General features: G+C 35.0%; 1 protein-coding gene across 1 annotated transcript; it reads left to right on the top strand.

Moving 5' to 3' along the window:
• Positions 1–65,450: 65,450 nt before the first annotated feature.
• Positions 65,451–66,341, top strand: LOC143184589 (achaete-scute complex protein T3). The gene has a single exon (XM_076386925.1). It carries the CDS (start codon positions 65,451–65,453, stop codon positions 66,339–66,341), a length of 891 nt encoding a protein of 296 aa, XP_076243040.1.
• Positions 66,342–72,089: the final 5,748 nt, after the last annotated feature.

Genomic DNA, 72,089 nt, shown 5'->3' with positions numbered 1-72,089 from the left:
GAGCTTCATCAGTGTACCATTATTATACGCATTGAAAGAAAATGATTATTTTCGTGAGATATTAAGCTACAGCGTTGTGTATCTTATTTGGTACAACGACAAATTATTATTTTATTGGATACTTGTATTACAATTGAGATATTGCACGTGGTAAAGGCGAACTTAAACATTTCAATATTTCTACAATCTAAATAATTTATAGAAAATAAATGAAAAGCGTTTTTCTTGAAACACGGATTTGCTGAGTTCACCCTTCTACCCGCAACACCTTAATTTGAGTATTCTATATTAGTTATGAGGAAACTCTAAAACATTATTGTTTTTGGAAATTTTCATGAAGGAATTTATTAAATGTAATATCAATTTTACTATCAAAATGATAACTAGATTGGGAATTATTATATATATAGCTACATATTTCTATAAACATAGTTAAAAAATAAAACTTAAACAAAAATTTTAATTTATCCTTTAATAACTACAATTTGTAAATTTCAATAAAATACTCTAAGTCCCAATTCTACAACTTCAAATCTCAGATTACATACGCTGTTCAAAATCTCAGTCAACCATGAAGGCCAAAATTTGACAAAATCGAAGCCATCCAGGGCGCACAAATACGAAATAATTTTCAGAAACCTCACTTGTAGTTTAAATAATAACACTTAGGTGTTTAAAAGATTTTGAAGAATTGTTTCACAATTCATGCACAATAGAAGTATTCTAGACTCTACAGCCAGCAATATTTTATACCTACATGTGGTTACCCTGCAGGGTCTATTAACTGTTGAAAAACGTAGAAGGCAAAACTGGGGTGAAACAAGGAAAAACTGAAATTAAAGGCAACAAAGTGCAAAAGAGCAAAGTGTCTTAGCTCGAGCAGGAATTCGCGGCGAAAATAATGAAAGGTGTTTTCATGCGATTGCTCTTTTCAAAGCGATCGGATCCTGCGTGCATACGCGTCTGCGCTGCATGCAAGTGCGCATGCGTGCGCGCGCGTACGCGCGCCAAGTAGGCACGGGGGCACTCGTGGCAACTCGCCCGGATAATTTGAAAGCGATCCGATCTTCCCGGGCAGCTGCCTGCCTTACGCGTAAAATATTCCAGAACTGGTCCCCCTCCTTACATTAGTCGGTTTGTTAAGCAACACGATAATGAAGGCCTCGCTCTCTCGGATCGGTTTCAGCGTATACAACGGCGGTTACGTTTCTAGCATTGCCGGGAGACATTTACGACCTAGTCAAGTTTCTGTGATATCGCTCCTCTTTATCCTTTTTATCAATAGCAAGTATACAGAGGGAATTCCAGTGACCTTGAGAAGAGATCTAGACGAATTTTAGACTGAATCTCGGATAAGATTGAGCGTTTGAAATGGCGTTTAGATATGAAGTTCTAAAATTGGGGTATGAAACCTGTAAATAGTTGTGTGCTGAGGTGTTCAAATATTGAGATACTCCAATTTTCGAATATTCAACTATTATGATTTTTTAACTTTTAAAATATTTAAGTATTCAGATATTGAATTTTTTAAGTTTTCAAATATTGTAATGTTGAAGTTATGAAATATTTCAATATTAAAATTTAATTACTGAAGTATTAAAATTGTGACTAGTCAAATATCAAACTCGAGTGTCCATAAGACTAAACGTGGATAAATTTAATTTTAAATTCAAAATAAAAAGTAACTATTTAAAATGTATTTCTTGCTTGTTAATTTTCAACTAAGTTATTTGAATTTACGCAAAACATTGATTTGAGCGAAATCATTATGTCATACTGTATCATATGACTTAATTTTGACAATAATGCAGAAGCCGGTACTGTAACCAGAAACAACTCAAAGAATAAGTAGTTGAAATAAAATATCTATTAACAGCAGCACAATTTTTCAATAATTTGAAATTTCATTAATACTATCTCAATAATTTACACACAGAAAACAAAGGTGCATCAACATGTTTGCTCACAGTTAAAACTGCTGCTCATAAATTTTAATTTACCATCTACCTTAGGCAGCCCCTTCCGTAGACGCTTTTTTCCCAATCCCTCGCTCATCTTTTTCACTCGGGAAGCAATAAAGGTCTTTATGTATCCTTTATACGCTCTGCTTTCATCGAATCTACAGTTTGTCGAAACAGCGTTAAAAAATTTGCTGGGTTTTTTGTTTCACATGGTATCGCATTACTCGTAAGTTGCAGATGGCCACAGGTTTCTTTTGGCCATCGAGAATTCCTTTAGCTGTATATAGGTACATAAAGAGTGCCCTGAAAGAAGAATACCTCGAATGAGGTAACGAATTGCTAAAATAATGGTCCAACTGCTGGATAAGTAGTAGTGAAATTATAAAAGAATGGACCAGTTGCTACTATATCCTGAAGTACTTTCTCGAAAAGTACTTGTGTAGTATTTATAGTTGCTATGTTTGGCTATAAGAAAATTTACAATAAAGTTACTAAAGTATTGAATTTGTCAACTTTGCAAATATTCTAATACATAGTGAATTCAACCCATGCAACTGTGACAAACTATGTATATTTTTAAAACTAAATATAGATAAGAATGTCATAAAGGAAAATTGCATAATATCAAATAATATATAATCTTAATATAATTTTATGAATTTTTATGCATTGTTTGTTAATGTTTAAACTATTAATGTATCGAAGTTCCACTGTGTTCAATTAAATAACTTTCCAAAAATATACTCCAGAACCTTAAAATTGAATTCAATGTAATTATTATCTAAAAATTTAAATAGGGAATGTTTGCGGCGACTCCTCCCACAAGGTATCGTATTACAAAACTGAAACAGCGCAGCTTTTTGCCGCGACGAGGATTAAGGGATTTAAGGAAAATAGGACGAACGATTTTCCACACTGAGGACTTTAGAAGACCACTAGTGTTCAATACGTAAGACAACTGAGCGTAAACCAATAGGGTAAACACAGCACGCCGATGCAACCTCTATTTGAATTCACTATGCTTTGAGAAATCGATACCCTGGAAAGGTGCAATGTCGGTTTCCTTTGAAAATTAGAAACCTATTTTCAAGACCTGGACACGTGCAGCTTTCGTAGATTAGACACTGTCTGCACGTAGCACGGGTCATCCTTATTCTTGAACTGGAGTTCCAAACGTGTAAAACGAAATAATTCAGTGTTCAAAAAAATTGCTTTCAAAAAATTGTGTATTATAATTAATATGACGATACTCGTGAAAAATAAATAACGCCTGATTCACACGAGCGATATTTTAACGCACGGCTCCTTGAGGTCATATATCTGTCTTTATTGTTTGTAACTGGGAAAACAAAGAAAAACATATGATCGCAACGAAATCGTGCATTAAAATATCGCTCGTGTGCATTAGGGTTAATATGAAATCACCTATTCGCATATATGTACAATTTAAAATACCGACATGTATTTGTTCTGACTTTGCTTCAATCGTTATATTTAATCGAGTACTTATTATTTTACTGCTCAAAATATAATTAACACTACAATTTTATAAAATTAACACGATAACCACCAACTACGAGATAATTCCTAGCTACTGAATATGAAAGTAGATAGCGTGGCTATCAATGTGTTGAACGGCTATTAAAAGACAATTATAATAAAAAGTGAAATAGACAACTTCATCAAGTTTTTAAAACAAGCCAGCTTAGGGTCCAAAGTATTAATCGTATCTCATGAGAAGTTCTCTGGAAAACATTAGGGGCAATGTTTTCCATGGTATTTCTCATGAAACATGTATAGTTTATAGTCGGTAATAACCAAGAAGTCGATGCGCTTTTGAAATACAAAGAAAGAGAATAATTCAAATGTTATGTTATTAAAATAGTCTTTTTTAAGGGTTTAACGGGTTTAAAGGGTTTTCTGGGTCATTAGCGAGGGAATTCTGTTTGTGGAAAGTTTAGATTTTATGAAATAGGTTTGATTTGATTAAATATTTAATGATATCCTTTATATATTCCTGTGAGGTTAGAGCAGTATACGAGTTAATCCCATGTTTCCGCCTTCCGACTTCAAACCTTGTGTATTCATATAAGAGATAGTGGATCGTTATAGGCTTATGGCAGCTATCATAATATGGATCGCAATATGCCAATGGATCTTTGCCCTGTTAGATGAGGTCCACGTCCAGTTCCATTTCTCTCTGACCTGGTTTTTTTCCTGTTTTATGAGTTTCTGGTAAGGTATAGGAACCAGGGGATTTGATGAGAGTGCTGTTGCTCTTTTAGAGCTGGAGCCTGCTTTTTCGTTCTCGGTTATTCTTTGACGCGAGGGTATCCAGGTAATAGTTATATTTTTTGCTCGTACTGGTAACTATGACGTAGGCTGTTAATATGTTTTTAATTATTTCGTTTTTTCCTTTTCATAAAGACTTCAATAGAGTTTGGATTGCGCTCTCAGAATCTGTATAAGTGACATAGTCTATGAAATATTTTTCATATAGTTTTCGTAACAACGTGGTGAAATCAACTGTTTGAGCTGAAAACCAAAGTACTATGCACCGCTATATTTGTATTCAAGTTTCCTTCTGTTGGGAAAGTATACCGAGATCCTTCGTCAGTATTCTCAATACAGAATGAGAATATTCTCACAGAAAGTGTCCACTGTGGTTCTTTGGCTGGCGTTGGTGAAAAGTATCTCACGGACCGTGGAATCGAGATTTGGCATCGTTCGATAGCTTTTACTCGATTTTCCTTCGCACGCATCACTTCTCGCAGACAACTCATTCATTCATCAAACCTTGGGTTCTCACAATTCCTTCTCAAACCCAGAAGAAAGGGTTGGACCAGGTGTACACCCGCGACGCTCTCACAAATGGACTCGTTCGACGAATTGACGTTTTCGAGATCTCAACCTCCCTGCGGTCGATACACAAATCGAAAATCACCGGGGCTCTTCCAGCTGAAGAACATATACCCAATGAAACAGCAGATCTCTCTTCTAATAGCAATTTTTGTCTTGCATTACGGAATACAATGACTCGCATTAAGATTCAAACACCATGGTGTTCGTGAGTTTATTATTTATCTTCGTTCATTTCATATGAACTGATTGTTCTCTACTGTATTAAATCAGTCATTGTAACAAGTAATGAAGTAAGTAATATGCGTTCACGTTTCAAGCTACAAAAATGTTTAAAATGTTTAAAAAAATGTTTAAATGGACATTTAAGGAAAACGTAACATATTTTGAAAAGTACGTACATATAGGTACGTATCTATATTTAAACAGAATTATGAATTTTAATAATTTGTTGTAGATGCCTTTTTATTAATAACTCGTTTTAAATGTTTGACCGTGTTAGAAATATATGTGAAATTGTTTTCCACCGTTCTGTTAATTACATCTTCAGTTCTCTATCAGAGAATCAAACTGATCCACGTTCTCTTTTGTTATTTTTCAGGAGAGTAGGAAAATGAATGTAATCACTAATTTCTTCATACAATATTTAAAGTAGTTTATACCATTAAATTTTCTTTATTTATGATGTACATTAAGAGAAAGCAGTAAGGGGATGTATAAAACGCAAGTTTGAAAAAAAGGACTTAGGTTCGCCTTCCTCTCAAATGCAAAGTTCTGTTTTTGGTCTTATTGGCATTTTATGAATATTGTAATTTAATAAATCTATGAACATTTTTTTGGGGAATAGATTGTGGATACAAAGCAATGAAAAAAGTTCATGTGCATACATGCCAGGAAACGCTTAGTTTTTAGTTATATATTATTTTATATTGCATGCAGTGTGAATTTTTCTATAAGATTCATGACCATGCGCTGCTCATTTAAAAAATCCGACTCTATCTATGGACCTAGTAAGACCTTAAAGGGAATAGCACACTGTACAAGTGGATAATTGACCAGGGGTTTACACAATATAAAATAGTGTGTAACTGAAAAGCTATAAGTTTTTGGATGTTGGTACATTTGAACTTTTATGATTGCATTGTGTCTAGAACCTATAATTCAAAAGTGTCCCATATTTTTCTTATTTTGTTCGGGCTAGACCAGCATTTTAAGCAGCGTAAAATAGCATGTAATTCAAAAAGTAGACGTTTTCCAACATACATATGTACACATGAATTTTTTTTATTCTCTTCGTGCCTAGGATCTACCTTCCAAAAATGTCCCATATTTTCTGATACATCCTATATAAATTAAGTGTATTTTAATTTTCAGTTTGAAGTTCGTGGTATCCATTAAGAGGTAAAAATCGATTCACCTGCGGGCCTCATAAAGATTCATTCGGCAGCGATTAATTGAAAGTCTGGCGCCTGGGGTGAACACACCTAATTATTCATCGACCAATCGTTTCCTGCTGGAAAGTGGATGACGAGATCCTCCCTGGTGAGACAAGGGGTAAGGGGCAAAAGCGAACGAAGTCATCATTTGGTATCCGTTACACGCAGCCGCCTGTATAGATATATGTATATCGTCGGTTAACGAGTTGTATTAACTATTTGCACTCATGTAAAGGTGACTTTTTGATGAGATTTTTACTTTATTTTTATGCCATTTACTTAAAGCTAGGGATCTATCGGTAATAAGTTAGTAATAAGCTATGTTATACTATGCTATGCTATGCTATGCTATGATATTGTATGTATGTATATTGTGTTGAAGCAATTATTTTTAAACATAGCATAGCATAGCACAGCATAGCATAGCATATCATAGCTTAGCTTGATGGTAGATACACGGCTTACTTGAGAAGCTTGAGAAGTTGGAATATTTGAGGACTTGAAAGACGAACAACTTAAACAAACTTCAAATTTTGAATATTAGGGGCATTTAAAAATGTGAAACTTTCGAAGTTGTTAAATTAGGAACTGTAAATTTGAAAATATGTATACGAAAATTGAAAAGTTGAAACATTTGATTTAAGGATTTGAGAATGTAGTACCTTGAAAACTTTCAACTTAAAAAGTTAGTAATTCCCAAATCGGAAAATTAACGAATGACAAGAGAATCAAAGCCTAGCATACATTATCGCAATTACTTGTAATGTTATTCATTATCAAATTTCTAATGGGATTCGACAGATTCATGAAGAACAAAGAGTAAGGCATTGCAACAAGGCATCAGCTGCTTCTAACGGAAACGTATCAAATTTTCTTTGCTCCCTCTTCCCTGCCCCTTTCTTTAAAAGCTCTACCCTCTCACTCGATTCATTTCGCCAGCAAATTGTTACGTCACAGTCCTGTCAAAACTCGATCTTTCATACCTGATCTCAAGAGATTTCGATCGAAACATACGTGAAGAAAAAAACACAAAGTGCTGTTGGCGTTTTTTCGTTGCATGGCTCTTCATCCTTTTGGAGGACTTCGCTTTGTCCCCGGTTCCCGTTTTTCGCCGTTACGGGTTTTTGATCTGAAGGACAGTTTTTTCTAACTAGATAAAATCCGATATATGAACGTGCATTGCATTGAAAGAGACGTGGAATTATTTATCTATGCTTTACCCTTTTTTTTATTGAATTTAGTAGATAAGGAAAACGATTGCCAATAATAATGAAGGAACATAAGTTTTATTATAAATATCAGTTTCATTTGGAGACGAGACGTTTTCATTAAGCACAAAAAGCTTCCATTCGGTAAGATTTGAATATTTAAACAGATTGATGACCGTGGGAAAATTGAATATTCGTCATGAACTGACAACGCCTTCGCAGATCTCGATTATCATATTGTCAATTTTTGTAAGAAATAAATAAATAAATGTGTAGATATATATTCTTTTTAAAATATACAAGATAATATTTTTCATATGTATATATTTTAGTCATTAATTTTTACTTTACTTTTACAATTTTAAATAGTACTCATTATAACATATTTTGGAGATTATAATTTTGCAAAATTTATTTGAATTCGATATTAAGATATTGATAATACTCTATAAAAGGTGTGATTATTTTCTTAAAACTTATAGTACACAAGTGTTTGGAGGAAAATTATTTTGTGTACAAATAGTACACAAGTGTTTGGAGGAAAATTATTTTGTATAGAAATAGTATACAAGTGTTTGGAGGAAAATTATTTTGTGTACAAATAGTACACAAGTGTTTGGAGAAAAATTATTTATTTTTAATTGTACATTATAAAATAAAATAAATAAATAAGCTATATTGTTGTGTTTATCTTTGTCACTTCTTATTCGTCGTCATTTTTAATTGTTGTACTCATTGAAGTACATTATTTTGTTTAAGTCTAAAATTATGTATTTTAAAACTTGCGGGTATCCAACAAGTATACATAGTCTGAGGTCTGAATGATCACACATAATCATGGATCGAATATTGTGCTGCAGAGTTTCCATATTTTCCCACAAATCGAGGGTACTACCTTGTTAAAAGCACAATACATCTGGGAAAGCCTAGCCCACCATCGATCACTTGTAATAATGCATAGGTTTTTAAAGGGGAAGAATTCATAAAATTCGATCTAGGAAAATTTTAACTCAGGACTTTTTTAATTTTCGAAGTTTTTAACATAAGCAAAAATTTCAACGATTGCAATGTTTTTAAATTTTTGAAAATCTTCATGATTTCTGAGATTCGTAATATGTTCAATAGATACGAGGTCTTTGAAATTTTTAAGATTTTGAATGTTTTAAAAACTTTCAAGTTTTTCAGAACTTCCAAAATATATGAAGTATGCAAGATTTTCAAGACCTAAGTATGAGTTGATAGTAACATTTTTATAGGATGAAAAGTAACTTCATTAAAAACTTGGATGTGTTTCAGTAAGTACGTCTACTCTGTCGTAAGTTTTTTGAATTTTGAGAAAGTATTACTATAGGTCAAATTTTGACACTCCACCCCCTCCCCCCTTCCCCAGGTTTTTGCATTCCTCAACTTTTCAAGGTTCCCTTGTGTGAATGTGTGTTAGCGTTTATTTTGTTGTATACCTCTCGACTGGCTTATCAGAGTATTATATAAAACTTTACTTTATCGAGTTTTTAGCACATAATAAAATAATACTATTGCTGAAAAAGACTGTTTTCAAATACTCCCTCCCTTCCGCCTTAAAAAATAAAAATGTTATGTTTTGATAATATGCTACTGGTTCGATGTCGGGAAATTATCGCAATGGGAATACCAATTTTCTTTCTTTGCAAAAATAAGTTATGTATTTCCACCACAAAACCCATGAAAGGTAAAATTATCCAATATTACTATTATTACTTCTCATCGTTTATTACGAAGTAAGATATAACTCGCCTTAAAGGTTATAGCAAATGTAGACTTTAATATACAAATTACCTCGCACAAAAATTTGTATAAGCAAATAACACTCAAAATAAGGATCTGTAAAAGAAGAACTTAATGAAACCAAGAATGCAATAATTGGAAATTTTCAATATTCTGATTGTTTCCTGCTCCGAAAGCAGTTTCAGAACATTATGCATCATATCAAATTACGGTTCCTGGAAAACTTTCACTTTATATCATGATTTCCTTAAGCTATAAAGTAGATCACTTGACTCATAATTGGGATTTGACCTTAATCACCACCCCAAATTTATTTCCTTCAATTGTAAAACAGTTCCAGAAAGCAAAGAGTGGTTTAACACGCTTTCTTGTTCAGAAGATTTTTCTTTGTAAGTTTCAGTTTGGCAGTTACGAAGTTAACTTCTGAATTAAAAATAAAGTATCTATTACTCTAAAATTTTAAATTATTTTTATGCGTTTGAATGCAATAAAGCAAAACTGGCTGATCAAATGTTAATGATTTTTGCATTTATAAATTCTCATCAAAACATATAAATAATACATTTCAAACACTTTACAAAATGCAAAACAATCTTTCCTTTAACTTCTAAATAACCTAGAAAAAACAGAACGTAATTCCATATTCTCCAAGCAAGTTAGAGTGTCTTCATTTTTGAACTTCCTACTTTGCGTGTAACCCACGTTGAACCGCAAAATCGGAATCCGAAATCGCGCAAAGGTATTCACGAACCACAGTCTCTGCCAACGCAAAGAGCAAGTTAACAGACTTGTCCCCTATCGCAGAAAAATCTACCGATCGAGGAGATGAAAAAGAACGAGTCCCTCTGAAATCTCCATAATTCCCATGAAAGCAAGGGGTGGCCTTTCCGCCCGGGAAAGAAAAAACGCTTATGAGCGTAGGCATGTAAGAAGGAAAAAAGCTTGTATTTTGGTATTCCCGTCGCGATAGCTTGTAGGGAATGTTCTTTTTCGCATGAAAGGAAACTTTGCATATCTCGCCGACTGCCGACAGGGACTGGACGTTAATCGTCTAATCTCGGCCCTCGAGAGAGGGAGGCACGCGTGAGAAATTATTTATTTGCGTCTGGTCCCAGAAGCCATTCGGCTGCTTCAAGAATTTCTACGAATAACCAATTTACTTTATTCCACCGAGGTGACGCGACGCGTGCTTACTCCCCCGCACTTAACGACGACACGTGCCTAAAGAGAGAGAGAGAGAGAGAGAGAGAGAGAGAGAGAGAGCAAAGAGTTTAAAGTTTAAGCTTTAAAAGGGGGAAGTTCTACTTAAGCCTTTTGGGAGTCAAACTGATCAATTTCAATTTCTGTAAAATTTTTGAATATACTGTGCATGGATATGATTAATAGTTAATTTTTTCAAAAATCGAGACACCTGTCTGCCTAATTGTATCTATTGAAATAGAATTATATTATCCTAGGTAGTACACGACGTTTTGAAGACGTCCATTTTATGTCTACTATGCCTGAACGTCTTACGACATAGTTTGGATTTCTCAAAAACATCAGGTAGATTACGTCTTAAAGATTTATCAAATTTACGTCCATAATACAAGTACTAAACAACGACAATTAATTTCAAAACCGTGAAGAATCTGTCTCTTTTCTTTATTTTTCCACTCATTGACAACTAAAAGACAAAAGTCCCATTTTTACCCACATGTGGGATGGAGGGGATTTTCGAATAAATCATCGTTAAACAATCGTCAAATACGCATGCACTTGCACGTAATCGTACTTATGTAGGTACATTACAGGATATCACTATGCTACTCAAATTGCTGTTTCGATTTACCACATTAAATAATACCTAAAGCATAAACATTGAAATAAAATTGTTTTATGTTCAAGAATTTGTTTCAGTAAGAAGATTTGTTTACAACCAGGAGGTTACAAGTGAGAAATACCTTAAACAGTAAATTTGCATTCGAATATTTGAAAGGAGAGAACACGTTAGAAAATATCTGTAGTATTATACATAATACGCAGACACAGTCATATGGGCAAACAGAAAAAATGGGAAACATTCACAACAATTTTTTAATTAATAAAAAGATTCTTGATCGCAAAGTAATTGTATTTCAATGTTTATACCTTACTATCCAAGGTAATAAATCGGAACAGGAATATAAACAGCACAGTGATATCTTTCAAGTAGATTTAAGTACGATCATGTGCAGATGTATGCATTCTCGGCAAATTCTGAACAACAATTTATTAAAAAATGAAGCTACGTATGGAAAAATGCATTCTACATTTTTTAGTTATGTTTTCGTGTGGATTCATTACCCATCGGCTTGTATCACCAGTCCGATTACACTGTATAGAACATACTGTTGAAGTTTGCACGAAAAACTGTAGTATACCATGTATAATGTCGTTAACAGAAATTATTTCATTTTTTTCAACCTTTTCTTCTTCATTTTTCCTTGAATGTTTTGCTCCCAGTCGTGACTAACCAAGAACTTTTTTCAAGATTAAATCGTAAAGACATAATGTTTTCAAAATAGTTTAATTTCTGAGTAATTTTGGAAGAGACAAAATGCCTACAAAGTACCTACACTACTTTTAGTTTTCCTTTAAGTTCTTATTAGCTTGTTTTCTCCTGATGGTTCCGTAACGAGCAAATATAATTGTAGAGTACTTTGCTTCAATTTATATAACACAGGAAATGTAGGGGTGAATGAAGAAAAGGTGTGGAAATTTATAACAGAGAGAAGCATGAAAGAAAAATGTTTGCGGGGAAAGATAAGAGAAAAAAGTCCGCCACGCATTTAGATGGCGCGTGGCAAGGTGTTGCTACCTTGAGACCTAGAGGGGGAGTCAGATAAGGAGAGAAGGGAAGGTAGTGATAGATTTGAGGCAATAAAAAGTACAAAAAGATCTAAATATCTATATAAAAAAATTAGTAAATTATGTTTTCACAGTGAATTGAAACATAAGATAGGAAAAGTGTGATCTTCTTTAATGGTTGCCGATTGAATGGTGATGTAAATAATTCTGAAGTTACTGTAGTAGGAATTTGAAGACAGTAAAAAATAGAACCTTGCTAGAATAAAGTTGAGAATTTCACGTTGAAAGAATTTCAGTTGAGAGTTTGCCATGTTTAAATTTAAACATCTGAGATATTTAGAAAAGTAAAATTATTTAACACATTTGAGAGATTTAAACACTTTTCTATATTAGCACATTCGGAGGAGATTCGTACAATTTTCAATCACTTCTTTTATACTCTCTATTCGTTAAAAAAATGAAACATACAGTTTGAAACACACATAATATATTTATTAGATTACAAAAAATTTGGCTTATAAATAATAGTGTATATGTTTACAAAGCCACAATAAAAATCTTCAAGTGGCCTTATTTATAGCGTATTTATGTAGGTATGTATTTCAAAAGCGACATTACTCGAAACAGTATATTTTTTCTGGGAAAATGAAAAAGTATTTGTAAGCTTAAAAAATTATATACTAAACGAATAAAGTTGGTAAAAGGAATAGAATTATTTAATAAAACTGATTTTATTATCTGAAATAGTTACCTACTTATTATTTGCAATTAATGATTTTATTCACATTATTTGGAATAATTTATAATTATAACTGTATTTGTAATTATAAGAGTTGTCATTCTGAAGTACACGTTCAACGCACGACTCATGACATGTATGTAAAAATTAAGTTTTTTTAGTAACTAAAGGTGGATTCATCTTCTCTTGGTCCAAAATGTAGAAATGTAAAACAGCTGACCAAAGTACAGAATAAATAAAGTCAAAAAGTACAGAATAAATTAACTTTAACTTTAAGTATATAGCAGTAAAGCAAAGTGTCTACTTACACTTAACTCGAAGTTATTATTTTCATCAATACTGACAGTGTTTTCTGTATCAGGAGACTACAGAAAATTAATACAACTGAATGTTGTTACCAAAGTCGTGTGTTCAGCAGAATAATTTTCATTTTCCTTAACATGTTCGACGCTAAGCAATTTTTCTAGATTTTCCACATACCTTCGCTCTTGGAAATACATGTTATCTACTAAAACCAAAGATATTTAAAAATTCAATAATACACTTCTCGTTTTATATAGAATTATGCTTATATTAAGATTGCTAAAAAGTTGACAAGTGCTAAGTTTTCCTTATTGTCAGTATTAGAAAATATTGCTAATTCCAAGTATCTTCTAAACTTTTGGCCCGTAGTACGAGTTAGGGAAGACTCAACTCAAGGGGAGCATATTGTTATCAGTTCGACCTTATTCAACAATAATCCCAGGATTTTCCGTTCCCCTGCAAACAGTTTAAAATCGTGGCAGCGGAACGTTAACACGCTAGCGGTGTTTACAGTGCAATATTTGCGAAGAATCGATATTTTCTTTTGAGATAGCGATAATACGCGCGCGTGGGCGTACTGGCAAGCACGCGTTTCTTATTCCCGATGCATCCACTAGGAAGGACAAGCTGGTTGCACGCTGCGTGTGGGATTTACTAATTTCTGGAAGGTCTGGAATGGCACGAGACCACTCGATCGGGGATCACGTCACGAATATGTGCGATGGCATCTGTACGGTAGCCGCTGTTTGCGCGTACCACCATGTCATACCCATCAACAGGCCTCGGGACTGAAATTTCAATGCCACCGCAGGGTGCAACCTGCAAATGCAACCCTGCGTTTAGGATTCAACGCAGACTCTGAACGCAACCCTGACTTCGGTATTTCGAATATGTATTTCGAATACCTGTATTTTTTCTCTAAACAATACCTACTTACTCCCGTTTTTTAAGAAAAATTCCACCCTGAAATCGAATTTTATTTTGTTATCTCATCTCAACGTATGAAAAGGCAAATAATAAAACATTATTTACTCTGTCATGAAAGCGTCCCATTATTTATTGGTCTCCTTAATTCTTATCATACTAAGGTGGAATTACTCGGAGGTTAAAGAATAAAAGTAGGAATAAATGAATATTCAATTCTTTAAAGTCTCTTTCTGTATTTGAGAATTTAGATATTTTAAATGTTGGAATGTATGTAAGCTACAAAATTGAGAAGCTTGAGAAATTCTGAAACATGAAGATCTAAAAATTTGAAAAGACCATTTAAAATCTCTTGTATTAGAAAAGTACATATTGAGGTTTCAGAGCCACCCCATTTTGGTATGCTAAACACAGAGGGAATAAGTAGCATTGAAAACCAAAGGAAAGGTCGTCTCATAATTATAGGTTATAAAACATAGGAAAATGGCACTGAAACTCAATTAGACTAACAAACAAAAACCTGAATGATATATTATTAGAAAATTCTTTAGATTATTACAACATGAGTTCAAGGATTAAATGAAGCATACTTCCTGTGGATGCATCAATTTCCCCTAGAAAAATTGATCGCAAATGTCATTATTTTTTAAGCAAATGTGATTTCAATTATGCACGATGGATTATACCAAACTGAATAACTTAGTATCCGCTCGTTAGCTGTTTCACGAGAAGACTCGAGGCACGAGGCTATGAGGAACGCTTTGCATAAACTATTTGTAGCCCGTAGCGGTGATACGTATCGTTCCTTTTAATACAGAAATTATATGTAATCTGAAGATATTATCGGTATGAATATTAAGGGAATGCAGATGCTAGTGCTCGATTGCAGCAATTTTGAGGGATATTTAGCTCTTTAATATTCCCACGATCGATCTACTTATATTTATCGGCAAAGCTTATCGTAAATATATTATTATCAGATTTAGGATGGTAAAGGATTGTTCTTGAAATCTTTATTAAGTGTATTGAAAATCTATATAGTGTCCGTTTTTACGTGTGAGTGATATACCTAATAAGTTAGTGACAACCTTAGTTCTCATACCTGTATAGTTTACAGTTGTCATACACAATTATCGTTTAATTTTTAATTTTCAAGCTGTTGCTGTTCAAAAAATGCTATCTAGTGATACTGAATCAAAAAAATCTTAAAATATGGTTTGAATGTTGTAAAATATGTTCTGGCATTAAAAAATTAAGAATTTCAAGAAAAATTAAGAAGTTCAACAAAATTTGTAGAATTATAAGTTCCGAAAAAAATAGTTTTACGAACAAAATTATAACTTTTCAATGTTTAAGTCTCTATTGTTAAAAAATTAGGGTAATGTTGTTTAAATATAATAGTGTAGGAAACAAATATTTCTTTACTGTACGTTTCAAACCAGGTAGATAACCGTAGGTTAAGTTGGAAATAGTTTAACACGTTCACAGGTCTATGATCCAGATGTGGATCTGGCTAAACGATGATTTCCATGAGATCTTTATTCAAGTTCCATAAAATAGAGAAATGTATAAAACTTGCTGATAATTGCATTCTGTCTTTACCTTTTTCATTCGACACAAGATCGTGAAGAGTATAACACCAGTATGTGAGATCGAGGCACGTGCTATCACCTTCTCCTCACGTAGGTAACTTACCTCTCTAGGCGTGCGGGTGTAGATACGGCAATGTTTGTTCACGAGAGGAAGAAGAAAAAAGTACGTGAATCGGGAAGGTTTTGTGGAGAAGGAAGGTGTAAGAGACCAGGTCTCTCGCCTTGAATCGGCCCGTTGTTAACTCACCCGCTCTTTATCTCTCTGTTGTCCCTCCCTTCAGAGGTTCACCTCTGACCTCTCTGTCACGCCGTTTGCTCAGCCGTAAGGCCGTCTTCTTTCGGCTATAGGAAACGCTGCTATCTGGCCAGGCTATCTCGTAAAAGTAGAGTACACACGTCGCTGTCAATTCGGAAGACTTTTCAGTAGAATGTTAGGTGGAAGCCGCTAAATGATTTCGTCATGCCCGACTTTCAAGTTGGACCTGGAGTGATTGTCACTAATATTCGGACACTGAGGATAATTTTAACTTCTAAGTTTTAAAGCTTGAGTAAATATAAAACAAGCAACAAACTGTATTATATATGTAGTTAAAAATTGTATGCTACACAAATACACAATTTAGCATGAGAAAAACTATTTTTTATAAGTAGTCAACCCTTAGTTACCCTATGTTACATGATTTTTTAATTTCTCTGTAACGTTTATTGTTATTTTTGTGAATTTATGATCCACTTCATTGAATGGGACTAATTTCCTTTTTAGGAACAGTCATTATTTTAATTTTGAGATTTTAATTGGTAAAGTATGCGAATATTTGTGTAACGTCAAAATCTATATCTCTTCGATTTCTTTTCTAATATTTAGACAGTAGTATGTGGGTGGTAAGTACTATAGAAGTGGCAATTATTTCACAGTCATTTTGTCTAGACATCTTTTCATTTAATTTATGAACTGTAACAAGTTTAAGACATGGTAAAAGACATGTTAATGTTAGTATTGTAACAAAGACGGCTAATCAAATATTGGGAATGTAACTGGAACCACTTCGATTATGCTGTAGTGATTTCAGCTTAAAATGTTTCAGACAAACAGAATGGCTACAGGGGAATCGTAGTTAGAAACAATTACTTTTTTTGTAAATATATATGTAAAGGATATATGAAGAAGAATATATATTTTATAACATTTTATGATACGGATAGTAATTATGTATAAAGAAGTATTAATCTATTGATGTCAAAAAACCATTAGTTTAGAAGATATTCTACCTATAAGTGCGTCAATTCCAAAAGTACTGACTACAGTGAAAATAATTTCAGATGTATTTCGAAGGAGAGCAACTAATGAAGTATTAGATTTGTTTCTATTACCTGCATTTTATAAAATTTCAAGTTCATTTCCAATTTTTTAAACGAAAGTAATCATTTTTTCGCAGCACTATCTTTCCTTTTAGGTATCAACGTACTGTATTGTAATAATGTATAACATATTTTTAATGCCCATTGTAGTTATTGAAACGTATAGAGCTTAAAAATTATATGAGTGTCTGAATATTAATACTTTGTTGTCCGCAGAAATTTACTGGTTGACACCTCGTTATTATCATTGGATTTGAAAAGGAAGTCATTGTGTATGTATACATCTTTAACATGCTTATGCATAGCTCTATATAACATAAAAAGCAACATTAACTGCCATGGCTAGACGATGAAAGCTAGGTTTAATAAAAATGTCCCTTCCTAATGACCATTTTTTCTGTAGTAAATATGTGGGAAAACTCAGCCACTTTAGATACAATTTCTACAAAATCTGCCTCCTACCTGAAATTGAAGATTCACAAGCAAAGAAATACAGAGGCGAGCTAGCAAGACCAATGAAAAAAAAATCCATTGAACGTAAGCAAGTTAGCCTTCGACGATACAGTGTCTGAAGAATTGGCTTCTCCGTGCAAACTGATATTTATGATACCCTCATGGTGTCGATGGTTGAGCATTACCGCGGAGAGTGCGTGAGCGCGAACCATAATCCATCCAGCGTGGTTTCGCTTTGGTAAGGAGTAATTGAAGGGTGTCTGCGCGTTCACGTCGGGTCAGCGTTAACGATTCCTCGACCAAATATTAAAGATCGTTTCTTGGTACTCGAAATTGAAGTTCGCTCTCTGCGACCTTGACACATTAGCTTGTTCGCACATTGGCACCTTCCAAGCTTTTAAACGAATAATTGGCAGTCGGCGTAAAGCCGTGTCGTTACCTTTATTATCCTTTCGACCTTTTTATTGGAAGTAAATGAAATGTTACTACTGGTCGTAACACGAAAATATGTCGAAATAAACACGTGCCTGAATACTCAACACTGTTGACGATTCACGGTTTTGCGGTTAACCTCTCGTGCTCTATAATCTGGCCAACGGAGCACGTTTTACATTTTAGAGAGAATCTGTGAAACAAAATCACCCGCAGTTTTCATTACTATTTATGTACAGTACGTTCACAAATGAATTATCTTCAAAACCATTAGAAAACGGCCTTCGGCCTTTTTTTTAATCACGCAGGTTCTTAGACTTTTGAGAATAAATTTCTCGTGTAGTATAAATGAGATCTTCATAACATAAACGTAATGAAAATACAGTGACTTACAAATTGATCAAATACTAGACCAAAACGTTATCCATTTTTTAATTACTGTCACTTTCTAAAGAGAAGTCGTACAGTAACCTTCTTGAAGTCATTTTAAAAAATGAATCCTCTATCTTCACATTCCTAAGTTGAATTTTCATGAAGGTGTTTCTACAATAAGAAACAGATGGGAGAGTAGAGATAGTTTTTGTCCAATAAATTGTAAAAATTCAAACGGTTCCAGCCTTTTAAAAAGTACAATTGTTTATAGAAACTTTCCCATGTGCTTCTCACAATCAATGTTGAAACGTCTCCTTGGAAATTTAACTTAGTGATGTGAAAATAGATAATTTACAATTTAAAAGGACTCCTGGAAGGTTAATGTACGAGTTCTTTTTACAAAGTAACAGTAATTTAAGAATGAACAACAGGTCGGTCTAGTATTTGATCAATTTAAAAAACATTATTAAATTTATTAGATAGACATCCAAAAATTGTAATAAAGACATACTATAGGTTACCATGCGCATCTGATTCAGGTCTGATGTAGATAATCGACTTCTTTCCTTGTGTTTCCAGTGGAAAATAACAAAGACAGACGTACAATCGTGCGGCGAAAGACGCTCACGCCTCAAACGAAAACAGGCAGAGACGAACGCACGGATATGTGCAAATCGACCTTTAATCGTTTCATTGGTTCTACAGTTAATTATCTTAGTGGTGGGGATAAAAGTTTCACATTTAACGCATAGGACTTTTCGACATTTATCGATAGACTACTGTACCTCACTTGACGTATATACATATTGAACAACGTTTATCACTGACAAGAATGAACCAAAACCAGTAATGTATGTGTATGTCTTTTTGATTCAGAATGGCATGACAAACGTATTACTGAAGTTATTCGGTTTCCTTTTGAAACACCCCGTATGTACATCTCTATCACGCGACTTTTATTATAAACTCGAAGGACAGAAGAAATCAAGGTGCGAGCGTTATATATGTATAACGACCACCAACAAATAAACTGCGGGCCATTGCAGCCTCACGCGCGCGGTTCTCAGAGGAAACATCACCACAATCGACACTGGTGAAGAGAAAAATGAAAAATCCCAGGTAACGATCGCGGCAGATGCGAGTACCCTTACGTGAATTTGCTTCCACACCTACGAGCCCTTTCTCAGCCGATAATATATAATCGTCAATAATGCTTCCATTCGAGCCTTCAACTCTTTTTCCGACCTATCGGCGGGAAAACAGCCTCTGAAAACACGGAATCATCCTTATGCTTGTCGCTTGTCTTCCTCCCGACCGATTCGGGGTTATTTGAATAAGACATCCAAGGGATCGCCAGCAGCTGCGGTCTTTTTTCAAGCTTTCCACAGATTTTTGCATGCTGCAGGTGATGCGGGCACGCGACCATCTCACCCCTAGGCTATTCGAGCCCGCAGAAACCCTTTCAGGGAAACATTCAACGCGAGCTACGGAGATCCTGGTTCTTGGAAAAAAAGGGTACACCTAGGGAGAGAAAAGAGAAATATGGGAGGTAACAGATGCTGAATTTTCATGGATCTGAGCTCTACCACCTACTGTGCACATGTCAAAATAGAGGAAGCATACTTTACGCGGGGATTTTCCTGTCAAGAATTTATCAGGGTACTAAAGTTGGTGTCAACTTGGAAGTGTGTTATAAAAATTTAAGTGAGGAATGAAGTAGACGATTATGTCTGGTGAAGATAGAGGAGGAATTTTGATTAGGACGATAGGGAAAGAACGTACAGCAGAACCTCGATCATTTGGATTAAGACAAAACTGAGAATTAAAAAACGCTTTCTAATGTATTTAAAATTTTTGCTTCTTAAAGATTGAACTTTATAAGTTGGTATGTATGTAAAATTTGTTTCGGAAATTGAAACTATATGTATGATTTATATTTAACGATATTTTGGTGAGGAAAAAAAAGATGTGGGGACTTTTGCTTTTTGTTATTATCTAGTAACTTTTCAAGCTAAGTATACTCTATTATGTAAAAAGATTAGTATTCTTTTTTAGGGGTACTTCAGTGTATAATAATTTGTACAATATTATCAAAATTGCTTCACATGTCTGAAATTCTTAAAAAATTTAGAACCTCGGATACTTACATATGTGAATATTTGAAAACATGAATCTTCGATGATTTAATTTGAATATTTGACAATTTCAACGCGTGGATATCTGAATATTTGAAGATTTGAAGGTTTGAATACTTCAAGATTCAGAAGTTCGAAAATTATGAAGAATGAATTTTTGAATGTTTTGACATTTGAAAATAAGAGAAATTTAAATATGGATAATTTAAAAAAGTAGAAAGTTCGAAAACTTGATGACATAATAATTCCAAATTAAAAAAGTGGAAAATTCGATAATCTAAAAAGTGGGGAACTTGTCTATTTCAATAATAAACACCACGAATTCACATGAGTACAGATAGTAACATACATACTCACTATGAGTAATCAAATAACACCAAAAAAATATGTAGTACCTGTTCCTTTTCCCACAACGTACGCAATAAAAACCAACTTATTGATACATATCGCAACGCGGCATTCTATTCCCACACATTTTGGGTTGCGTGGTACCGCCTGGCACGCATAGAAGCCCACCCCTGTCCGTTACGTACTGACGTACCTTACCGTGCCTATTCAATGAGAAAAAACTCCCTCAAATTGTGTTTGCATGGGACCATGTGTAATTACCAGCCCGAAAAGACCTAGCAATAACAACAACAACGGGCGCGATGGCATCACCTACACCATATGGCGTCTTCTTGCCAAGAAATCCAACGGTTGAACCACCACGCGATGGCTCCATGGCTCCCACGTTCAATTTCACCCAAATTGTTCTATAAATTAGTATACGTTAGTTTATATTGATCCCATGAAACTATTTATAAATGAGCTCCTTTGTAATTGATTTCAGACACTTCAGACACCATATCTTCTTCTGTTCTGCTAATTCAGTTTCTGAATTAATTCCTGTTTCAGTTAAATCACTCATTTGCCAAATCACTTAACTGTACAAAACAAAAATATTTGTATTTATTTTAAATATAAGAAGTTCAACATCAATTAGGAGATTTGACATTGAAATTCTAAAACATTCAAAAAATGGAGTTAATCAATTTGATCTGTGAATGGCTCCGTTATATGTAAATAGTTTAATTGATTTATAAGTATTTGGATTCTTAATCTTCGTTATAACCCATTTATAACTAAAATAATATAAAATATTGTACACTACAGAGCTAGTCCATTTGAACAAGTAAATAAATAAATATTTTGAGTTCGATTTTCAGCAAACACTTTATCGCTGCAGTATACATGCCAATATCCTCTCACGACAGGTATCCTGTGCGTCTGACCACGACCGGGTTGGCTATCATTAAAGCAATTCTAAGAGTGAAGCGTCTATTAAAAGGCAGCCAATTTCTATCGTCAGGATAGATAATAATAGCGTAGTGGTGGGTTACGCCATAAAACCCTCCGTGAACCACAATGGTTTTACTCTCGCAAGTCAACCTTTATCTTCGTCCTTTTTCCGCCTCACGTTATAAGCATTCGCTTCTTCTTCGCGCCCAGAAAGACCATAAACGACGTAAATGTTACCCAATAGGCACTTTTGCTTCGCTCTCCTTCTCTCCCATTTCGTTCTTGGTGGTTCTCTCAAGCAGCACCTTGGGTGCTGACGTGAGACTAACCTTCGCTCCTCAAAACCACCCTTCACTGTTTACTCTCACGATGGGTAAGTGTTCTGCGTTTCTGCTCGCAATCACATCGGTGGCATGTGGTTAGTGATTCGATATTTATAGTCCTGCCGCTCTTAGCTTTTTCAATTCTATTTCACCTACTTGGATGGTCTCTATTTTACTGCATGAAACTGCTACTCATTTCCTTACATTTGTGGCCTATGAGTTTTTCGTTTTTAAATGATCAGAAATGTATAAAGATTTGTCTAGTGATTCAGAATTCAGATTTGAAGTATTCACAACACAAACCTTTAATTCTTTGTATTTTCAAATTCTGCACTTTAGAACTTTCAAATATTCAAATTGTTACATATTTACATTTTCAGACGTCCAAGTCACAATTCTTCAGTCTTTCCATATGTTTGTTCCAATTTTTGTAGAATCTGATTCGTGGTAATTTGTATTTGAACTCTGAATGGTCCAACCTTAGTAGGGTTAGGATTAAACAATTCACTTTTTGAATTACTTGAGTATTGTCCTTACGAAAATTTCATTTCATAATATTACCATACAAAGATGAAAATTTACAAAGATATGTAAAGGCGACCAGGCTTTTAATTTAATAATTTATTTTAATAAAGGCATTTTAAAATAGTTGTAGGATATTCTATACTTTCAAGATTTTTAAGATCTTTGATATTTGTTCAAGATTTATTGAAATCTCCAGAATTTAAAAAATTTTCAAAATATTCAAGGTTTTTAAAATTATTGTCATTCTTAAGAGCTTCGATATTTTTTATATTATTAAGATTTTTGAAAAAATGTATAATTCTCACGGGGCTTTATTCTGTTTAATAAATAAACAAATAAATAAAAGAAAACTTAAGTCACTATTCCTGGTACTTTCGTCTTTCGACATCCATTTTTCAGACCCAAATGATCGTCACAGTACCGCAAAGGAAAAGAGTTTGCCAGCCTGCTTCTGCTTGCTACGGCTTTTGCGTCGAAGGCGTAGACAGAAGAACACGGACCCAATTCGTGCATTGCAGAATTTATTTTGCGAGCGATTCGGGCCCCGAAGAAACAATGCGAAAGTTCGGCATCAGATGGCAGAGCCGCTGAAGCGGACGATCGTGGACCATCTGGTGGTCCACCCTGGCATACGGCGAGCATCCGATGTATAAGCCCACGAAAAAAGTCCAAAACCTGATACCCTGGACATAAGCCAGCAGGAATTTTGAGACAGCTAACATAGGTGAGAGGAAGACAATCGTACAGGATAATCCTGATTAAAGCAAATGAAAACAGAGCAGAGATGTCAATAAACAATATTACGGACAGCTATCTGGGCAGTCGATGCCCCTTTTAGAGTACCTTATCTCAGGATAATTTGGTCCTGCTAATTAATGCGACTTACGAAGAAACTGTATATCTGGTTAGCGAGAAAAGCTGACGTTACCAGAGGGTTCGGTTCAAAAGAAAGATCAGGCTAACATATCTTCTGTTAATAAATGTTGGAAATGGTTGCTGATACTTTTTGTATTGTGGGTTTCGGTACCTGTGCAGGTGAGATACTACTAATTGTTAGTTATTAGTTTTCAGAAACTTGAATAGGTTGAATGAATTTTAAATGAAAATGAATATTTTCTTTTTTTTTTTTTGCTTAAGAGAATATTCTGTTTAAGTATAATTCTGTTTTTGGTTTTATATTACTTAGAACTTGTACTTCCTGTAAAGGTATTTATTATTGATTTATGCATGAATTTAAGGTAACATCTATCTCACGGTTATAAGAGTGATTGCAGTGATAATATAGTACATTACCTCCACGTACCTAATTCCTATAGGTGTGTATAATAACAAAACAGTGTACTAAAGTAACAATATTTTATAAAGCAATATAAGATATGTATATGTATTATAGTAGATACCGCGATTTTTTCGTAGAACACATTTTAATTAACCGTATTATAAACTATTATATCGGTTTACATATTTCAGAAAATGTAGAAGATTTTTATATGTTTGATTATTTAAAACTAAACGGAATTAGATTGGAAGATGAAATTTAATTCTTTTATGAAAAAAGCTACAATATAGGTAAGAAATGATTAAACGAAAATATACAGTTCCAATGGTTGTATTTCTTTGGTTCGATTCTAGTTAATAAATATGAGTGGGTGACTGTGACTTCAACGATTCCTTAGTGTTTAAAGAATAGTTAAACTCAATGATTAAACGATTTAGATATTGTGTTGTTTTAGAGTTAGAACTGGTTTTAAACTTTTAAATAGCTTAGGTTTCCTTCGTATAATCAGAAGGAAGGGAAAGAAGATTTTGTGTCATGCATGAACTTAGATATGAAATTGCGAGAACATCGATTCCAATTTTAATCAACTTATTAATTCTTCTTCAACTTCAACGTTTTGAGAGCAACTTGCGATAGTTTTACTCTTCAATGGAATCATACCCTTAAATTTCAATCCATTGTTTACATTAAGATACCGTGCACTTTTATGTGAGTCATCAGAAGCAGGTCACAAAAAATCGTAACTGATTCCATAAAATAAAATATTAATAAATAAAGTCTTATTTCAACAATTGTATCTAGATAGTTGAAAAAGATATAGACACTCACTTAATCTGATTTAAATATACAGCAAAAGCACAAACACAATTCTACTCAAAAGTACGCTATGCAGGCCCACTAACATCATTCCCTTTCTAACATCAATCCCTTTTTCATCGATTCTCCAATTTCATTTAAGGATTCGCTAAGAAATGTAGCTCATTTTTAAGTAACGGTACTCCAATTTTTACATTTTCTGGTAACTCATAATTATTACTCTCGCGGTCCACTCGGATGGTACCACAGGTTCTACGCCTCTGAAGAAAGAAAGGCACAATAATGAGACAAATTATTTCAGGGTTAATTTCACTTACATAATAATACTTTGTACCATCCTACCATCCCCTTTCTGATCACGGAAGCGAGTAATGATTATTTTTAAGACAGTCGAAATTAGCGGGAAAACACAAAATAATCCTTTCCTTGAAGACGTTCAAGCGAAGCTTTCGAAAGCGTTCATAAGTTTAATCCGCAAATTGTTACCTACCGGTGTCTGGCCGACTCCCATAATGCAACATGGCGAAATTATTATTATCGACGCCGGCACGCGTTTCCTGGTGAAGCCGTACCCGTGTTCGTGACTCGTGCAAGTGCTTAAGTAGCGTTCGACCGGCACGGTCACCTGCCTTCACGCTGGAGTGACTTGTAAATCACTCCACCGAAACTAGGGTACGTGCCGCGATGGGAGACAAAGAGAAACTTGGAGAAAGGGTGGGGAAGAAAGCGACACCTAATTGGAGCAAAGCAGAGGTAGTAGAGAGTAACCCCTCAGCCGCCGTCGTTTTCGATCGAATCACCGTTTACGAATAAATTAGTAGCTTTCATCTGACGGTTTTCGAATCGTCAGTCCCGTCTTCATTTTCTGGCAACTGAAGTCATTCCTACCCTGGATGCAGTTTGGATTATGGCTTCAATGGGTCGAGGGCACAGAGTTTAGAGCTTTTACAGTTCATCGTTTAATCGAATATTTGAATATAAAGTACGTCTCTATACTAGATTAGGGGTTTGTTTGAGGAGATTATATATTCACGGTTCGTAGCAACATTAGGAAGGCTTAGTTAATGATCGGTTTACATAGATAGGTTAACAATCCCTATACAAGGTCAAGAAAGATTTGCTACTCGTCCTTGATGCTGCAAGACGGAATTGTATTTTCGTAACTGCAAGGAGTTTGTTAGGGGGAATTCTTTTGTCGGTGCGCGAAGTCGAAGCACGCGTGCTGCACGTGCCCTGCTGCATACGTGACTCGGTCAGCATTTCGTCTTATATTTAGTTAACCATCTTATTTTGCTCTGGTCACACTCTGAAAAACGAAGCTGTACTGCCACAACGTCAGTTCACAGCTGGGCAGGATTGAAATTGCGCTGGCGAGCGTAAGTGCTGTTCGGTTGAAGTTATGGGGTTGGAATATTTGAATATGACATAAATGTTAGTTGTGTATCGAAGTTTGGCTAAGCTTATGTACGTTTGACTGAACTTATACAGCAACCCTTGATAAAAATTTGCGTGTCAAACGTTATGACTTCATAAAATTAGCCAGACTCATATGGGACATAGGATTGCTATGACACAAACAGAAGACTTTTCAATCTATAATATAATAATCATAAGACAAGCAAACTGATGGATGTTTGCAGTGAATTAGGAAGCAACTTCTTTTTATATTATACACGTTTTATTATCACACAGACAACACGCGTTAGTTCGTCGACTGCCGAAACGAGAAGGACGTTCGAAAAGTAAACTAAACAGATCACACCTTACAATCTTGATCACGTGATTACACATGATTGAAAATACAAATAAAATACAAGAGATGTGGCGGTTAGTCCTGTTCTAATACAAACTTTGATTATCCTTTTGAATTTTGATAATAAAAAAAGAGTTGCAAGACCTTTCTAGAAAACAAGAGAACTGCATGTTGTTTCTTCCTTATTTTTAGACGTCTATAGCAATTCAAGCTTTGATAATAATACATCATACATAGAATGTATTTTATTATAATGTCTGAATTACTATAGACGTTTGAAAATAAAAAAGGAACAACATGGATCTCTCTCACCGCCAGGGACTCAATTCTCGACTGGAATCATTTATTCTGGTTCCGGTAAAGATCAGATCGGTACCGAAGCGAATATCGTGTAGTCATTAGACCGTAAAATCATCATCTGCGGGGGTCCTGCTTTTACCACACCGACCCCTCGTTGTATATTTGGGGTTTCAGATCGCTGTTAAAATCATTGCATCGTAACGGCTCGTAAAAACTTTACCAAAAGAACGGGGTGGACGGACGTAGACGAAAATCAGTGAACCGTGCCATGAAATCAGACAATTCTACTCCACTTGTCAGACTTCCATAATATAACTGAAATTTATTGAAAGTTTATTCAAAATTTTTACCTAAACCCGTGTACACCCTATATGTTTCCTAATGTAAGAAACAGAAACACTTCTAGCAACAACCCACAGTAATCGACATATCCACTTCTATGTCAGGACTGCCATCGACGACCTGCGAATTATCTGGTAGTCGGACTTATTCTTGTTAATCTGTATATACATGGTGATACGTAAAACATGACCAATGTTTTCGAAAATATAATGTTAGAATTGTAATTGTTAAAGAATGATATAGAGCGAAATCGAAGTGTTTTCAAAGCTACTTATTACTTATTTTACGTTTTCGCATATAAAAGAGGACTTTAAGGTCATTTTCAACAGCTCAAATTATTGCCTTCGTGTAATAACTTTTTCCAGTACTACAAATACGTGAAAACACCCATTCTTTAGCTTTTAAGTACAGTGGCTCCCGGTTGGTTGGCCGAAATTTCCCCCGGATAGTTGGCCGTCGCTCTCTCCATCCCTTCTTGAAGGTAACTTCGCTAAGTGTTTTCAGGGTGACGAACACAAAGTAAATAAGCTTGAGCTCCCTGAATGAAACTTTTTACCCATTATATTAGCTTATATCGTATATCGATATCTCATTCATACTCATTCCACCTATTTACCCATTCTGAGGTGAACGAGTCGAAGAAACAACACATTCGAGAAAAAAATTAGACTTTTCCCAAAAGTAGATCCCCGAGATAGTTGGCCAGAACTAGTCTAAAACCATGGCCAATTATAAAGGTCGATTCGCACATATCCGTCCGTGCTCGTCTGTCCATTTTCGTTCGAGGCGTGATGCAGACGATGCGGCTTTCGCTGCACAATTGTACGTCTGCCTTAGTCATTTTCTACTGGAAAAGCAAAGAAAGAAGTCGCTTGTCTGCACCAGGCCTGAATCGAATGCGCATAGCAACCTGTAGTCTGTCCTGACTACAATTTTTGAATGTTCATCAATTAAATAAGTTTGATCATTTTTTCTTCTAAATTCATCAAATACTAGACCGACTTATTGTTCATTTTTAAGTTACTGTTACTTTGTAAAAAGAATTCGTACATCAAGCTTCCTGGAGTCCTTTTAAATGGTAAATTTTTTAATTACATTTTTTTAACTAAATTTTTTCAAGTTAAATTTCCAAGAAGACGTTTCGACATTGATTGTGAAAAGCATTTGGGAATGTTTCTGTAAACAATTGCACTTCTTAACAACGCTGGAACCGTTTGAATTTTTACAATTTATTGAACAAAAATTATCTTCACTTTTTCATCTGTTTCTTAGTCTAGAAAATATCTTCTAGAAAACATCTTAGTCTAGAAAACTTGAAAATATGAAAGTAGAGGATTCATCCTTTAAAATGACTCCAGTAATTAAAACATGTGTAACGTATTGGTCTAGTATTTCATCAATTTGTAAGTCATTAAATTTTTATTACATTTATGTTACGAAGATCTCATTTGTAATATTCAAGACATTTATTCTCAAAAGTCTAAGATTAATCTGAGAAACTTGCGTGGTTAAAAAAAGAGTCGAAGTCCGTTTTCTAATAGTTTTGGGGGTAATTCATTTGAGAACGCATTCTGCATAAATATTAATGAAAACTGGAAAATTTTAAGCGTTAACGTTTTTATTTGTTTTCCAAGTTAAAAAACTTACTTAATTCCATGCACACTGCAATATATTTTAATATTGTAAAAATCACTAATATTGAAGAGCAAAAGTACTCGAGTTGCCGTGAAAATTATGTGACGTTTGGTATCATTTTCGTCAGGAAAACACAAAGAATTTAGTAATGGCACTTTCATAAAAATCTAATGAGAGATATACATAGGTATTTGTATGTTTATTACAAGATAGTCCACTATTTTTTTTATGACGGTCTCCCGTGCTGCGTCTTTCAAAACGTTTGACTCGAGAACCCATCAGGGTCATAAAAAAGGGTCTGCTTCGCCCGATTTCAGAAGGTCTTCCATCGGTTTATGACAGAAAGCGAAAGTATCGTTGCCAATGATATTTAGTTTTCCCGGGCGGGTACGAAACAGAACGGACCAAGTGCGAACTGCTCCATTTAAAAACAAGGCAACAATATTTTTGCTTACCGGACGGCTACAGACAGGACGTGATGTGCAAATGGAACCACCCGTTCGTTTTACTGGACCGATACTGAACGTCGAGTGTGAACCGTTCCATTTAAAAACAAGGGAACGATATTTTTCCAATGGGACGGGGCGGGATGAGCTGGACAGCAAAGAATATGTGCGAAACGACCTTAATGCTGCGGCAGAGGTGACACAAAAGTAATGTAAATACGATTCTGAGCGAATATCTGCGTGAAACAATACTAATGCAACAGCAAAAATTTTCTTCTTTTTTTTTGATTTTTTTTCGCAGGCAATTTTTGCTAACATATTCTTGATATTTTTCTAAGTAAAATGATATCAAATATGATGTAATTAGGATTATATTTACTTATAAAATTATAACTTAGTATCCTTTAACATTGCTGTTTATAAATTAAAAGATAGAAGTTGTTAATAAAGTTTAAAATAATATTACGCCTGAAATGTATGTAATGTGACGTAGAATTCGTGTCTCCTACACGATGTAAATGTAAATAGGAAACTTGTAGCTTTTTCATCGATGATCGTGTCGTGAGTTTGTGTAATGCAACACAAACAGAGCTTAATCTTAATAGTATAGTCCTCTGTTCTTGAAACATTTGTGGCGATCTTAAACCATGTTTACTTATAGACATGGTTTCAGATAACTTTCTTTAGGCAAAGGTAAAATCATCTATGTGACATCACACACGAACAAGATGTGTTAAACTGTTTTACTGTTCGACATTAATGAAAATTTGTTGAGAGAGTACTGTACAACGCGTTAGTTATTGATGAAAAGCAGATTGTTTATGATGCTCATTGTCAGACTGTTTTTAGATTATGAGCATTATTAGATTATTAGATGTTTATTCAAAATCAACAAATACACGAATGATACACTATTACTCAGGATGTCCTTATACTAATAAGGACTTATACTAATAACGACATCCTGTAGTAATATAACAATAATAGTAATATCATATTCACTTACTGGAACGCAATTCAAATGTCGAGACATGCATGTTATGTCCTCTTACTGAATCATGTGGTATCTTAAGCGCTCGAGTATTGAGTCATTTACCTTACTATCTTGACAAAAACGAAAGTGTTGAAATTAATTGAAACTTGGATATGTCAGAAAGTCGTTTTAAAAGTTCGTTAAGATCTGAGAAAATGTAATTTTTGCGGACTTGTATCGAAACAACACTGTGTGATGATAGAAGCTGATGGCTTGGAATCAGTTAGGAACTCAGAAAATGTAAGAAATTCGATTCTAACAAGAGACCATTCAGAAATATCAATTTGTAATTTTGATAGAATTATACAAGTTCGAAAAGTGGCTAAAATTGTTTTTCATGTACCTTTTTTATCAACTGAGATTCACGTTAAAGCTATGTATACCATCCTTAAATTGGTATAGTTAGGAGAGGTAAATTTATTTGACATAATATCTTAAGGATTATTACATGTATAGAAATGGTGTAAATAATTTTTATTACGAATACAACACACCATATTACGCATCATCATACGTATAATTTGTAAAAATATATACGATATTCAAAGTACACACTGTATAATTATTTTTAAAGGATAAAAAATCCCTATTTAAATTCCATTTTGTTTATTTACGAGATCTAATTATGACTAATATTTGCACACAAGAAAGGTGAACGTATTACCAAAAATCATCAAACGTTCATTTTATCCCTAAAATACAGTAGTTTGCCATTTTTGCGATTAATAATGTTTTTATCATCGAATATTAATATATACTAATTACTTCACATAATATATGTCTAATAAAAAATTACAAGTTAAAAATAAAATTAATAAAAAATATATATATACATATATTTGGAGAAAACCGTAAATGTTACGTATTTAAAAAATACTAAATAACTACTAAAAATACTAAATAACATTTCTGTTCAAGTTAATTGTTTCAATCAAAACATTTGCCATGCAATACACACGTATGAATTTTAAACAGAAATCAGTTACGTTACAAAGCACGTGTGAAAGAATGCTCAGAGCTAGGCAAAGTGGTCAAAGGCACGAGAGCACATGCGGGGGTGGCCAGGTGTATCCTCCCGCATAAGGAATTACTGGGAAAACGAGAGTCAGTGAAAAAAAATAAATGTTCTGGCACATGGTTGGACGTTGGCATAACTCTGGTTAGTGATAAAACCAGATCAAATAAGTCAAAATGATACTAGGTACCCGATAATCGAGGATTTACCGAAGGTAGGGTTGGTTCGACATGTGCTGCCTGTAATGTTACTAGCCACGAAGCTAGAAACTTTAGATCAACTTGTCCAATCGAATATATCTGTGGCTGTAGGATAGAACAGCATAAGTCACATATTGTTACTTGTTGAAATAATGACTTAGATATCTTAAAGCTATATCATGGATTTTTGAAATTTTGAAAAATCTTATAATTCAGTTTTCTTTTATTAGAAATATAAATTCCATTTTGTAGATTTTAAGATCCTAACTGAACTTTTTAAGAAATGAGACTTGTGTTGTATTGACTTGTAAGTGCACATATTAGCTCTACCTCCCATTCACACATGGTTACAATTTCAAATTTCAGTTTGAGGAGACTGTATAATAAAAGTCATAGGGCCTAAAGACTAAAGAATTTGAATTGAATCTTGACACTCGTGCTTCAAAGTTAATCCTCCAAGGCACACGCCCGGAATTGTCACGGTTACAGAAAACTGAACGTTGAGGGATTCAAAAATTTGATAAAAAAGAAATTTATGAAATACCTGAAGGTTCAAGAACAAGTTTTGAACAATTGAAGTTACTTGAAACCATTTGCTAAAATCCAAAGTATTTCAACGTGACCCCAAAAAAGTCTAACAAATTCTTAATAAAATAACACAGAATATAAAATCTTATTATTAATTTAATAATTTGTCACTGCCTTAGAATTCAAACCTAGTCATACAAATACTTTTAAATGACCTAGGATATAACAGTGAATTGCTATCGGAACAAAGTGAGCACTATCTCTCGTAACTTGAATGTTGATCAGAGGGTGTCAAGAGTGATTAGAGGGTGTATATGGAAATTATCTCCTATGGGGTTGTTGAGCGGCTGGTTGGTGGTATCGATCAGGCACGAGGATAAATACTCACACATCGTGGGATAGGTAACCACCTGCAAAGGGCAGGTGATGTCAGACATAATCAGAACGGGGCGCCAATCTGCGTCAGTTCCTCTTCACCCTCGATATTTGTTTGTCTCGTGCGTCGCAATGTGCAACGGTGACTCATGAAACGTGAAAGTACTGAGATGTACTCAGGATAAGGTGGGTGAAAAAGTTTCTCACAGAAAAATAACGAAATTTTTATGCTATATATTTGTGTGGTACCCTATTGTTCTTTTAACCCTTTATAAATAATTTGGGTTGTTTCTGTGCCTTACCTAAATTTTATTCCGAATTTCTGTGTCTTATTAGAGAACTATTGTCTTGAACATGAGGTTTAACGAACAGTTGTATAATGCAGTAGAAATTGGTAAATAGTCTAAAACACTTATTAGAGTTGTTGAAAGTTTAGAATGATAAAAAATTATAATTGGATATAAACAATCTAGTTTACCTACGATGCGCGATAAAATGTGTTTATCTACGGAAGGTTGAGTTTAAAATTGACACTGAAAACTCTGTGAGAGATTCAAGAAGTATTAAATTGGGACTGGTTTTAAGAATCTACTTGGGCACATGCGTGCACTAAGGGGTGCAGAATTGGAATTTGAAAATTGTGTTTCGATTTTAAATTTAAATTCATTATTACGCCTAATGGTTGCTAGTAAGAGAAACATACGATATCTTACAGTCTTTGCAGTTCTGTCATTAGAGTATTCGCAAGGTCAGGGTTTAAAAGAAGGGGCTAAAAATTCTGAAAATAACAAATTCCTAATATCTTTTTCAATATTCCTCACAAACTTATTTTAGTCTGAATATTTCTACACGTCATAGTATGAGACTAATAAGCTTCCAACCAAGCTTCTCTTTCGATTTACGATATACATAATAAAACTTTGATTGCAATTAAGACGTTCGTAATCTATGAACTCTATGACTCAGATGTGGGTTAAAGAACTTTCTGTTTCGTATTAATGTAAACGTATAAACGTATTAATGTTAGTCTTTCTCATTCGGGGTTATTACCTATTTAGTGTAATTCCAATAAAAGTACAGTAGAATATCTAGCAGATGATTTACTAAAAATCTAACGAAAATAATAAGAGTAGCCATGAGGAGGGTAACTACTTCAAGTTTCTTGTGTGAAGACCCAAGAGATGTCTCGTGTTAAGCCAGTTACAGTGTTTTCTCGATATAGGCTCACTACTCATTGATAAGTTTATAGGACACGTTTTTGAGATCAAGTCATGTTCATGTTCATGGTAATCCATATTATATTTATCAAAGATATGAGTAACAGAAGAAAAACTATTTTGCTCTAACAATAAGTAATTTATATTGAATCTAGCAACGACTTTATGAAAAGAAAATATTATAATTGAGATTTTACACAAAAATATCTTTTAACAAACCTTTGAGTCCCAAATATTCAGTGTTTAAACAACCCACCGCTATTAGTTCACCATATAAAGCTAAGAACCTCACTCAATCGTTATCAATGTGATACTAAATGGAGCCAGTGATTGGAAAACACTATTTTGTTAGTTTACTCCTCATTAGATGTCGGAACACCGATAAGGATGAACTGTTATTTAATAAATAAACTAGTTCACAAAAATGCAATTAGGTATCAAGAAAATACTTTGACTTTAAGTCTCGTGTTAAGCTGGTTAATCCAGGTGTGTTTAACTATATCTGAAGAATTACTGTTCCAGTAGCACATAAAAATACTTTCTAACAAACATTTACATTTCCTTTAATTAGTGTTTCAACCTTCCATTGCAATCAGCTTAAGAAACTCAATCGATGGCTATCAGCGTGATACTGAATGAAATCAGTGAGCATTATTTCTAGTGTATGTCTCACTGTGTGTCAGTGGCGCAAGAAAAGGGGAAATCCGCGAGGACAGCAGACCAGCGCTAGACGTTAGACCGGTCCTCGATAAAAAGCTAGGCAGGATGGCGCATGACTCGTTGAGTGTCGCATTCACTGGGTTAGTACTGTCGATCGACCAGAGTCTCCTCAGCGTTGTTCCTTCTTCCTTTTCCCTCTTACACTATTTCTTCATTTTGATCATGCGGGTTCGCTGTTGGTGGCTATATACAACTCGTACCCACTGGCCTACACCAGCGCTGGCTTGGCAACCTGCTTCGGTTCCCTCTTCCTCCCTTTCCTCTTCCTCTTCGCCGACCATAAACGCTGGTTATGTCCGCCGCGACGATGCAGTGTTCGATCCGCCAAGGATCGTTGTCCTTTAATCCTTTTGATCTTCTGATCCCCCGAGTGCGTCAATGATGAGGTTGAGAGAGATGAAGGACATGGAGATGTATGCTATTCTTTGTTTATTTCAATGGCGTCCTTCGCAGTGAAGCCTTCAAAGCTGTCTGAAATAATTGGAAGATTGCGAGGATGTACTTGAAACTTGAGATGGTCTTCAACTACTGATTTTAATGAAATTCTAACAGTGTATTCTTATTAAGGAGAGTTAGCCAATTGGAATTGCAATATTTGTAAAACTATTTAGATATTGTATACAATATAAGACTCTGCTTGAAGTATGTGTCCTCTAATCCTACTTCCTCTTGCTGTATTTTATAATGTGAAATAGGTATACGATTAATAAATCTACGGTTCACTAAAAGAGTAACCATTCACTACTATATTTGGGAAACCAATGCACATTTCACAGAATTATTGGAAATACCAAATGATGTGTCAATTAGATCTACATACTTCTGAATCAAAGACTTAGCTAGAATATCATACAAACATTCTGAGAAATCGTCGTTAAAATTCCCCTAATTGATATTGAGTCATAGAACAGTGAAGGTGTTAATAGGAGCATGTAATGAGGAAATATCATCTATTACAAAAAGAAGGAGCATCAATCTCAGGTTAGTACACTCTTTAGATTAAAACTGAGATTAAAGTTATAGTGGCTTGTATGAAGATACTTTCTCTAAGGTGAAGCTCTCGTAGTTTCATTCATGTAAATCTCAGTACATACAAGCTACGTCAGAACACTTACTCGAAACATAAAACAAAATGAACAAACCATTCAAAATTGTTACACTACCCTGTAATTCCTTCAACACGTAAACGTTTACTACCCGAAGTCAACCTTCCATAAAGCATCAAATTTTTAATCCTGAGCTCTCCTCCTGCATTCCTTTTTCCCCATAGTGGATTTCTTAATATAGCCAAATTTTCTCAGGCTTGTATATTATCTTTAAACTCTATGACAAATGTATTGCTCAATAATAGCTAATATCCTAAAGTAATTTCTTGAAACTTTCATCATTACAAAACAAATAGAAATGTTCAGTGATTACCTACATCTCTGATTCACTATGATCTTCAAAGGGATCTTCGATTCCGCGAATCCTTTTCCCGACTGTTATCGTGGCGTACAAGAGCAACTGACGGGACAGCACTCGTGAAGAGGCGAGACTAATTAATGACGTGGCTATTTTATGCGACAGGTACACGCGAGGTCTCTCTTTCCTCGATGAATTTTCATGGAGAGATATGGGCATAGGGGCAGTCAGTCCAGTCGAACGAAGAAGGCAGCTAGTCAAGTTAGACGCTATGGACGATCGTGTTCGAGAAGCCGAGTGACCCGACACCGTGCGCCTACGGCAGGTGCTCTCACAGCCTTTCTCGTTGGTGTCGGCTCTTCTCGTACCTTTAATACCGCCTTGGTAAGAGGCAAGCCCAAAAGAAGTACAGCATTTGCCTCTCTTTCTAGAGAGAGAGAGAGTTTAGATGTGAGTTCGAGATTGTCGGAGGCTAAGTGGGGGAGAGCATCGAGCCACGCGCCAACTATCCCCTCCAGTGTGCTTCTTCTTCTTCCAGTGCCCCTTCTCCTCAACATACACACTATTGCTGTCGCTATAGTAGCGCAGATTCCACGGCTGCCGCTGAACACTTCTGTTCAACTGAATTTGCATTCTCCAGAGTCACTCTACTGGCAGGTTGGAGTCATTGAAGCATAAGAAGAGATTATTTTTTAAGATTTTTAAGAGGAACTTTGTAGCAAGCGCAAAGTGGCATACTTTGCACAATTACCTGTCAATGAAATTTGATTAAATTGTTATATCAGTTCATGCCAGCAGCCTTAGCAAAATGTAATGTGTAATGTGACAAACTCGCAGTTCGGGAGTTTTGAGAAGAATAGGTATTTGCCACGAATGTTACTGTCAAGAGACAGGAAGAGAAAGGCAAAAATCTGGAGTCAAAAACTTAATATATAAAAGGGCATTTGTTATTACAACTATCTAGAATAGAAGAAGTAGCGAAATCAGGAATGCCTCGAGCACTCAATTTTATTTAACACATTGCTGACTGAAGATGTGTCAATAACTGCATCCTTTATTACCCGAACAGTATTAATCGAAGAGATTCAGATGTTTTCACAGCAGAAGTTGTTACATATTAGAGGTTACTATGTAGAGAAATAATCAACTGTGTTAATATAATTCATGTAAAAAAGTTCATATAAACATATGTACGTCCCATCTGACTTAGTTTACGAGATCTAGCAAGTTTTGTGTTCTATTATTTTATATGTAATTACTTTCACTAGAGATGCTTAGAATGACCACTTTGCACTTTAACGTGTGTTTGGAAATATTTTGTCAACAATGTGACTATTCTTCCAATACTCCCTGATGTTTCTTTAATTTATTGAAAACTGTTGGAGTATTTCAGCATTTTCCACACCAGTAATTATGCAGTTTAGGGAATTCAACTATGGTGACTTCAACCTTGATATATGTTATGAAAAACACTCTCCTAAGTAACTTCTTGGAGGTTTTAGCCGCTGCTCATTGGTTATTGAAAAGTTATTAATTACTAAAGACAGAACATTTTCCAAGCGACCATATTTATCGAACTGGTGCTGTAATTTTTGTAAGTGTTAATTATAGCAAATATTTATAAAATACCTAGGCACACCACCTGCACTTTATTCTTGAATAAGACGTAGTTCAAACCTAACCTATCCTTCTGTAAAATCAAGCTATCTTATCCTAAGTTTGACCCGAGATAAGTTAGAGTTAGGTCTGAGCTAAGTTTTTCTTCGAGATTGGGGTACAGGGGTGAAGCACCTCCCCCGTTTACATATATCATAAACATTTACTGCCTATACGTACACGTTAACCGATTTCAATGATTTCTGATGTTCCATTTAAGTGATCGGTCGTCTAACGACGTCTGGATATTTAATCTAGCCTAATGTAACCTAATCCGCCGATTAAGGGATTAATCCACTGATAAAACCCCTTCCCCAGCCATGCATTAAACTTTTAAACAAATTATATTTCATTGTTATATTCATTCAATAAAAAGAAATATATACTACTAAAAATAAGTGTCATATGCTTGAAACATTACTTGTTAACATTTTTTTAACCCTTGGAAAGATGACTGTTTGGAATTCCTAGAGAAGAAGTTGAAAAGTAAATACGATTGAAATTCATCTACTTTTATTTTCATATCGTCTTTTTCTTTTAACTAGAAACATAATCTGTTGTTATGATACAAGTGGTAACATAATACTTATTGCTTTATTGGGGAGGGGGATCCATATTGCGACATATTTCCTCTATTGTGCGAAACCGACACAGGGTCAAAAATGACCCTGCGTTGACTAGGCAAGGGTTAATGAAGAATAAGCGAAGGCTAAAACCTTCTGGATGTTACTCGGGAGAATATCCTTGAAAAAATATGTCAAGATCAACGTCATTGTAGCTGAATTACCTAAACTGTATAATTGCCATAAAATCTTTGGATGACAATTTTTCACCTTTTATAGAAGTGCTTAAACCTTTTTAAAGTAAATTTCTATTTCTTTGAACCAAAATATGGAATATAGAACTTATCGGATAACCACACAATTGAATAAGTATGTGGATTCTATGAAGATTTACAATTTTAATTATGAAAATAAGATTCAATAAGTATGTAAAATGAGCCCAAGATGAGTTATGTTTCGGCTAACCTCCGATTTCCATCTCTTTCAAGCATTCTTAATGTACGTACGATTCCAGTTTCCCTAAATACCAAAGTCTTCTCCATAGGTGTTGCTAGTCATCTTTAGCTCAAGAACATCACAAAACTAGAAAGATAAGACGAGCAGTACAATTTGTCCGGTTTCACTTCCGTTTCTACACCGGAAGCGACCCTTTAGCAGACTCTCACATCCCTCTCTTTCAGTCCGTCTTTCATCCGCCCTCGTTCTGGCTCCGTTTCGCGACAAGAGGGACGTATAGTGGCCACGTCAAAATCGGGGGGAAGTACCGACAAAAAGCAGCGAGCACAATGCACACCCACTCAGACATTATTTTCGATTCCATGCATTCAAGCATCGAACCCCGCCTCTGGGATTCCCGCGCAAGGAATCGGCTTTTATTATAACTCTACGCACGGAGCAACGCGAGCTGTGTGCGCAGAGTCCCAGCAAAGTTTATTATTCGCACTGATAAATGATCGCCACCGCGTCATAGCGAACAATGCTGCAGAAAATGTCTGGGCACGCTGACGCTACAATCAGCCGGATCTGGACGACGCCACTCGTCTATCCACTTCTGGAAGCCCTTTTAACCCTTTCGGTGTTTAGTCCGTACAATGTACATTCAAACAATAAGTATATAAATGATACAAGTATTCGTTGAAAATTAAATAAGAATTAACGAAAAAGGAAACGTGTAATACCGACTTTCATATCATTTATAATAAATGTAAGAAATATAAATAATACAAATGTAGACATTGTCATTATCTAATTCTTATTTTAGTGAGCGCTCAAAAGGTTTATTTAATTTTCTGTGTCTGATCCGCCACTGGTCTTTCAACTTCTTCACTTCGAGTAGAATTGTTAGTTAAAAAGTGATTGGTTCTAGACCTAGTACTGTGAGATTTATACTGATTAAACTTGTAATGTATAGTTCTAGCAGTAGTAGGAATTATAAAGTGAAAAGTTGTATGTTTTATTGTATTTTAAATTAGTTTTTCTAATAAAATAGCAATCACTTTATTATAGCATATTGACAGTATTGACACCATGTTAGGTAACGATTAATATTGAAGGAAATCTAAGGTAGTTCAACAATGTTTCACTTACACCTTCATCTATCATAGCATAAAGACTACTATGTACCTTGTCTCAATTTCTAACAAGTCCAAAGTTATTTAACGAGTTTCCTTTGTGGTCTCCTAATGGTCTCATCTTGATCAGAATTTCCTCCAACAAAACCAAGGGCAATATATTTACAAGATTCCATAATCTTGAAAAAAGCAAACACATTTTTGCAAATACAAGGCGAGTTACACCGTCTTACAATGTAAGGACAGATCATTTCTTTGACGTACAAGGTACTTATATTCAGCATTGAAAAAGAAAGGCGGTGAAATATGCGCGTGTAGAGATTTCACAAAAGTCTTCCTCATTTGAATATATCAAAGTGTATACTTTATGAGAACGGATAATTTTTGCCTTGTACGTGAGTTTCGCGTCTTCTGCCTCGGGACTTGTACGAAATACACGTGTGCGTGCATAAATCAAGGGTTAAAGTGTCGCCAACACGAGCTTACCTCCAGACACCACTTGTAAATCAATTCTCAGTCTACTTAATCGTTCGCTCGTGCCGAGCTGTTGCAAGGTGCATACCAACTCGTGGAAATAAGAAATAGGAAGGGAAGTTGTCTGATAGGACACTTGTATGAAACATCGGCTGCGTAACCTACAGCTGAAGACATCCTTGAAAGACGAAGCACATCCTGTTGGACTTCACAGCGAAGGACATCGAAGTATATTTTACATTTTCAGGTTTTACATATTACCAAGAATCTTATCGAACGATAAGAACGACTATATAAGTATCGAACTATTCAGATTTTAAATTGCTAAAAAATTGGAGTATTAAATTGACGAAATATGCGAATTTTCAAATGTATAAGTACTGATTATTGAAATACTCAATTTCACTGTGCATGGGAATTCTTCAAGGTTGCATCAGTGTAATGGAGCTGAAAAGTAGGCTAATCTTCAGAAGTTTTTTTTGGTAGCAAGTACTTATATATTGCCTACAGATTTACGTGCTGCCTAAAGGCGTGGACGTTAATGTAGAAGAATATTGTAATTATGTTATTTATTTTGTTACATGCCTGTCTGAGTCGATGGATGAAAGTTGACATGATTAATTACTTAATTAGTTTCTTATAAGTACTTGTAAAACGTTATGGTAAACTCAAATAGGTTAGGAAAAAAGGAAGATAGTATGGTACAAATTTAACCGCTTGTCTCAAGATTTTTCTTGAATTACAAGGGTCAAAGTTAACTTACATGAAAGGAAAACCTACAAAAATTGACTAATTGGTTGGTAAGGGGTTTTCACTTTAAAATTACTCATTATAGCCCTTACCCATCGAATTGCGACCACCACAAATTTTTTTTCATCTAATGGATGATTTTCATTCAATTTTGCGATTTAGTGCTAAGATAGGTTATCATCTAAAAGATAGGTAATCAAGATCAGTAAAATATTCCTTTCTTGGACGAAAGGATGTTTTTTAACCAATTGATTGATAAGCCAAATCATTTCACCATCGAAGTCTTAATAAAATAAATATTGAAACCTGTAAAACATTCAAATATCAGTGGAAATAGAATTTATTTGACTTCAATTCTGCGCATCTTATAAGAGTCTTGCTTTTATTTGAAGTTTAAATTGAGTTCTCCAATATTTCATTCGAATTATGAATATGATTGATTAATACTATAAAATTAATAATACTCGAGTATGTTTGAATAATTCAAAATACTGCTAAACTACCAGTAAAATCTAAGAAGTAATTCTACATAAAAAAATATGCGATAATACTTTGCATAACTGCGAGTCCATAACTTCTTGTACTAACACAATATCTACCTCACAAGTGACTCAAGAATTTGCAACCCTGCACACATAGCATGCCATAACGTAATTTTAATTGCCCTTGGTACAAGGTGCTATTCAAGTCACCAGAAAGGAATATGAAGGACATTAATTACAATAATTCTATATTCGCCACATCTGATCCTATATTCTCAGCTAGAAAGATCTTTATCGAACTGGTAACGAGAAGTTGTTCGCTTTAATTAAGGATAAATGATTATCGTGTCGCGAGGTGATAAAAGGGCAAAGAGAAGAAGCACGTGTTCACGGCCTCGCTGACTCACCTGCACTGCGTCAAACCAGTTTATAGAATATTTCGTGCGCAAGAGAGATTGATTACGCTAATTTTTCCGCAATTAACTCGTATCGTTAACATTGCGAAGCATCACTTGCGTCGGTACACTCTTCACAAAACGCTATCTCTCAATTTGTCCGCGTAAACGTTAAACTTCTGTTAAATGAGTCTATCAGAAGCGGATGCAAGCATTGAAGTCATCATCAAGTATACGCTGCTTACAAGAGTGAGCAACATTTCCAAAAAAAAAGACAAGTTTAAATGCAACACGGTTTAATACTCGATAATATTTGCGTAATTGCGTGAAATTAAAGAATCCTTAACAAGCTTCCCGAAAAACCATGAAACCGCAGGGGAGCCTTATTGCAGTAAATAATTCCGAAAAAATATTTGTCGCCAGTGTCCTCTAATGTGAGTATGTTATTAATCTTAAATAAGTATGTCTTAATTAGCAAGAGTATGAAGCTTTACTTGGGAGGGGTAATATTAACATTTTTTAAGTATCTGTCGCTTAATTTAGTCCGTTTTTATGGATGCAGATTTTGCAGATTCTCATTGCGTAGGTATTCTTGGAAAATACTGCAATTTACATTTGTATATTAATTGTAGATTTTATAGTAAGAAACATAGAAATAATTATGCACAAGTGCAGACTATATCTATAAATACTGTATATTCTTTTATAGTTTCCGTTGTGGTTGTCGTAATATTTTTTTACATTGCAAAAAATAAGGAAAAACTGTTTTAAATAAGTATTTATTGTTTTCAAGCGGGCTGTTTTTGTAAACTGTAAATGAATGTCACCATCTTGTTCCTGAGGAGAACTACATTTTTGAAACTTAGGTTACGTCTCCACTTAAGAATTGTCAAATTTTGTGTCTACTCATAGTTGTCTATGACAGTAACTCCGAAAACACTCTTAAAGCTGCGTACATTAAAACTAAAAAATTCTTATAATAAAGGAGATTTGATACTCCAGGGCAGCTCTGATGAGTAATAATCCTATTCTTGAATGGATAGATGCCTCTGTCAACTTTTACACTTTTTGTGACTGTTCATATTTCAGAAAGTGTAACTCACCCTGCACACCCTGAAATCAGTGCATTAACGATATTTATTACAAGTTAATGTTGAGAGAGGTTTCACCATAGAATAATGAAGCTCAAAAGCGTCAGCTGGAGAATCTCGTTATTGCCAAACGGTTTGCAGGTTATTACAAAATGCGTCAGATGACTGGTATTAATTAAGGCAACGTTATGAAAAACGGTTGCAGGGAGTGGCGTCATGTTACTTTCGACGAGCGTCTCAAAAAGTGGGCAAGTGAAACGATATAATGTATACCGTGATTTACTTCGCCATTGTGAAGTAGAAGTTTAACTTGTAACTTTTATGGGAAAATGTTAACAATTTTTTTCTTTGATAAGACAAAACTAAGCTTTCAAACAAAATGTACTATATAAGCTTGCTACCAGCACCCATTCATGAATATGAGTACAGCGTACTATTGGAAACCTAGAAGAAAGAGTAAGAGAGGTACTTCGCTTGCTAGAAGTAGTAGTAGTAAGTGTAAACAGTTCGACCAATAAGGACAATACGTGTGTGCTGACGTTGTTTTGTTTTTCCACTGAACCAATTAGACGGACTGATATCACCTGAAATCCCAACAATATACGTTAGAAGCTCTTCGGCATCTCCACTACTTTCTTATCTAGTAACTGTTCCTTCTACGAGATTCAATGTCCCATAAAATTAAGAACCTTCATTTAAAAGGATATCAAAAGCACCTTTGGTTTCAGTAAGTTTATTGTTAGTAGCTATCTTCACTCTACAAAGTTGAGCCGTTCCAGGCTCCTCAGTACCTTCACTGTTTTTCTGTTTAGTAACTGCTCTCTCTTTAGGTCTCAATGATACGTGAGAAAGAATCTTCTTTTAAAAAGTCTTCAAAAATATTTTTGGCCTCAAGCATTTAATACACTGCTAGCCCCATGTCATAGGACTTCTCATATCTCAATCCTCAGATTATAATGACTGTACTTTGTTCAGGTTTCAGTTTTTCAAAACATGGAGTATATTTACTTGTAAAAGCTTCAAGAGTGTCTTTGACCTTTGCAAGCTCATTGATATATCAATCCACATCGTCATCAAACCATAGGACTCCTCCTATCCTATCCTATATCCTATTTCTCAAGTTGGTACCATCTCCACCGTTTCTGTCTTTAAGCCTATAAAATGAAGAATATTCATCAAAGAATTTGAAAAGACTCTAAAAGTGTTTCCCTCATCTTCAAACTCATTCCTAGTACCAAGTCACAAGCCTATATCAAAGTAGCTTCCAACATCTTCATGAAAGAAACTTCAGATACCCACACGACTTTCCTGACGTCCCGTCACGGTGCCCCGCGACGCGGGAAAGTACGCTGACAGAGTTTCGCGTTAATGAGTATTGGCGCGCGCCGCAGTATCAACCAGGCAGGCGCACACGCGTCAAAAGAGGCCAAGAGATATAGGGAGAGAGGAAAAGAGCCTCAGCTCTCTCGTGCACGCGTGTACGGACCAAACGGCAGCTGCAGCTGCGCACTGCCACGCGCCCTCGGTTCGCTTCTCTTCGGATACCATTTTACAGGTTCGCTCGGCGACGTTGCGTCTCTCTTCTCTTTCTCACTTCATTACCTCTCTCTTCCCCTACTTTGTCCATGCCGCTGCTACCTTCGTCTGCCCTCGGTGACACACACACACACCAACACTAACGCAGGGTCGTGCGCCCAGGACCACCAGACTCGTCACCTGCACCTCGCGAGTCTCCCAACGGTCCTACGGCCACCGTCGACACCTTGCCTAACTTCTTCGACCGCAGGGTAGGGGCTGCATATGAAACCTGGAAAATGAAATCGATTTGACAGAGGCTGTATGATAGGAAGCAGATTGAGTATCTTCTTAGGGAAAACGTCCTGAGGCGATCTTGCAGTTTCAGGGGGGTGGTACACCCTGAAAATGGGGTGTAGGATTTTCTACGCTCTAATTTAGTACAATTGTTTTAGATAGTGATAGTGGACATTCGTGGGTGAACATTCTCAATCGTTTTTGCTTATTTTTGGTTTAAATATCTTTTTATCTTCAAATGAGTTCTTGGACGTCGTAACTACTGAACTCAATTGACAGAAAATACTTTTAAAAAAATGAATAGCAGAAAAAGACTTTTGCAAAGAGGAACATTCAAATAAATTGGAAGTTGAAGAGTATTCATTGCAAAAGCTACTGTTTAATACTCATATATCCAGGCTTTAATTCTAAGCCCAATTAATTAAGCTCAATTAATTGAATCTTAATTATTTTCAATTCTCTTTTAGCATTCTTAGTTTTTAGTGAGTACCCTCTATAAAATCTAATATCGAAAGTGTGATTCCGGTTTGAGCCTAATCGAGGTCTTTACTGTATAACAAATCATCAGCAGTTTGACCAATGTGGTACAAGCTATGATACGTAGAATTGGTCCCAATCCGGAGCATTTAGAGTTGCACCCATGACAGTACAATTTGGATCTTTGATTGTGCCATATACCCATTTGGTTCGTATGTGTCCTACTGTTGAAATTGTTTTTTATACTGAGAACTCAGTGGTTGAATACTAGACTTATTTCTCATTGTAAATGTAGCAGCACTGTGCTGAAGCATATAGATTAAATCTTCAGGTTTTGGCTTTTTAAAGAACCATGTTTCCTTACTACTTCTGTTAACATTCCAGTAATTTCAAAACAAAATGAAGTAGGTTTTCGAAGAATTCATTTGGCTTGAAAAGAAGGACTCAGCATTGTAAGAAAATTTGAGAAACTTACGTAGACAGCTAAGTTTAGCTATCTAAACAACACTGTTATCAATAGTACCAAGGCAGTATTTATATTTGTATCTTTAAAACGACTAATCATAAAGTTAGAAACTTCGAATAGCAAGCAACAGCAAAAAAAATCCAAATTAAAATTCTAAACACAAAACTAATCTATCATTTAGCCTTCATCAATGTAAGTTAACGTAAGCACCATGTTAACAGACACTAATAGTTGCACTAAATATTTAGAAAAGTTTCCTAGTCACAAAGCACTTGAATTGTCATTATTGTAATAGTTTATGAGAAAATTTAAGATAATGTGAATTAGTTCGATCGATGTAAGAACCTTAGTTGCTGCGTGTGTTTCAAACTTCACTAAAAGATGATCTCTGATGTAACGCGCGACAGTAAACGAGCTCCCGGGCCAAAGACAGGTGCAGCTTCATCAGGCAGAGATGAATTCTGATGCACAATATTTCTTTCCGGCGTGTATGTCCAATCATAATCGAGCACGCGCCTGTATTTCTTCTGTTCAGTGAAAATGTGCCACAACCTTCCCAGAAACGTTTTATGAATCATAAAATACAGTGATGTTTCTTGTGCTTCGTAGAGGTATTTTGAGATATTCATCCCAATTACTAAAAAATGTAGATATTTACTTATCTTTGCTGTCCTATGTTAGGTGTCTTCTATTTCTTTACGTTTTGTGGAGGACTTTCAATTTTTTTAGAGCTTTGTAGAGATGAATTTGGAAGCTGATAAATTGCAGAGAAAATGACTAAAAACACGTATGTAAAATAAAGGATACTTACTCAACAGAAATAAATACAAAAACTTCAATATTCAGACCTCAAACCTTACAAACATGCAAACTTCAAAGCTTCAAATATTCAGATATGCGAACTTCCCTAAGCTCCAATAGAAAATATCTAAACATTTCAAAATTAAAATATTCTACCAATGAAGCATGGAAATGTTTAAATGTTTAAATTAAAAAATTTTATTTATTTGATATCTTAGATTAAAATTTGTGCTATCAGATCTTTCCTCGACATAAATTCACAATTTACTAACATAAGCAAGTTTCCTTTTCTTTAAACTACTTCAATCTACTCTAAACCTGTCGACAAGCTTATATATATTAAGGGAATACAGTATTTTCACAATATTCACCTGAAATCCCCCCCCAATTGTCCTAAAACTCAGAAGTTCCTTAAAAGCCACAATGCTGAGAAAGATTAGCATCTAACACCAAACGACCTATCATTCAAAAATTCCCTTATCCAAATGTCGTGTGTCCTTAGTAATTCGGATAATGGAAGCTCCAGTGCATTCATGGACGCAACGTTTCAGCAGGCAGCTGCTCATCGTAATTGGTACCCTTGGAAGCCCGCATCTTCAAAGTGTCAACATGTATTCTGCATCGAAAATAAGAAGCCGATCAAGAAGCAAAAAGACATGGCACGCGTCTTCTTCGACAATTAGAGTTCGTGAAAAATCCCGACATGCAAAAGAATTACCTTTTCCTTTGATATCAGTTACAAGTCGCGATGGACCTCGAGAGATTCTTAAGTATAATTACAGCTCCTACAGTGAATAATGAGCTACAGTGAACAAGAATCTTCGATGCAAGGAGAATAAGTGAAATAATTGGAACGATTGACTGCGTTTAGCAATAGTTTTTATCCCGATAAATTGCATCGAATTGCGGATACAGTCGAATGTTGATTCTGTTATTGCTGCAGGTGTTTTCTGCGATTATCAGAGTTCTCCCTCAATATAGGCTCACTGCTCACTGATGATCGCTTTTGGATGAATCTTTTAGTGGTAGGTTACTTCTAACTGGTTAGGAATATGAGCAAGAGTGCATGAGATTGAAATACTGGTTCTGAAAATAATTATAAGGTGTGACAATTACATGATAACGATATTATAATGAAGAAATATTTATTGCATATTGGTTTTGCTGAAGAGGGATATGATTGTAAAAGTTCAGATTGTGGAGTGAGAAAGATAATAAGAAAAAATCGACTTAGAGAGATAATAAAAGTATTCAGTTTTTCGAATATTTGCACAGTGAAGTACTCAATTTTTCCAATTTTCGAATTTATTACCATTTAAATACCAAGGTATTTAAACACTGTAATATTCAAAATTCTCCAATTTTCAATAACTCATACTTTAAAGCCATCAAATTTTTAAACATTTAAATATTCAGAAAATTAATTTGGAATAGTCATCAAGTATGTGTATAAAGCAGGAATATAACTTGTCGAAGGTTAATTTAAGGGCACTTTACACTTTATTGATATGTATATAATTACGTTCATTTATGCGTACACGATTTCATAATGGGATTCAATAAAACACAAAGTAATTCGCCCCCAAGACGTCTGAATTTATTGAGTGCGAAATTGTTGAAAGTGGTTTGACTCCTTCTGCTGTATACACACTGCAACAGTCACCGCTGTGTCATTAAAATGTAGACTGCTGTGAATACTCAAACTTGTACCTTTAGAAAACTTTAGTCTTTACGTTCAAGTTGCCTGAGAAAATCTGCTTTATATTAAAACTTTGAAAGGGTCCTACGACTAGAAATAATACATACTTGTAGACATTTTCGTTGATTAAAATACAATATAGGTAGAGTATAATATTACGTCTATTTTAATGACGATTACAGATTGAAATGATTACTCGTGCGATACATGGCATCACTTTCCCCCAACCTTGAAAACCCTTTTTCTGCTTCTCGAGTGAAGTTCAAGCCAGGGTCCACCTGCCGTTTTGTTTCCAAGCGGGCTTCTTGTTTCTCTATATTTACTGTGCCATCTCTCTCTTTCTATCTCGTTTGGATGATGAATTACGAAGAAACAAAAATTACACAAAATAATAGGGTTACGTGTTTTTGATAGAAATGGAAAATTGGTAGGTGGAATGCTGTTTGTTAATTTCAGTGTTGGAATATTTCTGATTTACACATTCGCAAAACCTAGCTTTCAAAATGTTGCAGATGTTTGAATTGTCCAATATGTGTTCAAAGATTGCGCTATTGAAATATTGAATTACAGAAATATTGAAAGATTTACATTTTCAAAGTTCAAAATATTCAAACAGTGAACTCTTAAACTGTTGAAATGATCAATCTTTAAGTACCAAAGTAATGTAAGATTAAATATTTGATATGGAGTTATTGAAATATTGAAATTTCTAAATATTCAAATACTTTTATATTTAATTACTTAAATAATGAAATATTTAAAGTTTTTAATTGTTGCAAATTTGAATTACAGAGAAATTGAAATTTCCTCACCCACCTGTGCACTAATTAATAAAAAGGCCCCACTTATTTCCAGTTCTACTCAAATCCCTCATTTCTTCACCCCAAGCAATTCACCATCATTCTATAATACCCAATCGCCCTGCATCATCGTCTTTTCAAATTCAAACAAAGCCAGAAAATATTCACTCGCCTCCGAACCAAAGAAAACAAATACTCGCAACTCAGAGGTGCCAAAAACAGCGATAATCTTGGCGAGTAATAACGAAGAACAAATCCCAACGGACGGCTCGCCTAAAAGGGACAAGGGGATGGTGGAGGGGTGGGAAAGATAAGCGCGAATCGAGTTAAGTGAAAGGGAGCGACGAAAGTGGGAAAGAAATGAGAGGAGGAAGAGCTGGAAAGATTTCCAAGATAACACCGGTATAGTGTATCTCCTTGAGGTTCTTAGCGCCGGTACCTCGTTAATTACACCTCAACCAATCGTAATTATCCCCTGGCAGATAATGAGTCGATTACCAAAGATGGAGTCGCAAAGAAAAAACGACGCCTTTCGCGTCGCCACTACCACTTCGTCATCCTTGACCGACCCAAAAAAGCGGCGCTTTTGTTTTAGAATTTCAGTTTAATAGTACTCTATTTGCATACGCGAGCTTATAAGGCAACATCGTTTACCTCGCTGACGCGTAGTTATTCAAAACAGTTTTCCTCGTTTTATGCTAACCCACTGAACAGGCTGAACTGTTCCTTTATCCAGTTTTGCTTTATCACTCACGAGTCTCAGAAATATGATGGCAAAATTGATATGGCAAGTAATATATTTGGGGCAAGTAATTTCCTTTTCGTTTTGTATACAATGTTCTGCGTACGTGCCGTGCGCGTAAGAATGTCCGAGCGGTAGGACTTTTTGATTTTTGCCCCAGCACACGGGTAACAGTACGCAAAACCAAACAAATACTTTATACCTTATCAGAGATAAAGGGTATTATTGGGATCGTCGAGTTCTAGTCCCATACGGGCCATTTCATCGAGACTGAATTACTATTAATAGTGGAGGCTTAGAAAAGAAAACAAAAGAATAAGATTTATATCTACTTAGATTTGAATAAACAACTAATGTATTCTAAACAGTTAACTTCTGGATTAAATATAATAATAATTTACGAATGAAAATAGTAACAATGGAAAACTGACAGTGATAGAATACTTTAACGGAATTCTTATCCAGTGATATTGCGACGCAACGACAATATACATTTCTCACTTAAAGGAGAATAGAAAATTTCGCAGTCAGCAATCTAACTTTAAATTTTAATTTATATAATTTTACAAATTTTCGGACTCTCTCTCTCTTCTATTTTCTTTCTTTTAACTTGGTATGCCTGTAGGAAAAGAAACACACACCTCAACTAATTATCACTATGAATAACAAAAATTAAAATTAAGGATAATAAAACTAATACAATAATTATAAGAGTTTAGAAACTACAAATTACTAAAATGAAAGTTATATAAACTATAAAAAAATGAATAACGATAACTATTAACTGTCACAAAAAATTAAAGTTCTTTTCTTGGAAAATTTACAAAAACTCTGCTTAACTGACTTCACAGACTCACAACAAGCATCTTGCGATTTCTCGTCAAGAAGTATCGCAGTTTTGCGTTTTCGAAGGCGTTCAGAAGCGGTCTGCTCCGAAATTGATTATGTTACATTTTTTTGTTGCGACCAATTAGAAGTGACTGTTACGCGGCGCGCCCGCTGGGTCTGCTATTCGCGCGATCACACATATGTGTACGCGCGTGAATGTCCTTCGTCTCTATCCTCACCCGACTTCCACACATCTCTTCATTGCAATATTATATAAAATTCATACAATACATTCTCTTCATATTTTAAACGACTGATTTAAATAATGAAACAAACAGTAGTTTGTTGAAGAAAATGAAGCTAGTTATTTCGTGGCACTTTGGATGCTCGAAGTTATTACAGTCAGATTACCAAAATTCGTTTTCTTATTGGAACATGAAAAGAAACATATGCGCTATGGTAAATTAAATTTTGATTAATAAACAGAGAAATTCATCAAGACGATGCCTACATGACTTGATGTACCGAATGTAAAGTATACGGTTTTGATTTTTCTGAACTATGCAATTCGGAACTTGAGTTTCTGGAACAGTACATTCCATCGCTGACTATCGAAAGTCGCTCTGCAAGTAGCTTTTGGTTACTGCGGAATTTATAATTTTACAATAATAATTGAGCGTGGTTAGACTGACTGATGGTGAAGAGTTTTGAATTTAAAATGCAATCGGTAATAAATAGTCCTTCGAAAAAGTACGGACCAATGACAAATTATCAATAAATTTATTTCAATCCCCTTTTCAGCATTTCCCTGCAAGTTTGACTTTGAATAACCTTCTGTAAATAGTTTTCACATTTGTCTTAAAATAAGCTACAATATTAGTAAAAAATAAAAGTATGGTTCCATTTGAAAAAATTTTCGCATCTACCGGGAAAAATAAAAGTCTCACCACGTGATATTTCCCTCGGTGCTGAACAACTTTCATCCAAAACATTTTTACGTATAATCAATATTTTTGGAGATATTCGTCTGTAACATTATAATTTCCACCCTGTATGTATTTGAAAACTTGAATGTCATTGTGTTAGAAAAATAATATTAGGATTCCTAGGCAAGTCCACCCTGATATGCTAATAATTAAAATTATAAATACAGTAAAAATTGTAAATATAATTATAAATATAGTAAACCTCACCAGATCTAATTACACCAGATGTAATTAGATTACAGTTTGTTATACTTTATCAGAGATTGATGTTTAAATAAAATTATATAATCATAAATACAATCAAATCAGTAGAATCAAAACACCCTTCTTAGTATGATATAGGCAGTACACGTAAAGCTCAATTTGCTTTTATTGATTTTTTCTCGAGCTCATAATTATCTGTAGACAGTGATATCCCTATACATATTTTATTTACCAGCTGGTGGAGCTATCAGATAAGAAGAGAATTATTTAAACGTTTTATTATTCCTGATCGGTAGATCCACGAGCTGCTATGGAAGGCTGGCAAGACAGGGTCATAGGTCACCTGTGAAGCGTTGGGCTCGTGCAGAATCGTCCTTGTCCAAAGGACCTTGACACTTCGTGTCTGCTCAACCTTTACGGGGCAGACCTCGTCATTTCGCAAACAGATGGTCGTTCTTCCCTTTCGCTGAAATTCTGTGCTAGTGATTACTGCTTGCTCGTGGTAATTGAAAAGTAAGTGATTCCTACTGACTACGTCATGGGTTTTCCAAACACTTTTATGTATAACAAATCGCTTATTTACTGCAACAGTAAGAAAACTAAAAAAATTTGTTTTTTTTTTTGTTTAGTTTTAACTATTCTATCATTAAAAAAATTTGGTTTGTTCAAGTTATTGTTATAACTCCAAAAAAATGCTGATTTCATGTTATTAGTGCAGGAAGAACAGTTGTTGCATTAAATGGTGTGGGTGATATGATCTTTATCTCCCTGAAAATCATGATTTATGACCCATGTCTGTTTCAGCGATCGGTAAATTAATATTTCTTAGTACTTTTCAAATAAAAAATCAGTATTTTTTTTTTAAAGGATTACGAAACTATTAAGTACACAATAATATTTTGGAAAATAGTAGAAGAGTGATGATGTTATGACTCGCGCTGTCAAAGCTGGCAACGTTAAGGAGGTTCTGTCTCTTCCGACTTCTTTTAGTCATACGTCCCGATTACTTGTGTGTTCTACGATGTGAGTAGGTACTTATGTACGTTATTTGTTGCGAGAAGGGGTGTGAAGTGAACCGACCGTTCGACTATGTATTAAGATAATTATTTTATAAAGAAATTTATTTATTAATTTATTTATTTATTAATAAAAAATTTATTTATTAATCAATTTCTTTCCATAATGATCAACATTTAGAAAACTTTATAAAAGTTAGTACAGTGGTGTTTCTATTGATCGATTTGGGAACACAAATATGGGGCTTGAGCCTCTTTGATATTTAATGCCTTAAACCACTTAATGTTATTGCATATTACTTAATTATGAAAACTTCTGAGTTTTAACTTTTATTTAGTTGTTTCACTTCTAATTTTCATATTCATTTTACTCAATTTCTTCAACTTCAATACAAAAGTACAGTAGCTACTACAATTCTAAAACTGCAGCCTGTAAATTTAATGATCCTCTTTCTCCCAAGTTTTCTATAATTTCATTCCAATTTGAGTCACAATACACAAATTAAAATCAATCTCGAATTAGAAACTCTGTGTACTAGCAAAGTACTTAGATCTTACAACATGTATCTTGACTTTGGATACTCCTAATGAAATTTATTTAAAAGTTACAGTAAACGTGGATCCTTTCGCAAGTCCGCCAAAGGATCCGTGACAGTTGATAATTTGGATAGTAGAATGAAAAAAATGTCCAAATTCCATAGTTCGAGAGCCGAGATTTTCGTTAAAGGACTTCCTCCCAGAAATCCAGGAAGTCGTAAAGCGACCAAACAGCCTCAGGAGCTTGGCAAATCTTGTTGAGGCAGAATTTTCTAAGATCGATTGAGAAGGAAAGGAAAAGTAAAATCGCCAAGCTTATCTGGCTGTGGGTAATATCCGCATAATATCCCACATGGGATTAAATATTTATTGTCAACAGCCATTAAGACCTTTTAAACGTTATTACGGTAAGACAAAATTATAGAAGGACTGTTACTAATTGTAAGTAACAAACAACTTCACATAAACAATAAGCGGAACTACGTTTATCTTACAAGCGAGAACAATGAATTAATAAATCTTGGTACGTAATTGTTTTTTTTCAACCTTGAAGTGGTATACGAGAATCTTGGTTCGTTCAGAATTAATTTTACAGCACCTTAAAAGCATGTAATTAGCAAAGGCAAGTGGCTTTTCTCATTTTTTTGTGAGTAACCTTTTCTGTGTAAAGGTTGCGAAAGATTTGTCTGACTGATGGTTATGAAAAAGTATTTTTGTGTCTCGAAGATCAATTTTAGTAAAAAGGATAGCAAATTGTAAAAATGCCATAGTTTGTAACAGATTAATAGAATAGATAGCGAGATAAAAGTGATAGGTTTACTATTAGGGCCTCTTTATGATTTTTCACATACAGCAACAATATTTCAGTGCTAAACATCTTTTGAGGCGCAGTATTCAATTCAAAAGAATGTTAAAATTGAAAGTAGTTTTCAGAAACGTAGGTTTTGGGATTAAGCAGAAATAAATACCGTGACCGTAGTTTTTTACTTGCTAGATCTACAGCACCATTTTATTCTTACAATGTTTTGAGTTTAAACTTGTGACGACTTTCTTGTTTTTTAGTCCCTTTTAGTTTATGTTCAACAGTCAAATGTTCGAATATTGAAATCTTTAAAAATTTTAATACTTCAATAACGAGTTTATAGTGAGATCAATTCATGATGTAGGTAACACAATTTCATTAACACAGTTTCATTGGAGATGAGTAACATCCAGGTTACCAAAAGTATTTGTTAAATAATTTAAAACTTGGGGCATATAGAAACGAGATTATATCGTGAATTTTAATTCTGTAAAACATAGAGTAGTTTTGTTAAGTGCAATTTCCCAGGATTTTTCTTGCTCCTCGGTCCTTCATCTACACCTGCTATTGAATCTTCTTTCAAAATAAACTCACATCTCGCACTAACGAGTTTGTAGCGAGGCACACATTTCAGGAATTCTCTTATACTCATTATAAATATATACTTAGTACTTTATTTCATCAAGCTGAAAATGTTATCAGTAAAGTCATCGCTTAACTAATTTCAAACTATAGAGAACGGAGCGACGAGCTTATATCAAGCATATTTAGACAATATTGGTTCCAATGTATTCTATCCTATTAAGTGGAAGTCTCAATATTTTCCTTATTTTCTTACTGGTAAATCATTGTCAATCGATTCAAAAGGCTCTATATGTATACATGCAAACGATTCTTCCAATCCTGAAAGCTTACCAACTTAAACTTTAGTCTTTCCTGAGGGTATTCCTAACGAATACCAAGCACAAGACAAATCCTAGCGGATAGTCTGTGTAAGCCTGCATCGTCCTTCGTCTCGTTGCCTTTGTTCGTCCACGTGAAAAATGACTCGGCGAATGATCCGTCGCAGGAAAAAAGAGCGTTGGAATTACACGAAGGATAGAAGAATACCACCAGTCGGGCGATAAATCTTGGGACCCGCACGTGCGCCTGTGTGCGTTCTCACCGTCGATCGATCCTCGCGACAAGAAGCTACGGCTGTTTTTACACGCGGCCGAAAGATAAGATTCCAGTCTTTTTTTCCACCCTTCGTAATAACGGCTTGGCGTTCGAATTCAGATAATTCAGATAATTTCGCGCGACTTCTGAGAAGCCGACGCCGTGACGCGGGAGATCGATGTCCCTCGCATGGCTAGAGAGGCACTCACCTGTGTAACCGTAACTGTCGTAATAGGAATGAACAAACTTCATTTAAAATGAAAATCAAAGATAATAATGTTTGTAACTACTTTATTATTTTTATTTAAGAAGCTTTAAAATATTCAATTTTTCAGTATCCTAAAATTCGAATACACTTTTAAGAATCCCATTATCAAATGCATATTCGAATATTTGGCTATTAATATATTAAAGTATTCGAATATTTAAATTGTCAAATATTTAAAATATCTAAAATATTTGAGTATATATCCACATCTATTCACATATTCACGTATTCAAATGTATAACTATTAGAATATTGACATATTAACTTATTGAAACACTTGTACATATATTTATATTTATAATATTTATACAAATGAAATTTGGACTAATGGTTACTACTTACAAGCTAAATGTAGGTATCTAAATGACTCCATTTCAATAATTCCTTATTCAGTGCTACATCACTTTTGCGTTTACTGCTTTTTTCGTATTTCCGAAATTTTTGTTTTCGTATTTTCATATTTTATGTCTTACTTTTTAACAGTTCAAAATAATGAACTATTTCAACTTCTTTATTATTTCTGTTTTAGAAATAATATAGGAAGAGTAATTTTATTTTGTGCTAGGATCAAATAAGTTTCATATAGTTTTCCATTTGGATTACTTAATTCAATTTAAAAAAGCAGGTATTCTTGTCATGATAGATTGTAGTGAGATTATTTAATAATGTTACTTTTGCTTGAAAGAGTAACTTTCGTTTTATCGCAGTCAATTGTTCAGTTTAGAATCTAGGAAGTTTTATATTAAACTGTGTCCTGATAATTCTGATATATATAGAAATACGAATATTGCAACTCTCTGAATGTTTTTAGTTGCACAGAAATGTTGATCTGTTGAGGTGACAATCGATAATCCTAGCGATGGACGTTTGTTACTCAGCACACATCTATGTGAAAACTCTAATGTTCTATCTTTTCATCATCCATTGGCGCTTACTATTCTATATATGTAAATGCATACAGTTAGAAATTGCAAAAGTAAATGCCTATGAATGTTCATAGTCATGGTAAGTGATGATTTAATCAATGTACCTATAAACCACAGAACTTTATCAATGTCTTAAAATATGTATTGTAACTGTTATGGGCAGATTTAACGTGCCCATATTAGGCCTACAGTGCGCTTTTTCCAGTGATTTGGTGCATTATGTGCTATTTATATCCCACGAAAAGTCACCTGGAAAGCATTAAGAGCAATATTTTCCAGGGAACTTTTCATGGAACACATATCAGCTTCTCTTCACGTACTGTTCATGCTTCGCGAGAAATCCTATGGAAAACATTGCCCCTAAATCGTTCTGTCAGACATCTTGCGAGACACGAGCAATATCTGCGCGAATATCAGGATGCTTCACCGATGCTGGTGAGTTGGGACAATTTATTTTCAATTGTCGACGATCTTCTCAGAGGCAAGGGACGTTTGTGGTGCCAAGTCGAGGCACAGGGATCGATCACAGCTGAGTGCGCGAACCTTTGCTGAAAGATTTATCGGATGATTTACTTGGACTTTCCTTGTCGGTCTGAAGAGTGTTTTGTCAGGGGGAGAATTGAAAAAGAAAAAAGTAGATAAATGTTTCATTCTTCAGCAGTCATAAACACGAGTTAAAATATATGAAATAGTATAATATAATATATTATTACTAATATTTATAATATATTAAATATTTTTATATCATGATAAATATTTCAGAATAATATTTAATATTATATTGCATTATTAATATTATGTAATACTATTTAATTTGATATTGTTTCGCAACGACAATAGAACGTAATTGATGTACTAATTAAAATTAGTTCGTCTTGTCGATTGCTTTTAACGTGAACATGATTAACAATTACGTAATTATCATGTTTATTCATCTGAAGAAAGTGGCATATTGATGAATACGTATTATTATAAACTGAACACAGTAATTTTAAGTGAGACGTTAATAAATGTGAAGAAAGCAATTGCAGAAGCGCAGACAGAACTTAATGAAGTGTCTTTTATTATGAGTTATAGCTCTATAACTGATTCATCGCGTTTTTATGGAAATATAATGAAGTGAAAGTCTTAAACGTATCTACCTAAATTTGGAGATAATATCATTTGGAAATAATAAATCAAAAATCAAATATTTCAATAATTCAAAATTCGAATATGTTAGTATTTCAATAATTCAATATTTGGATATTTGAAAATTGAAATATTACAAAACTTGAATATCTTTATATTAAAAATCGGAATACTTGAAAGTTTGAATATTATAAATCTGTAAAGTGGGAAAATAAAGGAATCTGAATCTCTAAAAATTCTCAATTTTCCAAATTTAAAAACCGAAAACCGTACAGCTTCATGAGATAAGCACATAGACATGTTTCTCTTAACTAACACCAATAAAAATTAGATGTAGATGTATAATTAGAAAGCTTGAGTTTTAAATATTCGAGATCTCTGAGAAATTTTCTGTAGATATACTATAATATAATACATATGTATAATATAAGTATAATATAATAAGTGTATATTTTACGATTTAATAAAAAATTATTTAGAAAACTTGTCTTAAATTTTTATTTAAACACGGTACATACACTGCATACACTTCTGTATACACTACAGTCAATGATGATATGAGTTGGAATCAATACCATAGACGAAGTCCGTTACTGAGCTACTGAAATCAGTTCTACGAACACTTCTCTGTTTGCGTACTGTCACCATAGAAGATACACTCAAGAGAAGCGAACAGCGGTTCCTGGAAAAGACAGTTGCACTGATAAAGTCCCAAGGTCACTCATGATGCACAAGATGCAACAAGCCCGCGGCTGGGACGTGTCCAGGATCATTAATCAGCATTTGCGTTACACTGGCAGCTGATGGAGCCGTAAAATCGCGGATAGTCCTTTTTCATTTAAACAGCATTGTACCGCTGTCTGGTCGCGTGGTACGTCGTGGCGGATGCATTTATCCGCCAGCGAGCAGAGTAATTGCAACGCTGAACGCGCGCGTGAAGACACACTCGAAAGCTGTTTCGTCCGAACTGCCGATTATAAATGAATTCCCTTTGACGCAACGATAAATTATCTATAACCATAATACCATAATACGTAAACAAAGATAGGCAATATTTTATGCGTATAATGAATGATAAATGAAAATAATAAATCAATTTCTATTCTCTGCAAGTGAATGCAAGCCTTTTTAACAGAGTAAGAATTTCTTCCAATAGTTTTGGCTGGCAAATAATCTTTGTTTAAATGAAACGTTACATAATGTTGTATTAATTATTCCAAATATCTATTCTAGTACCTGAAGAAAAAAATTTTTATTGGAATTAAATATTTGGAACTATTCTAGAAAATATTTGGAACTTCAAACTAGCGTTTGAAATTTCGGAAATTTGAAAATTTTAAAGTCTGATTATTCAAAAATTTGTAAGAGTGAAAATTTGCAAGTTTGTTAACCATAAAATTTGTGCATTTGAAGCCTTGAAAATATGAAAATTTTAGTATTGCAGAGTTTAAAAAATTTAAGGTCTAGAACTAATCTAAAATCTAAAAATTTAGAAACTTCAATACTCGGAAATGTGTAGATACCGATATTTGAAAATCCGAAAATTTAGATATTTAAATTGTAAAAGATCTAAAAATTATTGAAGGTATTTGGAAATTGGAAATGTAATATATCAGTATTTAAAAATTTAAGCATTTGAAAATTTAAAAATATCAAAGCTTGAAAATCTTGCAACTTGAAATATAAATATTTGAAGATTTGGAAATTGGGAAATTTGACAACGTTAAATATCTGAGAATTAAAAATTTGACAATCTTTGAAAGTGACAATTTGGGTTTGAAATATTTAACACTTTTTTAATTCGTATTCTAAAGATTCACTCAAAAAATTATGTTAGCTACTCAACGTGAAACAAAACAAGTACATAATGTTCAACTCTGCACACAAACCAGTACAAGGTATAATAAAGTGCATCAAGAACTCACATGCAAGCCAGATGCAAAAAAATCCTTAGAATCTATTAAGGTGCGAGCATACTTCATGGGCCAATTAAAGTCGCCTCGATGTTCCAATACACGTGTATTACACCTGCTATGCGTATTTTCGCGTGGAAACCGATGAAAAAAATCAGTCGATGGATGTTCATCGGTTATCGGGAATTTATCTTTGCGATTTATACCCTGTGAAGGTGAACCTGTTGGAACAATGTGCTGCAGGCGTCGCGTTACCAACGCTTCACGTGAATCGTGAAGTAATAAATTTATTTACTGGACGATGTGAAGCAAGTGACACAAATCGACCGGATGCAAATTATGTGTGGAGGATATCCTACAGAGAGCACGCTGTTTAATTAAAGAATCGCATGTGACTTGACAGTTTGGCGAGATGACATTTGAAGTCACGACTTTAGCTGGCGTCGTTTTAAACAGAGTAGTAACTTGTGATGTGTGTAATTAGCATATGTACCAAGGAGGAATCAGTTAGAGATCAAATATAGGGTTTCAGGAATGGGAAAGGAGAAATAAGAGGAAATGCCAACATAGAAAAATTTCGAAGATTTGAGAATTAAAAGTTTTGAATATATGAAAATAGGTAATTCTGGAAGGTTTGAATGTTTGAAGCTTCAAAATAAAAAATTTCAATATTTCAACACTGAAATATAAAATATTGTTAAATGTGAAGGTTTCAATCTTTTTAAATTAGGAAATGTTAGTAAACAGAAGATTGCAGAAACTTATACTAACAATTTTGTGTAAGGGCATTTTCAGATTTTATAAACGGGTTTTATGAGTGATCGATGAACAATTTGGAAAAAGTAAGCAGTATGTTTTAATGAGAATTTATTTGGTTTTAATGATTAAAATCTATGTATCTCGTTTTGTCCAACCTTCCCATATTCGGAATGTCATTTCTGCACTCTAGCAACTTGGATTTACTTTTTCATGCCTGATAACCAGATGCAATAAAGGATTTGCCTCCAGGAGATGCGCATATCCTATTAAGCTTTTACCAAAACAGCACAGTACCTTCTTTTAAGTAACCTTTGACCACACTCCTAATTAAAAAAAGATTCTCAAAAAACATTACCTCAAACACATTAGAACACGTGATATTCTTCAACGAACCTACGGGCCAAGTACTTGTTCTATTGCTTAATTAATCCAGCAGCTGTGCATTGAAATTCCCCAAACAGATTCGATACGCATCGAACAAGCAAAAATCAGTTGCTCGTGACGAAAAAAAGGCAGGGTGCCATGAATGCGCCAATGTCGCATGGAACCAGGTTCAGGGTGAACCTGCATATGTGACGTACGTTGACTGCCTCGCCGATATTCGTACCTGTTAACGTACCGAGGGTGCACTCACTAGAGCGCCATATGCGACGTCAATTAGGCTATGGCCACTAACCCCACATGGTGCCTTTTCAGGCAGGCGCGCGTGTACAAATTCTGACCCTTGAGTCGGAAACTACCTGCGCATTGCTACGCGACATACGCCAGACAGCAACGGAATGCCAACACGTGGAAATCGATATTTTTAGAACCTGCACGATTGTTTTGTGCCTTGTGCTGAATTAGAAAAGTATAATCGATGATGCAAATTATTATAATCACATGAAAATATTATAATTAGACTGCGGATTTTGATGCATTTTCAGTAAATTTGAATGTTTAAAAAAATACAAAATGCACGCTATGTACAGAAATATATAAAATATCAAAAACAAAGTAGGCATCACGATGTTTAAAGAAGAAAATAGATTTTTACTCAGATTCTGTTTTTTTAAATCTGTCTAGAAAAGTGTGATTTAGCATAAAAATCCGCAGTCTATTTGCAAAATATATTTTGTACTTTATTTAAGTAGAATTACAATGACAGTAAGATATGCGTCTGTTTTTTATGCTTTATACATAGATCGACAATCCTATAGTACATGTCAAAAGTATTATGAGTGTTTTTATTTACTTGTGTTTTTTATGATTGTTTATTTTTACATTACTTTTTCAATTGTATATATTTTTGCATACCATGTACATACTTTTTATGACATTTTACAAATGCATACAAATCGGCAGTTTGCTTATAAGGATTCGCAATTACTATACCTAATTCTTCTTCCTCTAAGTAATTTTATTTAATTTAAATAAAAACACAAACTCTCTAGTAGCATAATTTTCATTTTCATTTGCATAGTACTTCTTCGAATTTTCTGATGCTGCAGATGAGAATGCTCGGTGAAGCGCTACTTTTTCACTGTACCTACTTTTGGTCCACATCGTATCTTTAAATGCACCTTAAGTATACAATTTCCAAAATCATTACACAGCAAGTACCCCTATCACGAGGATAAAGTATGAGCTCAATTGCCGCACGAATGTCATTACCTGAACTGAAATACAGTAATTACCACTTCTTAAAATTCAGTATTCCGAACTAGAGCAATACACTGGGTAATTACGTAATACATGCAAGTTCGAACCGACAGCAATGGAAATTAGTATCCATTTTAACGGGACTTCGATGTTGCGCATTTAAAACAACTTATTATATTCGCAGAATTCGAAAATTTGTCACCGAAAAATTGCATCCCTGTAAACGAGAGATATCTGTCACGGTCGTAAATCTCTTTGCCCAGAGTCACACCTTGCGATCTTCGAATTTCAAAGACTCGCGGAGCTTGCAGGATAAACTACCTGCAGGTAATTAACCCTCAAGAGGAACTACGTGATAAGCGGCTTGGTACTGTAGTTTGCATTTTCTTCTGTTATTTGGATTTATTATTGTGTTGATTGCAAAATTTGAAAGAAAGAACTGTGCGATAGGAAAAGTGGTGATCTACTTTGCAACTTTTTTTAAAATTTGGATTTATTATTATGACTCTTTGGAATTAATAAGTCCTAAAATTCGAGGAGTATTGACCTCGAGGAGATACCATGAATAATTTGATTCTTTAATTTGCAATCTGTTTTTATATGTAGATTTATCATTAAATGGCACTTCGCAACTATTGGTTGTTTTAGAATCTGTTTCAATTGGAGAATGTTTGTGATCATAGTTGTATCTACTGATTCCAATTATTGTTGAATGTATTTTTTAATAAAGAATTATAGTACTTTTTTATTCGATATTATAGTTTAATTAGAGACATTAACGTAAAAACTATCAGAGTAATGAAAATGTCTGTTACGATTATTTTTTATACATATTATGTATTTTCTAAACGTTTCTTTTTTCTCAGTTAATTAATTTAATATCTCGAAAAAATTGAGTTTGAGCCACTTTTTAAAATTCAAAACTTAATTTAAATTCCAATTCACGTAGTACATAAGAAAGAAAAATCACAACTCCTTAACGTTGATAATAATCAGATTGGAATGAAACGAAAAGCATTGCATATAGAAAAGAAAGGCCATCTTAGTAATGCAAAAATCTAAAAACCAGTTTATTCGACTTGATTTGCCTATCGCCTTTTCTTAAATTTATCTTTCTTTGAAGAAGATTCAAGTGATCCACTTTGCAGAAGCCTCTTCACTGGTTCCTTGAGGCCCACAAAAAGGCATCCAGAAATAAGATCACTGAATTCTATTGAAAGTGACACAGGCCCCACAAAAAACAAAATCGAAAGTACGTTGATCGGTTTTAATGTCGCTTCGAATGTCTGTACGTTATCAGCCACTATCGTAGAACTGTAGAGGTTGCTTAAAAGCGTCAAAGCATTCTTTATCTATCGAAATCCACCGTCGGAAGATGTTCAAGCGTCGGATATTTATCAGGGGCTCCACGCGCGAGGGGAAGAACGTCCAGTGGCTCGTCGAGTGGCTCGCTGCTTTCTCGACGCAGACGAGGATAACTACAGATAGAGGGAGAGAGGAACACTTAAGTTGAAAAAGATAGAAAAAAGGGAGACAGAGAGAGCGCCGGTCAAAGAGAAAAAAGAAGAAAGGGAAAGAACAGGGCATATACCTGTTCCATACAGCGCGCGCGCACACGGGCACACACGGGCGCACACGGGCGCAGGTCCACGCGCTCCTTGCGCGCGCACGTCCTCCCTTCGAGCACGAGGCCCGACGAGCACGCGTGCGCCCTGCTACACGCACGCACGCACGCGTACGCTTAAACCGAACCAGGTGGAGGGGGGAAAGTCGATGGATGGGGGTCGGCGCGCGCCACGATGCCGTGGAGGGGAGAACGGCTCACGTCTTGCACCCCCTGTTCTCAGCTTCCCTACTCAGGCCCACATATCCTCTGCCTTCCTCCCTCTGCCCCTCGACCGTCGTTTCTTTGCTGCGTAGCTTCTCTTCAACCGCCACCCCCTCCTCTTGCTGCCTCTTCTCACTTCGTCTTCTTCTTCGATATGATTCTTCCCTCTTCCTCCACGTCCTTTCTCAGTCACACATGTGTCTGATATATGCGAGCGTCTCACTCCTGCGGCTCGCTTGGTCTCTGGACCAGCTTTTCTTTCTCCCGGTAACTGTTCAAATTTCGATCCCCGAGGCTGCTTGGTGGGGATTGGACCCTTCTTGCGTGCACAGTGGCTCTCATGCGGGCCAGAGATTGTGGGGGTTTGTGATAGAGGGTAAGTATAGAAGTTGACAATTCGTTTTTGGGATAGAGTGTTTCAAGATGAGTGTAAACAAAAACATAAGAGGCGTGACCTTGAGAAATTTCGTTTCAAATGTGCTGTATAAACATACAGTACTAGGCAGATGAATATGAACACGATTACTTGAGATTTTTATGTAGTAAAAAAGAAAGGAATTCAAAAGTCAGTTAATAGTTTATTAATATCAGAGGCCAAGCTGTCAATATAGTATATTGTACTTTTATTTAGATTTGATTTTATGACTAATGTATTTCGTACTTATTTCTTCAATAAAAAAATCTCTATTCACATAGTTACAACAATACTGTTCAGCTTATGGAATGTTTTTGGCTTACGAGTTGTTTACATCTGAATTAATGGAAACTCTAAGTAGGAAAACATTGGGTAATAACATGAGACTCTATTACGTTAGAGAAGAAGTTATGAGATTGAATTACAGTGTTCATAAAGTTTCAATAACAGATGAGCGTGAAATGTAGCAACACAGTCAGAATGTATTTGAGTAGTTCTTCTATATAATCACTGAACCGTGGATCCATGTGCATTTATAGGAAATTCCAATATGCGAAAAAGTGATAAATAAGGAAAGTAAAGTATACTTTCAAAATCGAAACAAATATTTAGTCTGTTATTCTAATGGTAATAATAATTTTGATAACACATAATTTTCGAATATGAATAAAAATTTCGATATTACGTAAAGGCCTAAATCTTGATGTATCATATTTTTACCGTACCCCATATCTCTATCTTGTCTTCTAGGTTACGTGTGTACTTAATGTTAACAGGGTAGGTTGGGTAATGTAGCGTGGATGAAAATTTGAAGAAATATCATTTTAGTTGATTAGGAATAAAAATCACAATTAGGATAAAATTTACAAAGATAACCTTTTGCTGTTAAATATAGTAGGTGTTACCCTCATTTGCCTATTAATTGACATGTCTATTAATTACCCTCGTTCTTGATATAATAGGTATACCTTTTGATGGATTTTCCGGATAAGTTTTAAGCAAAGCAATTTAGCCTGGTCCCAATATGCCTCAATTTCTTTATTTTCTATTCCTCTAATTAAAATTTTGCAATACTAAACAAGTTCAGTCTCTAAAGCCTTCCACATATAGAATTTACCCACGCACTCATAAGACAGAGTTGTTCACCACGAGTCCACAATTCCGAAGAACCTCAACTTATTAGGTTGATAACTCTGCAGGGTACATCTGAATATCCAAATCAGCAGATTCCAACCGCCACGCGAGGTAAGTCCATGAAAATGAGAATCTCGGGCGTCATAGGGCCTGTGGCTCAGTGGAGGGGACGAACAAGGGTATGAGGCGCAGCAAGCCGCCAGGGAGGGAGGGAGGGGGAGAGTATGGGGGTTTAGGGCCCAGGATCGAGTATGGGTCCCCATGGAGGGGATAGGCGCGTGCCCGCTTCGGCTATATAAGGCCCCGAACCCTTCTTGGTAAGGCATTTCGGAAGCCAGGTCCGTACCATCAACATCTAGGGTGCGGTTCACTTTTCCACTAGTTCGCACAGTAATTCTCATTTCGGTTCCATTTCGTGTCTCACGTTCGTTCCGCGCGTACTGGTGCTCGTTTCTCGAAAAGGGTTGTGATCGGGTAGCCACATCGAGGACTATATTTTCCAAGGTCACTTGGCACGCGCTACTGCGCTCCTGCTCTCGTAGTGGGGGGGAGGGGGGGATCAGTGATATGACCTTAGTGGGCCCGAAGGAGGGGAACGTATTACCTATCATGCTAAGCGTACAGCAGCAGCATCACCACCATAATCTTCATGGTTCCGCGAGTAGTGCTCAGACCCACCGCGGCAACGTGATCGTCTCCACGAGCAGCATGCCAGCCAACGACATCAAGATCCAGCAACACGGTTGTAAACGATCGAAGATCTACAGCCAGACTTCTGGCCCATATGGAACTGTTCCTCACCAGCCAGCCTCTGTGGCCAGGCGAAACGCAAGGGAACGCAACCGTGTGAAGCAAGTCAACAATGGATTCGCTACTCTGAGGCAACATATACCACAAAGTGTGGCTCAGGCACTGGGAGGTAGTACTGCTGGGACACACGGTGGGTCCAGAGCGGGCAGTAAGAAGTTATCAAAGGTGGAAACCCTGAGGATGGCTGTCGAATATATCAGAAGTCTTCAGCGTCTACTTGAAGAACACGACGGTAACTCGGATCTCACAAGTGTGTCCTCGCCAACTTCTTCCCCGCCTTCTACATCTTCTTCGTCGTCTACGTGTAGCTCAAGCAATGGAATTGGACTTGAGCCCAACCACCATTCTCCAGAATTAAGACTTCGTGTCACGAATGAAGTTAGACACCATGGTAGTCCAGATTTGCATAGACATCAACATCTCAGGCAAAATCCTAGCCCCACTTTTGTACCAGCGCCCTGCTCGGAAGCCTCCAGCTCGCCCACACCGAGTTTCGTATCAGAAGCCTCGTCAGCAGGCAGTCAGGGTTATGGTAACTCAGGGGCTCTTTATACCACACACTCTGATAGTTATGATAATTATGAGCCCATGAGTCCTGAGGATGAGGAACTATTAGATGTCATCTCCTGGTGGCAGCAGAGCCAATGAGAGGAGTAATAAGGGGCTCTTTGAGAGTCTGAAGGTTAGTGCCGAAACTGGTTCAGATTGAAATTGAGTATATTGGTGGGCGAAATGAAACTCAAGGTACTTAAACCGTGAAATCTAAATCTAATTCAGCCATAACTCTCACCACTAAAATCTATTTTTTATGTAAAATTTTAAAATCACAAAATTTAAACCTGATCTCGTCTAAACCATTAGTATCCATTTTTTAATTATAAAATCCTAAAATCTAAGTATTTATTTTTTAGTATCAAATCATAAAATCTTAAGCTTAGTAGTATCTATTTCATAATGCAAAATTAACAGAATTTGAAAAATTAAACTAATAGAAATTGAAGAATAGTAATTTAGAAATTGTTTTGTAAGTAATCTATGTGTAGAACTAGACGTACTTTGAAATTGAATACAATAAAAACAAAACTGTCTCTTTATGATTAGTTTCTGAACATTATGGTAAAAAATATCAGGTAGCAAACATTCAAGACTCAGAAATTGAATTTTAAATAGGCTTAGGTGCATCTACCTTTTAATTTAATTAGTGCTGTTTATCATAGTAATTGCTACAATTAATATTTTTCGTAATTAATTTTCGTCTTCACATATTAATAAATTTGAAAATCTAAGGGGTGCTGAGTAACCCCTATTGCTTCACATTCCTCTTTTTTTCCAAAACTTCTCGCCTCCTTCGCTTTTGAAAGCCCGTAAATTTCGCCTGTGAGGTAACATCCGCGTTACTGAGGAAGTTCAAAGAAATTTCCGAGCAGATTTGTGACCTTGCCCCCTCACAATGGCGCGCGCGACCCCTCGCTGGAACTGCAGCCATTCAAATCCCCAGACTCCATTCAGAGGGGAGTATACATTCGAGAAGCGACGCTTTTGTGCCCGATTTCTTTCACCGTCTACCAACACGCATGCTAAGCTTGTATGCGAGTCCTCGGTCCCTCTACCGCTTTTTCATCCCTTCTCAACCTTGCTCGATTCTATGTACTCTGAAAATTTTGCCACCTTCTGTAACTGAACATTGGGACGTTGAGACTTGAAAAATGATTTCTGTGATTCACTTTCACATCTTTTGAAATCAAAATTTTTATAGAAACTTTTCAATATTATAGGATGTAGGAAGGATCTATGATTACAATGTAAAACAATACAAGTAACATGTTTTTATTTTCAAAATATGGACATGGAAAATTTTGAATTTCAATTTCGTATCATTTTGTGTATTTGTTTTTTAAAAAAATGTTCTATTAACTCCTTGATTGCTAAAAAAAAGAAAAACACATTCTGTTTCGTAGACTTCAATTAAGACACAAACTCAAATTTTTGGAAAATTTGACTTCTGCCGTTTGGCGTTACAGCAATATTCAACACCGGATTTCTGTATAAATGTTAAGTTAGTTTTTTTAGATTTTCTGATTTCTAATTTTTAATTTGTATTGATATATAAGTTAATTTTAAGATTAATTTTGATTTTTATGAATATTATTCTGTTCGTTAAAATCAATAGGCCAAGAGAAATATTCGACTTTTTTGGATGTCCCTTCAATAATGCCAACGTTCCCGTGGATTTCTCTCTGTTTCTCTCTCCCTGCTTCTCTCTCTCAGACAAGAGACGATTTCGTCTGGCGTGTTTAACTTGAATGCATCTTTCAGGATATTTCAGTCTCCCTTTTGTGGGTTTTTGTACCGGTACGCTATTCTTTCCTCTCTCTCCTCCCCTGTCTTCGATTTCCTCCCTTTCTAACCGCGCAGAGTCCCTTCTAGTAAAACCGCCCTTACCTGAAATCATCCCGTGCTTCTATATTTGTAGTGTCTGCTTTCCTGTCTTCACCAATTCTGATTTCCTTTACTGTGAGCTGAAGAATATCCTTTTAAAATTGAAAATAAAATTCAATTAAAATAAATAAATACAAAAAGTTCCGTATGATTTAAAAATTAAGTACCTTGAAGGTAATTTCATTTCACCAAATTTCTCCTTTTTTAGAAACTTTTGAATAGCAATGATGCTCATCCGTCGATTATTTTTTTATTTTACAGTTGTCAGAGGGCCACGGGAGGATCAGCTGTGCCACTAACTGTGATCTAGTCATATCAATATCGCGCTTCATGTCTTAGAATAGTTCTTTACTTTCGAGATACCTGCGGTTGCGATTATCGACTCTTCGCTATCAATCGTATATATAAATAAGCATACGATGTCGTATCGACATTGGGTAGTGATCGTACATCCTCGAAGGATACGGCATGCCAGAACGACCAATAATAAACTTTGTTAACTTGCAAATCTTGAAGATCTCGAGCAAGCTGATAATACAAATTATCAGCCTTTGTAAGCAACTTTTCTTTAGCACCGAAAGAACTGATTTGTAAATTCTACGAATGTTACTGAATTACTACGACTATTAATTCGAATATTTATGTAAACCATCATTGTTTAAATAATCCTTCCACCGACAGTGGAAGGTTTGTACTATAGCAATTTGTAATATTGTAAATGATGCGACGTAGATGAGTTGCGTTCACCAAGATTTCAGCTTGAATCAAGGTAAACGTGAATTTAATCTACCTTCTTGTAAATACAGTCTCGTTAAATATATTAGACGACGTTATGAATAATAAAAGAAGACTTTTCATTCCTCCTTGGGAGAAGTGGGATTTGGGTACCTGTCAAGAAGGAGAGGAATAGCAAGGTAGGAGGCAAAGTTTTGAAGGAAGATGTTATAAGACTTCACGAAATCTTTCTTACACCTGACTTAGCCAGAGAGTCAGGTACAAGCATGATTAGTCGAGGTAGAGTCCTCGAGGAATACTCATTGTTGTACGGTAACGGTACCTATCACTCGCAATAAGATTCCACCATGGAATCGATCCTTTACGTTTTCCGTAAACGAATCGCAACGACTGGTGTCATTTCGTACTCAGGTAGATCCAGGTTAGTAACCTGTCCTAACGGACTCGATATTCGGAGGTACAGACCCTTGACCAGGTATCGATCGATAGTCGGGATGGAAAGGTTGGGTTTGCTTGACGGAAGTAGCATGGTAGGACATTCAAAATTTACGTACAGAATGCAATATTTTCCTTTTACATAACGAATTTGGAATATTTTTAAATTACGAATATAAAATGTAGTAACTAAAATTGTAAGTACTAAGCCTATTTAAAACGTTATTTATTAACTTTAAAAAGTCATAGCACGATTTTGAATTTTTGCTTTACATTCAAAATAAAAGTATAATTAAAAGAAATAATATAGTTAGGGCTAAAAGTAACAAGTTGTTTTTAACTAAGAACTAAACGTTCTTTCAAAAAGGAGTCACGAATTCTGAAATTTGCAACAAACGAATAAAATGTTTTAATTATCAGAGTAAGTTATATACACACAGAAATTATGGTGCCTAACTCTATCAAATAAATAATTATAAGTGCATTCATTAAATATAAGATTGAAGGAACTAAATTCTTTCAATATTGATAAAATTGCCCTAGTCTACATTTATTAATTAAATAATTTATGTTATAAATAAATATTCTGTAATATATTTTAGTAATTTAGTATTTGAATATTTTAACATTTTACTACATACTTCCATATTCGAGTATTTCAAAATTAGAGAATTTGAATATTTCTTTATTAAAAAGTTTGACTGTTAGCAGTAAATTAGAAACTTTTCAATATTTAGAGAATTGAACAATCAATGACAAACTTCAAGAAAATTGTGGAGCTAATTTCATAATTTCCATAGTAGACAGAAAAATGATTGGAAATATTATTATTTATCATTATTTTGCATTACCAAGAAATCTTGCAAGCATAAAAAGTGAAGAGAGACATCTTTGTCGTATTTTTATATTTTTATCAGTGGCTTTTATTTGACAACTCATATCTCGTTACCTTGATAGGAGGAGTAAATCCAAGGGACAAATCGACCATTGTTATTCAATATAAAGGTATCTTCTTTCTAAGGATAATATTGTTCATGGATTAATTCTTTTCCAGAAGAAATAGAGTAGCTTTTACACAATATTCATACAGGTAACATAATAGTCTAAATATTTCAAATTACGTAAAAGCAGGCAACCAGATATTTAACCCATGAGTCAAAAAGAATTATTTGTGATTTGTAAATGCTTCTAGATTCGGTAAGACGACATATTATAGTTTCCCGCGAAAATTTAACATCTAGTTAAGTACCTTTCTAATCAAATATCAACAAATTATTCCAAGCTCTCATTATACAATACATTATACGAATAATCTCGACTTCATTCATAGATTAAGTGGAACGCGCACAGCACAAATCGACAGTATTTCCTCGCTATAGACTCAGTAACGAATTTATAACGAGAGATACGTTATCCAGGTCAACTAATTTATTTTTTATTTATTATAATTTATTACTGATCCAGTGTGCTCTTATCACAGCTACAACAAATAGTTCAAAACAAGCAAAACTGCTCTGATTTAAAGGCAAAGTAAATACAAATACACTATCGAGCTTACAACGAGAAAACACTGTATAATATTGTCTCGCTGCACTCTTAAATGTACATCTAGATATATTTTCTTCTTTGATCTCAAAAACTTATTTTCCATAGTTCAGTTTTCAATTGACTTCACTTTCTCAATTTCTAACATCCATCTAGACAGTAGCTCCAAAATTACCATCAAACTCATATCATGACAACACGGTAATCACTCCGAATCCCAATATTACAAGTTAAAACGGAAAGTGTCTAAAAAAGGAGACTGGTGTAGATGTACTTTTTTCCCCGAATGATTACTTGAATAAAATTCAGGAGGTGCAAAAATAAATCTCGAAATTCAAATTCAATTTAACGCGACTTTTAGGGGGGTAACAACAAAGCAGTACGAGTGTTGTTGGTTGTTTCCGAGGATCCTTATTGGCTAGATGAATCGTATGGTTAATGCACTCTCAAAGAAGAATCTCGTCCTTTTAACTCGTTGCACCGGTACGGCCAGTCCGCGATTCCATCGTTCCGCGTACACGTCTTCGTACGCTCCTCTTCGCGTTCCTCTTCGTGTTCCTCGGCCGGTTCGGCCTCATCGATGCGGATAAGAGGATTTATTTGGCGGAACGCTCCGCCTTGACGTTTCCAAGTAACGCGTACCTGCTTCACGATGACGCGGTAATGACAATGTTGTGGGTGACGAAGTTTAACGTTCTGTGCCTTATCGGTGAACACCATCCCTTTGTTTCGAGAGTTTCAAGTGACTGCCTTCGAATCTCAGAATCTATGTTGAGTGAAAGGAAGATCGAAAGTTAAATAATAGTAAATTTTCTTCAGGATTATCGCCAATATTCTCTTTTCTTTTCAAGAATTCTATCAGGTTTCCAAGTGAGTATATTTTATTTTAGAATTTTTGTGAGACATTTATATATAGGTACTATGTTGATTGAAAGAAGGATTGAAAATTAAAGGAGAGTAAAGTTCATCTTCTGCTTTATTTTTTCTAATATTCTTTATGATTTGTCAGCGCAGACAGTCAGTATATTTTTGTATCTGGGGTGGGTAGCATGTAATCTGTATGGTGTAGCCGAGTTTATATCAGTCGAACTTATTGATCTCATTTATGTAATTATGTGCCGTTTAGTTTGTCAGTAGATTTATTGAGGGTGACAAATATGTACAAATAATCTCAGTAGAGCAATCAATTAATGCAGGATGAAGAAAATTTGGAATAGAGCTATTGCGTTTTATGCCTCTTTA

This window comes from Calliopsis andreniformis, chromosome 10, assembly GCF_051401765.1.
Source record: "Calliopsis andreniformis isolate RMS-2024a chromosome 10, iyCalAndr_principal, whole genome shotgun sequence".
Classification (NCBI taxonomy): domain Eukaryota; kingdom Metazoa; phylum Arthropoda; class Insecta; order Hymenoptera; family Andrenidae; genus Calliopsis; species Calliopsis andreniformis.
The sequence above is the reverse complement of the archived record's forward strand: the minus strand, read 5'-3'. Positions and strand labels throughout refer to the sequence as shown.

What these genes read in the sequence shown, in the direction of transcription:
- LOC143184589 (XM_076386925.1), top strand. Translation starts at nt 65,451, where the DNA reads ATGACCTTAGTGGGCCCGAAGGAGGGGAACGTATTACCTATCATGCTA.